Source organism: Medicago truncatula, chromosome 2 (assembly GCF_003473485.1).
Source record: "Medicago truncatula cultivar Jemalong A17 chromosome 2, MtrunA17r5.0-ANR, whole genome shotgun sequence".
Classification (NCBI taxonomy): Eukaryota; Viridiplantae; Streptophyta; class Magnoliopsida; order Fabales; family Fabaceae; genus Medicago; species Medicago truncatula.
The window spans coordinates 45787544-45858725 of record NC_053043.1 but is presented as its reverse complement, the minus strand read 5'-3'; the positions used below and the strand labels follow the sequence as shown (position 1 = coordinate 45858725).

At 32.9% G+C, this 71182-nt stretch overlaps 8 protein-coding genes across 9 annotated transcripts; 3 read left to right on the top strand and 5 right to left on the bottom strand.

Annotated features, from left to right (window-relative positions):
• The first annotated feature begins 2049 nt into the window (after positions 1-2049).
• Positions 2050-4572, top strand: LOC11422135 (protein GAMETE EXPRESSED 1). Its single transcript, XM_024776171.2, has 6 exons — positions 2050-2558; positions 2654-3241; positions 3323-3449; positions 3543-3729; positions 3811-3961; positions 4095-4572. The coding sequence occupies exons 1-6, from the start codon at positions 2089-2091 to the stop codon at positions 4351-4353; spliced, it is 1782 nt and encodes a 593-aa protein (XP_024631939.1). The 5' UTR covers positions 2050-2088; the 3' UTR covers positions 4354-4572.
• Positions 4573-9494: 4922 nt separating this feature from the next.
• LOC11416064 (dof zinc finger protein DOF2.1) lies at positions 9495-11831 on the bottom strand. Its single transcript, XM_003597102.4, has 2 exons — positions 11585-11831; positions 9495-10798 (listed from the first exon to the last, which is right to left on the bottom strand). Exons 1-2 carry the CDS (start codon positions 11609-11611, stop codon positions 9944-9946), a joined length of 882 nt encoding a protein of 293 aa, XP_003597150.1. The 5' UTR covers positions 11612-11831; the 3' UTR covers positions 9495-9943.
• Positions 11832-26060: 14229 nt separating this feature from the next.
• LOC11411441 (V-type proton ATPase subunit a1) lies at positions 26061-38895 on the top strand. 2 transcript variants are annotated; one of them, XM_003597101.4, is made up of 18 exons: positions 26061-26395; positions 28042-28086; positions 29410-29532; positions 29735-29842; positions 30170-30283; positions 30407-30577; positions 30742-30879; positions 31326-31433; positions 31586-31693; positions 31780-31928; positions 32965-33118; positions 33525-33685; positions 35076-35282; positions 35371-35554; positions 35648-35731; positions 36102-36295; positions 36384-36443; positions 38143-38895. In XM_003597101.4, exons 1-18 carry the CDS (start codon positions 26252-26254, stop codon positions 38345-38347), a joined length of 2457 nt encoding a protein of 818 aa, XP_003597149.2. In that variant the 5' UTR covers positions 26061-26251; the 3' UTR covers positions 38348-38895. The 2 variants fall into 2 exon arrangements, with proteins under 2 accessions (XP_003597149.2, XP_039686754.1); XM_039830820.1 differs by lacking the exons at positions 26061-26395; positions 28042-28086 and having other exon boundaries at positions 29612-29842.
• Positions 38896-40425: 1530 nt separating this feature from the next.
• On the top strand, positions 40426-44211 carry LOC11408884 (protein ALTERED SEED GERMINATION 2). The gene is made up of 5 exons (XM_003597100.4): positions 40426-40702; positions 41616-41867; positions 42549-42692; positions 42782-43471; positions 43610-44211. Exons 1-5 carry the CDS (start codon positions 40598-40600, stop codon positions 43853-43855), a joined length of 1437 nt encoding a protein of 478 aa, XP_003597148.1. The 5' UTR covers positions 40426-40597; the 3' UTR covers positions 43856-44211.
• A 1061-nt stretch (positions 44212-45272) lies between these two features.
• LOC11411440 (agamous-like MADS-box protein AGL62) lies at positions 45273-46400 on the bottom strand. The gene has a single exon (XM_003597099.3). It carries the CDS (start codon positions 45964-45966, stop codon positions 45280-45282), a length of 687 nt encoding a protein of 228 aa, XP_003597147.1. The 5' UTR covers positions 45967-46400; the 3' UTR covers positions 45273-45279.
• A 502-nt stretch (positions 46401-46902) lies between these two features.
• LOC11408883 (protein NRT1/ PTR FAMILY 2.6) lies at positions 46903-52072 on the bottom strand. Its single transcript, XM_003597098.4, has 4 exons — positions 51782-52072; positions 51180-51397; positions 48394-48950; positions 46903-47751 (listed from the first exon to the last, which is right to left on the bottom strand). The coding sequence occupies exons 1-4, from the start codon at positions 51876-51878 to the stop codon at positions 46971-46973; spliced, it is 1653 nt and encodes a 550-aa protein (XP_003597146.3). The 5' UTR covers positions 51879-52072; the 3' UTR covers positions 46903-46970.
• A 3747-nt stretch (positions 52073-55819) lies between these two features.
• Positions 55820-61253, bottom strand: LOC11412783 (protein NRT1/ PTR FAMILY 2.6). The gene is made up of 4 exons (XM_003597096.4): positions 60923-61253; positions 60394-60611; positions 58395-58945; positions 55820-56685 (listed from the first exon to the last, which is right to left on the bottom strand). The coding sequence occupies exons 1-4, from the start codon at positions 61017-61019 to the stop codon at positions 55902-55904; spliced, it is 1650 nt and encodes a 549-aa protein (XP_003597144.1). The 5' UTR covers positions 61020-61253; the 3' UTR covers positions 55820-55901.
• Positions 61254-65326: 4073 nt separating this feature from the next.
• On the bottom strand, positions 65327-66097 carry LOC120578418 (secreted RxLR effector protein 161-like). The gene has a single exon (XM_039831122.1). It carries the CDS (start codon positions 66095-66097, stop codon positions 65327-65329), a length of 771 nt encoding a protein of 256 aa, XP_039687056.1.
• Between the last annotated feature and the right edge of the window lie 5085 nt (positions 66098-71182).

The window sequence follows — 71182 nt, the reverse complement described above, 5'->3', positions numbered from 1 at the left end:
TATTTCTTTTTGGATTAAATAAGTAAATGACCTCCTAATTATACCAACATTTGATTTTAATCCCTATAAAGTATCCTTAGGCTTTTGTTCCTCCAAAATTTTCTATCAATGAAATTAGTTCCTACTTTGTTTAACCTTCATATTTTTAATGAAATTTTTCAAAAATGTGTAGAAAATTTTGACAATATTTTGCAAAAAAAAACTTAGATTTTTTTAACAAAACATGAATTTAATGAGTTTTTAACACAAAAAATATAAAAATTCATATTTAATTCATGTTTTGTTAAAAAAATCTATTTTTTTAGAGATTGTCATATTATTCTACCCATTTCTGAAAAATTTCATTAAAATATATGATAATTAGACATAAGTTGACTAAAAAGTAAGAACTAATTTCATATATGAAAAATTTTGGGGACCAAAAAGTTTAAGGAATATTTTAAGGGAACTAAAATCAAATATTGGTATATTTATGAGGATCATGAAAAGGTCCACTTCACCCTTTCTTTTATATATATATTTTAGGTTTATTTTGATTGGTTTAGGTAAAAAAGGATTTTTTTTTTTTTGACAATAGGTAAAAAAGGATTTGATGATGAGAGAATAACCGACCTCATATACTTGAATCCCAAGTATAGTTAAAAAAAAAAAAAAAAAAAAAAAAAACAGACTTGAATGCCAAGTCTCAACCTTTATAAATACAACCTCAAAAGACACGATAACTTGGTCTATTTACGTGTGTCTCTTTCTTCATTTTTATATACGATAATTTGGTTTAAACCATCGCGCTTCTTCTTCTTCGCACTTCACAGTAACTGTCCTCGTGGTTGGTTTCTTCGTTTGTGTCTTCTTCTACCACCGGTATATGTTGTTTGAATCAATGGTTTAAACCTGTGGGATGTTGTGAATTACTTTTAGCAGTTATTCTCTTCATTTGTACTTATTTTTCTAGTTTAATTTAATCTCTTACCAACGTAATAAACTATGAAACACTATGACAGAAACCAAGTTGACGGACGCAACCACGTGTATGTTGGTGTTATGTCGTGTCCGGACTTGAATAATAGACATAATCACATACGTCGGTGTCATGTCTGTGTCGAAAACCACACATGTTTCAATGTAAAATAAATTATTGCAAAGTTAATTAGTGATCGCGAGTGTTGTTCAACCAATTAAAATTAATTTCTTAGTTAGTGATGATACTTGTCTTGTGTCTCTTATTTTGTTGCTGCTGCTGTTCTTATTTCGGTAATTTGCAATTCATCACTTTACATATGTGATGTCATCAATGTGGATAATGTGTTCCTCCAAAAACATTTGTAATTTGCTGTATAATTTAATTTATCATGTAAATGGAATTTCGTTAGACTTTGTTTGCGAGTTTGGATGGGAGGGAAAAGAAAGGCTTTGAAGAAATCTTTTAAAAAATTTAAAAGAGTAAGTTTTTAGAGAATATAAATTAATGCATATGATTGCTATATTTTAAATTTTAAAAATAATGTAACAACATATATTAAATTTTTGAAGAATTCATGTAAACCCTCAAAAACCATCTTCAGTACAATTTTTTAGTTCCCCAAATGAGGAGGGTTTTGTGTTATTGAAGAAAAGTTAACCCCCAAAGCCCTCCCCTCCCATTTTCCTCTTCCACTTGCTCATTCCTTTTTTCCCAAGCCTTCCCCTTCCTTCCCCTCCAAACTCGCAAAGAAAGCCTTAGTTTCCATTGTTTCATTAACATCAACATGGGGTCCCGAGAATAATGACTTATGTCATATCCAACAAATATGTTTGTACCTTATGGTAAATCATTGAAAGTATTTCTACATATTACACTTTCTGGTATCATTGTCATTCGTTTAGTGAAAGTTAAGGTTGTGTACCATCTGTCAACCATAAATCTTTCCAAGTATGTGTTTATATAGTTGAATGTGAAAGCGATAGCTTTTTGAAACTTTGGTTCCTTGGCATATGAAGCACAATCGTTCTCTTCCATAACTTTTTAAATATTTAGCATAATTTATAGTTGTGTTTGATGCAGGTTTAATCTTCGCGCTTGTTAAACTGAAAGTGTGATAAAATTCTCAAATGAATCTCGGGGTTCGTCTTTTTGTGCTTATTTTGCTCTCCTTCTCATTAAGATGTGAATCATGGGGTTGGTTTTCATCATCTAAGGAGAGTCACTCAAGTGACAATGGAAATCAAGCAAGATTTAGAGGTTCAAATGCTGAATTCTCAATTGAGGCGTTTAACGACCCAAAGGGAGTGAAACTAATAGAGAATGCTAAAAATAAAATGGTTGGCTCAAACACTTGTTGGCAAAATGCTTATCAACATCTTTTTGCTGGATGTTCTGAGATCTTGGCTGCTGATGAGAAAAGGTCTAGATTAGCTTGGCATTTAAGTGATTGTTTTCAGAAGGATTCTGGCAGGGCTTCGTTTCCTCTTTGTGACTCGAAAACATCAATTTCTTCATGCCTAAGAAACTTAGATGACCTTGCTCATAAAGTTTACCTTGAATTCTACCTTGAAACCAACTCTATTTGCTATCAGTTACAGTTAAGTGTGGTTTCTTTTCAAAATCTTTTGTCAACTATTTAATTGAATTTCTTTTCAATCTCTAACTAACCAAGTGACAAATTTATTTGTACAGGACACATGCATTCAAACATGAAACTGCGAGACTAGTGACTGAATTGAAAAGTTCTGCTCAGTATGTCGAGGACAAATTAGATAGTATCGAAGAGAAATCAGAACATCTATTAAAAGACTCAAAACAAATTTCGGATTCTCTTGAATCTGTTAATAGTCACACACAACTAGTAGCTCAAACTGTAAAGAATGTGGACAGTCATATTGACGTGGTATTAAAGCATTCCGAGAGTGTTTATGAGCAAACTACAAAAATTGCAACATCGCAATCACAACTGCAAGAAGGCCAAGAGAACATGAAAAGGAATTTAGAGGATGGGGTAGCATTGCTCAAGGAGTCTTATAATTATTTGGGCAAAGAAATAGAAAAGTTAAGAGATGAAGCCATTGAGATTGAGAATAAGGTAATCAAAGTTGGAGATGCTATGTCATCAAAGATGAACATTCTACAAAGCAAGGCTGAAGATATTGAAAATGTGGCAGGGATCTCTTTAGATAAACAACATCAACTTGTAGAAGGACAATCCACGGCACTCAAGTTCCTAAATTCATTGAATGAGGTTCAATTCAAAGCACTAGAGGAAAGCAGGTAAAGTTGATTAAATGCCATAAATTTGAAGGCATAAATTTAACTTGGCAAAATGTTAACCTCATAATTTGTGAAATGTAGGAAAAATCTACAATATTTTGCTGAATATGGGCAAAAGCAGCATGAAGAGCTTCTACGGCGACAGGAACAAATGCAAGAAGTTCATGATCAATTAATGGAAAGCTCGAAAAAAATATTATCAGCTCAGGTTTGCAACTTCTTGTTGGCTGTTGTTTTTGAGTGTTTATTTGATATACATATATATCCTTAATGATTTTTTTTTAATATTCGTACTTTATAGGAAACCATTGAAACAAATCAGGCTACCATGTTTGTTCATTCCGAAAGAATCTTTGGCATGCTAAATATGATACAGCTTGAATCAAGAATTATTAAAGCTTCTGCTTTTTATCTCATATCAATTTTTGTCATCTTTCTGTTGACCTGCACATATCTTACATACAGTTCCAGGCCTCTACTTTACATGTGTAAGTATACCAACTATTGCTTTTAGTTTCTAAACCTTAAAGTGTTGTTTAAACATAACACGTTATGTTATGTATTTATAGATCTTTCTGCTGCTCTCGCTGCGGAAATATTCATTAGTCGTTTAATGAGTAATGACAACTTGGAGCTACAAACATGGATAATAAACAATGTCCGATTATTTTTCATGGTAGCTGCTTCAGTTCAATTTCTATATGCAATTTGCACATACAAGTAAGTGTAAAAACAATAATAGTTTGATATTTATATGTAGACTTTATGTAAATATATAATTTTTTATACCAGAACTTTTGATTATAAAAAATAAAATAAACTAATAGCGAATCGGTTGTTAACATTTATGCAGGGACTTTGAAAGGTTGAACCATCAAATGCTACTAACACTAAGCAACCAATTTAACAACATACAAAAAGCAAAGCAGCCGTCTTGGGACTTTGCTACTGCTGATGATGTGGATTGGTCTCAATGGATAGATACTGATTTACCTGATGATGTAAATTGCCTTGATGATCCAGACTTTTCAATTCCAGAAGAATTTGCAGAGAATTCGATCACAACCTCTACAACTACAAAAAGTTATAATCTACGCCCGCGCAATCGTTGACATTGATTCTTTTCACCACCAGAAACTCAGACCTGCTGCACTATTTGTAGTAATTAGATTTTTCAAGGAGTCATCTATGCTCATCACTTTATTTCTTTAACTTATGTCATGATTTTGAATGAAGTCATCTATGCTCATCACTTTGTTTCTTTATACTAGTGTATGAGTAACTTACAATGTGATTGTGATTCATGGTTGGTATGCAAGAGAAATAAGTATAGATATAAATTTCTATGCAATTAAAACTGTCAATTTAGAATAATTTAGAATACCTTCAATGATCCTTGTAAAATTTACAATACCTTCAATGCTTAATGTGACTTCTCATAGTTTCAGAGCATTATATTTCTTTATAGGATGTGGTCCTCAGAACTTGTGGCCTAACCGAAGAGAAAAATAAATAAATATATAGTAGTTTGAACAAAATTTAACGGCAATTGGAGTTCTTTGGAAACTATGTGCTACTATAGAACTATTATTTCAAGGTCAATATGACTATAATGATGACAGATTGAGTAACTGTTGCATCCTTTAATCCTTCATCTGAAAACTATTCATAAGAGCATGAAAGAATGCAACTTAAAAGAACATAAACCTAAGAAGCAACTTAAAAGGTTTGATGAATATGTGGCGGTGCAGAAGGGTGAAACGATGGATAAGGAGACAACAATGCAAAGAATACTGAAGAGAATGAAATTCTGAAGTTGGAAATCAATAATAGGTTCACATTCACACATGTCTGCAAAGTGATGAAGGAAGCTGCAGCAAAAGTAAAGGTGGCTAAGGTTGCAGAAAGCGATGAGTTCATGAAACTTGATTAATATAAGGATCTAGGGAGGCACAACAGTAAGGCGGCGATGGTGGTTGAACAGCTTGAAGCAGAAAAACCGGCTAATACGGAAAAAGAAGCTGAGAGATGCAGAGGCAGCTGTTGCTATGTTTTCGGCAGCGATCAATGGAAAGATCGCTCAGAGATTGATGTCTACGGACAACAACTACAAGAACAATGTGGTGAAGAGTAACAAGTACTCGCGTTTTTGTGAAGAGATTGATGATTGGAGTGATTTAGAAAGAGAGAATGTGGTGAAGATTGCTGTCTTGTGAACAAGCCTCGGAAAATCAATGGTTGATTTGTGAAGTTCTTTGAATTCACAGTCAAGAAATACCGGTTTGCTTGTTGTGAAATTTTTCTAAGTACCACCCTCTCCTTTTTGCTATATAAGAGCTGCCTTAGATTTGATATTGTTTTATGAGCAATGAACATTGCTTGATAAGTTCGCATCAAATTTCTGAATGAAATAGAACTTTCTACATATAGTCTGGGCGCCTATAATTTGTTACTTCCAATGGTCTTGAATAAAAGTAAATAAATGTATTTGATCCAAACTTGGAACTAAATACAATTGATGTTTTGCTTATATTTAAGACCCGAGGGAGTAGATGTTGGTGGAGAGTGGAACTTGAAGTTTTCCCCCTTATGACTCTCAACTTCTTTAAGTTGTTGATTGAAGCCATAAATTGCTTAAACATAACATATATAAGCCAGAAGTCACCTTAGCTGTGACTAAAGGTTCTAAATGAAACCATGGTTATGGTCTTTTGTAGATGAAAAGTGAGATCAATGATCATAGAGGGGTGCAGAACACAAGCATTCTTATAATATTAATAGAGAGAAAATTTCTTTTACTATATTTAGATATTTTTAGAATGAATGTGTTGATGGAGTTCAATCATTATTGATACTTTTTTTTTCTTCTTTCCATTAGTCTTTTTTCTCATTGATAATAAGTATGTGTTCATTTTTTTTTTAAGACAAATACGTATGTGTTCATTACTTTAAAAGAGTGCTGAAATTGCTAAAGAAAATGCTAACAAAGAAAAGGCAGGGAATGTGTGTTTAGACCTTACCCACAATGTGTTCAGAAATATGTCACCATATGTTTCAAAACATGTATGGAGTGACCAATCATTATCTTTATTTAGTTAGTTTGGTCATGTTTTCGGTACAGGGAATCTTTAGTACTTGTTCAATCTTAAAAACTAATGATGTAATAATAGAATCAAGATATATTGTCATCTGTGTAAGTTACAATTAAAAACTAACGTGATTAACTAGCAGCACATATAATCCAAATTATTAGACCAATTTTAGTAATGTTGAATTGCTTTCTTTTTCCCCTATAGGGCACAAGGTATATCACACTGACACAGTAAAAGAACATAGAATTCTATATATTAGACTAACTCACAATATGTGTATGCTTATTATAAAACTACTATGTTTTAAACTGTCTAAGAATCTTAAGGGTAATTAATTAAGTTTTAGTTTAGGTTATAGGATTGATTTAGAAGAAAATTTAAATAGAACTATTAAATTTCATTAAAAGTTATTTAAAATAGAACATTTTATTCATTTCTTTAGTGGACAATATTTTTATTCATTATAACTTTATTATATATATATATACATAGGACAAATGAATTAGTACTTAAGCGAGAACTATTAAAATGAGTTTTTAAGAGGGTATCATGTGTACACATCACTCATTTAGAATCATTTTAGATCTTCTATTTGATTTTCAATTTAAAAAAGAATAGTATCTTATAACGACAAAACACATTTTTCCTGTAACAAATACAAAACACATTTTATTCCCTAACTCCCAAAGGGATATTTCAATACATGATTCTTATGATTATGTGTAAATCAAAAAGGTGTATAAAATATGAGAAATGATATTTGTACAATCAATTTCTAACAACTTTTTTACAACTTTCTCTCTCATATTCACATTACATTCTTATTTTCTCTCTACCTTTTTCTCTCTCTATTGATTTTGACCAATCAAAATAGAGAAAAACAAAGTTGTCATGAAAGTTGTTTAGAAAAGGTGTACAAATATCACTACTCATAAAATATATTTGATAGCTTTCCTTCTATGCATGTGTAATGTATAGAAGGAAAGGTGTCTTCACAACAATTATAGCTTAAACGGGAAAATATTTCGCATATACTGTATGTTTCATTGAAATTATAATTAGTGCAAAGGTGTGCCATAAATCATAATAGTGGCATTTAAAAAAAAAAAAAAAAAGAATAGGAGCACATTTTGTTATTGAATCTAATTTTGGGGAATTGATTCTCTCCGATGAAATTCTCTCAAGTTTACTTAATTGTTACATCTAAATCATTAAACATTTATATGTGTCTGTCATATCATGTTTTTAGCGTTTGTTGGAAGTTACATTGTTTTGCATTCTTGCTAGCAAGTTTTTGTGTTTTAGTTGAGTTAAATGCATACATGACCTTGGCACCATGACAATTCATCTAAACTAAGACAATTTTATGGTCGTGTTATACTTTTACAAAATGTATCAAGTGATCTCTTGGGTATGGTTACTACAGACGTTTCGGTGAGGAAATGACACAAGGAATGCTGAAAATCATTGAAGCCAATCACATCTTCATGCGTGACGCACACTAGGAGCTTTGTGTTGCACAACTTGTAAGAAAATGAGAGTGTCTAATTAGGTCTTCATGCGCGATGTACGCATAACGTTTCTTTAAATTTTAGGGAACACGCATCTATAAATGGTTGCGACTTATTCTTTCTAAAATGACACTTTTGACGACCTGAAGCTGAGGAATACAATTGAAGGCTAGGAGCGGCCAAAAACACCCTAGAGACACAAATTCATAATCCGATGATCTTTTTTGCATGTATTACTCTTCTGTTTAGTTTTACTATGTGTAGTTAGTTTCCTATGTTAGGTCATGTAAATGACCTTCTCTGTCATCACTTAAATTATGTAATCTCCTGAATATCTTTAAATACAATTAAATTGTTTAGTTTTATCCAATTAACATTTGCTCTTAACGCCTTTTATTTGTTTATGAATGTTCAAAAATTGATCTAGATCTTGAATGACTTTCAACCCAAGCTTTTCATACTTGACCTAATATTAACTAATTTCTAGTAGAAGTCCTTACCAATTTTAACTAATTTCGGTTGCAATTTTTATTGATTTAAGTATTGATTACATTTTTTTTTTTATCAAATTTATGTTTTTGATTAAAATTAAAAGTGAGTATTATTGTGACAAGTTCTGACAGTCGTATAATATTGAAACCGATTACTGGCAAGTTTCTCACGCCAGAATCTTCCGTTGGATTTTGGTCTGCAAAAAGCACAGACAAAATTCTTCCCCGAAGTTGGCGCTCACGCTTCACTGAAATTTCTAATTCATTGGGACTATACAAATTCTCTTATCACCGATGACTGTCATATCACAGTCACCACCAGTTACTTTACTTTCTTCGTAGAACACTTTTGTTTAATTTACTTTACGTAATATTCATCACTAAATTCTGTACTATAGGAGTAAAATTTTCCATCTTATAAAAATCTGTCTGTTGATAGAAAAAAATAATAAAGAAGAAGTATGTAATGCTATGTAAGGACTTTTAGATGAGGATTAATGTTTAAAAATTGTTCAAAATTTTAACTATGATTAGTGTTGATTTTCATAAACGTTCATAATATTACTAGTATTTTTCATCAAGATTGTGAATAAAAAATTTAAAATTAATTTTTATGTACTTACTTTTTAGAACATGCATCCAATCAATCACACCAAAGTGACATATTTATAAGTTTGTTTTTAAAATATCTCCAAAATAATGTATAGTATGTGGTATGATTTGATTTAATGCATGTGTATAAAAATGTTTTACACAAGTTTTTTATAACATTGGTAATAAAAAACTCAACTACCTATATTTGATTTTGTTTGGTTATAGTCAAATAAATATTGTTTACGTAACTATATAGTACATCAACTTTAAGAACATGAAGGAATTTGGTCATCAAAATTTTGAACAATTTTTAAATATTGTTTTCCCATGGACCATATTAGACATTTTGTCACCTAACAAAGGCCTTATCTAATGGCTGGCAGAGCTGAATTTATCTTGGAAAAATCAACAGGAATATTTCAAAACTGAAAGTTCCTGAAATAGTGATTCTAACTGTTCAGACAAGAGAAAACTCAGAATCAGGTTGCATAAAACTATCCATGAAACGTCACTCTCATTTCTTCTATTGTCTCAAACAAGAAAACCATGCTTTAGGTAAAATAACTTTCATAAAATAGTGCACTCCAACTTCATTGATTTTGGTGGCAAACATACATATCTGGAATTTCATTAGTCTATTCACCAATATTACAACAAGACAGTCGTACAAAAAATGTGACATCTTAGAGGAACTAAAAAAAAAAAAGAAGGAAAAATAATACAAACAAACAAGGTAGAAAAGAGATTTAATCCAATTCCAAATGAAAATGAATCAAATCCCTATTAAACCAAAACTACTTAAGAGAATTGAAATTTAAATTAATCAAGACTCATATATTTTAGTCAAACATTAGGCGAAATTAAATTAACGACTTCTAAATTGTGTAATTTCCGCAAAGGCATTGTGATCGCAATTATGGTTGCATTAGCTACATTTGTCTGCATTTTACCACAATATCAAGAGCTGTAACGTAACCAAAATTGCAATTTAGAACCAAAATGTAGCTTTTGATTCTACATTAGGGGACTATGAAGAAGCCCTTGCCAAGGAGATGTGAAACCATTATTCCAACTTGGTCTTGCCGATTCAACTTCACCGATGTTTGATCCTCCATTCAGCTGCCATGGAAAACCACCAAAAACTTTACTCTCACTAATTTGTTCCCTTCCACTGCACATTTCTTGCTTCACATTGTTAATTTCTTGATCATAGGGAAACATCATCTCTTCACTAACCCCACAAGCATTGTTATTTGCATTGTTTCCACTATTTACTTCACCATTGTCCCCATTTCCATACACACCATACATATTCTGAACATTATTATTATAATGTAGTCCATTTCCAAGAAATAACCCACTTCTAATTGCATCCATAAATCCATGATTTATAGCTGAATGGTTGTTCATGCCTGAATTTCCTAGATTTGAAACATCATGATCATCATAACCCATTTGTCCACATGATTGTTTTTGAAGCCTAGCTAATGCCAATGCAAAATCATTGGAATTATGATCATAAGATGAATGAGGGAGGTTATTAAAGGGATTGAGATTTGGTGCGAATGTTTGGTCTTGAACCCTCTTTGAAGATGATGATGATGATGGTGATGATCTTTTGTTTTTTCTGCATCCACCTCCAACAGGAACATTCCTTAATGTTCCACCTTTGGTCCAATACCTTCTGCAAGATTTGCAGAAATATCTTGGCTGAGTAAGACTGTAGTTGTTGTAATAACAGAATTTGGTGTTGGTTGAGTTGCATCTTGGACAATTCAAAGCTTGTTCTGGTTGAGGTTTTGGCTTCCTTTCTTGCTCTTCTTTTGAGCAACCTAACATGTTTTCCATTGATGATTGGCTTGACATTTGCTGCATCACAAAAAAAAATTCCATGAGTACAAATCAAATGAAACTAAGTTCAATTATTGACCAAAATTATACACATAAAAAATTCCGATTTTAGTACTTTAATTTTAACATTTAGCAACGGAATTGGAGACAAATTTTAATTTTTTGGATCTCTGATTAGTGACTATTGAGTTGAATCCAAGTTATAATAGGTGATATATGCAATATCCATATACAAATACATTACTCATACAACGAAAGTTAGAGAGTTAATGTTGTAAATTAAGTAATACAATGAATTACTCATTAAGAAATAGAAAGAAAAACGACCGAATAAACCACTCTTGAAAACATGTACTACTAGCACTTTTTTTTAAGGTATATACTAGTGCTTAGGTCATGTGAATTTTGCAATTTATGTATTTTGTTGGCAGTAGAGTAATTAAACGGTATAAAATATGAAGATAGGAAAGTTAATTAACTTGCCCTAACTTCAAATTCCCAGCTAGAAGAGATAGACAGGACATGAATAAAATATACATTTACATATATTAAGAAAACATGAACAAAAGTGCTTTAATTTCTAATTTGTTGCATAAACTTTGTAGAAAGTATATAAAAAATCAGTATATTTTTGGTGTAAAGATGGATCATTAAAATTTTCTTAATACTTAAAACTACTCAAACACAAAATCAAGAAACCCTCAAACATATATTAGCAATATTCAACCATGAAGAATATGATGTTGAAATTTAAATGAAGCTAGCTAGGCATGCATAATGATGCATCCTAATGAGTAGTCCTACCTGAGGTTGTCCACAAGAAGGATCCATATTCGAAACGATAAGATCAGTGAAGCAGTTAGAACTTTGTTTTGTGTGTGCTTCTTGGAGTGAAAAAAGAAGAAAAGGGAAAGTAAGAGAAACAAAGAAGCAATGTAATCAAGAGAGAGTGAAAAATCCAAAATGAGGTTGGTAATGGAAGCAAAGGTGCTGTATAGGTAAGGTATATATAATAGGCAATCCCAATCCCAATCCCAAGAGAGAGAGAGAGAGAGAGAGAGAGAGAGAGAATGATGGTATTTTTGTCGTACAAAGACTAAGGTTGGCTTACACAAAGAGATAACGTTACTAATTAAATTAAATAATGGAAAATACACAAATGAATCTGTTGTGAACAACGGTTTCATACGAAGCAAACTACTACATATTGAAAGAAAAACCTATGCTTTGCTTTGCTTTGATATGTTGTCTGTATACTCCAGTGGGTCAGTCAGTGGATGTGGATGCAACTGTTAGTGGGTATGGGACCTACCTTCGCTGGACTAAGCCAGCTAGGTCCCCACACATCCACCACTCAATGCCTCACCCTAATATTTTTTTAGATAGAGCCTCACTTCAATTTTCATTCATGTTCTTTAACTTGTTTTCTAGGTATAAATTACCATGATCCTTTATTCATACATTCATTCATCTTAGAATTTGGATAAATGCCACAAACCTGGATTCTCCTCTATATATAATTCATACAGTTACACATTGCAATAGATCTAAGTCCTAGATTTTAAATCTGGTAATTCAGATTTCAAATACGAGTCAGTATAACGATCTCAATCATTAATTTGAGATTAGACGATTCAAATCAGTTACAACATCTTACTGTAGCAGTGAAAAATCCATTTCCTTTGTGTCAGATGATTTCTCGCGATAAATAGAAACGCAACGTTAAACAGTTAAGAAAAAAAAGGACATGTTTGATTTATTTTTTTTATTATTTAAAATACCAAACTTGAATTTATATCGTTCAATTGAGATCGAAAAACTTTCGTATAAGACTAAGATTGCGTGACCGCAGGGGTTCTTATAAACCGCAGGGAATTCGGGTCACCGATTTTCTCAACCCCAAACATATTAATAATTAATATACCTCGTGAAATGCATTTTTCATGCACATTTTTGTTACATGATCCATCTATTTACATTTTTTAGAGAAACATTTCATCTCTTTAAGATTGGTATATTTAAACTTATCAATTAAGATAAACATTTTTCAGAAGATGTATAGTATGAGAATGACTATCTTATATGAGTATGGTGAGAATAATCATCAACCATTTAATTAAAAGCTAATGGTTGAGATTTAAATGCTCAATTAAAACATTATTTTATTCTATCAATTCTCATAAACACATTACACCCTCCATCTTCTCCAACCTACCATCATCAGGTCGTTCCTTCTCTGTGTGTTCCACACTTGCAATTCATATTCACCACTTCGCTGAAATTAGTGTTATATTTTATCTACTTTTGTAATGGACTTTTAGATCTCAATTTCAATCGGTTCAAGCATGTCTATTCCACTGCCATGAAATTGAAACTATTGAGAAGTGTGGCATTTCATTTCCAAATCCAATTTACTAAATTGATATGTATTTGAATTTGGTAAAAAAAATATTGATTTAGCTTTTCGATCACTGTTTTTGGTTTATTGTAAATTGTAAATTGAATTTGGTGAACCACCAACGACTATTTTTTCTTTATTCTTCTTCTTCTTCATTATCTTCAACATCACCGTCATCGATTTTCATAAAAAAAACTAAAAATTCATCAACAACAACCATCATCATCTCATCACTATATCATGTCACCATGTGGCACATTCATTATATTTGTTGTGTCATTTTTTCATGTCACTCCACTAAAAAATTTGAGCAAGTGCTAGAATTAATTTCAGTATACCTAAAAAATAAATGTTACAAAAATGAAAACAATTCTTTCCTAAAAATTAAAATTAGTTAATTTTAAATAAAAACAAATTAAATATGGATATGGTATCATAACATGATTGATAAATCAAGGTTCAAATCCTTACTCAGGTAAATGTTTGTATTGAACTCATCAATCGTGACACAATTGTACCTATAATGAGATAACCTTAAGTGGCGCAAACTAATGAAAGATTTTAAAAATAAAGTTAGTTGCATTTTTTTTTTATACAAATTGCATATTTCAAAAGGATAAAAGTAAAGCAAGTTATGTTTCGCTTATTTTATAAGTTCAACAACATATTTGATCTAAATTCTCATGATAAGTTCATTCCACTTGATTTATTGTTTTTCGAAGCTTGCCAATCATAAAACATCGAAAAAAAATTATAAAAAATTATTACTTGAGACTCGAAAACATTCGATAACATTTCTCTTATAAATAAGAGAAATGATATTTGTACAACCAATTTCTAACAACTTTTGGACAACTTTCTCTCTCATACTTACGTTACATTCTTATTATCTCTCTACATTTTTCTCTCTATTGATTTTAACCAATTAAAATAAAGAAAAACAAAGTTATCATAAAAATTATTTAGAAAAGGTGTACAAATATCACTACTCTATAAATAACTCACTTAATTGAAATTTAAACATTAATTTATGATGTTGTAAGAGTTGAATTCTTTCAACTAAATCCATTCGTTGGTCATATATAATTCAATTTTCTAATACCATATTGTATTAAAAACTAAATTAAACAGCCTAATATAATATTCTTAGACAAGAAGAAAAACAAAGATTTGGTCTAAGAAGGGGGTAAGAATATTAATGTTTAATTATGGATAGGCATGATGAGGGGTGGGGTCCAAGTAATGAGAAATTAATTAATGTTGTGATAGTCGTTTGTTGAATGTCTGGGTGATGTGGATTGGTAATGATGGTTGGTGACAGGGAAGGGGACACCTATGACTATCAAAGAACAGAATCTTAAATCTTAATCTTGGTCCTCTTCATATCTTTCATCTATTTGTTGCATTCATTTACATATTCACACACACACTATACTACTTGTAATGGTAACCCTATTTACCTCTTTTTATTGCTTTGGTTTATTACATGAAACACGTTGTGCCTTATATGCATATACATGTATAATTATTCATTTATACACCTCACCAATTAACCATCCATCACTCACTCAATTCATTGTTCATTATCAATCAATTTTGCTTTACTTAGGTTGGGTTTCTTGGTCCTTCAATTTGGGTGCTGGTGGTCCCTTTATACCCCAAAACTGATCATGATCAATAATAATCTGCATACAGTACTCATCAGTGACTTGTCTTAACTTCCACTTTATTCAATCGAACTCTTAGGCTTTTTTTTTCATTCAAATTCATCCAACAGACATAATTTTTCACTGTAGTCAGTTCACACCAAAACCAATGTCTCATTTTTTGAAAAACAATAGTAGTAATATTAATAAGTAGGGAAATGTTAAGAAGTACACTAAAGACATTTGTTAAGAAGATTAAAATGGAAATTAAACAAGTACCCTTGGTGCACTTGTTAACATAACCTTAATAAATATTATACAATAATTCAAAATATTCTTTTAAAATAGCTAAGCTAAGGGGTATACATACATATGAACCTGACCTACTCTAGTTAAAAAAATGAAAACCACACATAAATTAATAGATCACATATTGCTTTATCTGCTACTACCCCAGGTGCTTCCAGTGCCTTGTGGAATTTAGATTCAGTACATCCTGATCGTAAATAATCGAAGGTTCGATCTAAGATCAAACGATCTATATTTTAATGCAGTTTTTATTTTTAAATATAAAATACGAATTTTAAAATTTGAACCAGCTAATTTGGATGGAGTGTTCAGATCCATCCTATTGCAACTTGCATCTATTAATTAAGTATGAGCAATATTGATATCAGAACAATAAAGTAATACTAAAAATTATCTTTTTGAGAGAAATAAAGTAACAATTATCTAAATAAATATGATTAACAAATTGAGACATATTTGATTGATCCACATTGATTAGATGAATTTTTTTAAAATAATTAATTGATTAGATGATAAATTCCTCAAAGTACATGACGCTTGATTTGTCGTTTAGCTGTTAGAAAAAAGCACTATCTCTCGTTTTTCTATAAACGATTTTTGTATCTGAAGACTAATTGTTTAATCAAAAACCTAGAGGAAAGTTAAGAGCCATCATTTCATTTTATAATTTTTTAAGCCTAATTTTAATCTCTTTTTTAGTCTTGATTACAAAGAATATAGATGAACATGCAATCCACCCAAACTATGTTCCCTGACCTAACAAATCTTAGCTATGATTTTGTTCAAATCCCGTAAATTGGATTAAAAATATGGACAAACATAAACTGCATGTGATCATAGATAGTCAGCAATTCAACTAAATTAGAAATCATAGGGTCTTTTATAGGTTTTGTTTGTTTTAACCCTCAGAAAAAGATAAAGTAACCTATTGATTAGATTTAAGGACACTATACCTTTCAAATTTTTCCTAAATTAGGTGTTATAACTCCACTGATATTATCGTGGCAGGAATCTTGGAATGGGAGGCGGGAAAAACTATGTTGGCAAAAGTAGTGGTTTAATTTTCATGCTTAATGCTTAATTTTACTATTTTTTTGAGTATTGTGGCAAACAATGATTGGTCCAACTATTGATATCATTTGGATTGGATCCTATGAAAAATTATCCTTTGCTTGAGTTGCACCTAGGTTGTTTTTGTGCATGTTTGAATTGTAAGTGAATTTAATAGAATCAAAATGTACAACCATTGTTGAATTTACTAAAGATTTTGATGAAAGCTACACTAACTTCAACAAAATTACTAATATCACTGTAATTTTACCAAAATCATTCAAACATGCATTGAGTCTTATTAATATAGTAAGTGTTTGAAAATGCATGGATGGATGATGTGATTTAATTACTAATTTAAACAAAATGTTGAACAATAGAACAAATTATGCTGTGACTTGTGGGGCATGTACAAGGGTATATTGTGGGTGTGGGGTAACACATGTTTGGTTGACTGGTCAAATTAATCAGAACAGTCAAAGGAAACATAGACAAACAAAAAGTAAAAACCTATCACCATATGAACATCCCAAGACACAACAACATCCACGGTAGTATTTGTTGTTTGTTTGTATTGGCATTTCTGTTAAGAAAAGAGAATGTCATTCCCACTTCTTACTTCCACATAATCTTTGTCCCTATGTTATAGTATGTCTCTAATAATTTTAGTTACTTCCAATGCAATGACACTTTTTTTGATAAAAATTCCATGACACTTTTTCTAACTAACATTACATGATGTTAAGTTAACTAACACAAACAAATTTCAACATTTGTATTATGTGAGTGTGAACGGTGAATTAGAATAGTGTATGATATGTTTGAAACAAAATTGCGGGATGAGGAAAAACTGAAAAAGACAGTGGCAACTAGGTGAAGCATGCTTATGAAGAAATATTTTATTTTTATTTTATTTTATCTAACAACCACTACATGTTTATATATTCTCTTTGAAATTGAAATAGATTAATTAATACTACTAGAATAATTAATTAAGAAGTTGGATTAAGAATAGTTTGGATTTGGAGGCATAAGATCGAGGAGATTTAGTTGGTCGGAGAGAGGTGGGCCCAAGAAGATGACGCCAGATGTTTGTTTTGAACACATGGCATTGTGATTGCGGCTAAAATAAGAATATTGCCTTTTACGAGGAAAAAAGAACCATGACTAGAATGTACTGTACTCTATTCATTTCATAATAATTTTGTACTACTATTATTAACTAATGGTTGATGGCTCAAAGTGTAGGAATTGAACATCTTATAATCCTTGGTTGAACGTTACAATTCAAAATCTTGTGTTAGAAAACGTGAAAATAATGAAGTTTAAATTTGTAGTGTTGTCTAAAACGTAAGTTGATGGGTATTTCACTATGTAAGTAAACATATGTGTAGACAAATAGTCGGAGTTTCATTTATAGTTTTTTATATAGAGAACTTTTGTTTGAGAGAGAAGCCAATGTGATTAACAAAGTAATTAATTAATTTTAGTTAAGTATGAGTTATTTAAGAGAATAATAGCAAAAATAATAGAATAAGCAGTATATATGGCAACATATATACCAAGAAACAATTCACAATTTTCTGTAAAAAAAAAAATCACATTTTTTAAACAAAATTTCGCATCCCCTAAAAATATATCTTGGAGTCTAGTCTCGCATAGATAGTTCAATTAGTAGCTAAAAAAAATATTAGATATATGTTTGGTATAATAATGGATATGTCAAACCGGATTTCTTAAAAACTACATTTTGTAACTTCCAACAAATCATAATAATGAATAGTCGTAAGTCTGTGCATCCACTATAATATCAAATATAATTACGTTAAAAACGTTTGAAACATGTTCATATAAGTTTAACTCAGTTGGTAGGAACATTGTATAATATATATAGGCGAGTTCGAATCTCAGACACCCCACTTCTCCACATTTAATATCTGTGAGCTCCAGCCACTATATACTACTTGAAAATGAAAAAAAAAATGTTGGAGTATAAAAATCAAGTATTCAATCTTAAAAATTTCTCAAAAAAGATTATCCAATTTTAAAAACTAACATTACTAGGTAACAATGATCTACAAATAAAAAGAATAAAAATAAATTGGAGCTCTATTATATATGCCTCTAGGCTCTAGCTATCCTTGGGGGCCTATTGATTCGGTGGGACCCCAACTTCTCCTCCCTTCTCAAGCAAGGTATCTTGTCATATTCATATTGTATAATATTGTCCAATTTGTATATCCCATAGGTAATCACACTAACTCAGCACTACCCTACTCAAATTCACGAATGAATGTTATAGATAATTTGAATCCAATGAGCACGTAAAAAAAATGAATTGGATGACCACTCGATTCGATCGGTGGACCCCAAACCTCTTCTCCCTTCTCAAGCAAAGAATATTGTCATGTGTTTAATATGTGTGTGGAAGTCAAAAACGACGGATCTAAGTCGTCGTCTTATTCTCTCCTTATTATCTCTTATTTTAGGAGTTGAGTCTATCTCTCTATTTTATAGAGATGAAATGAAGAAAGAATAACAAAAGAGAGAAACCATCAAGAGAGCCATAGACACATATTGTAGATGTTTTAGGGTGTGTTTGGATTGAAGGTTTGAGAGGGGAAGGAAAGGGATGATTTACTTTTCGTTTTTAAATTACGGACTATATACATGTTTTTCTAAAATAAATTAAGTATGATTGAAGTATTATATGATCGTTTATCATGTTAATATGTTAACTTTTTATAAAACATTTCATAATGTTCGTAATTTAAAAATGAAAAGTAAACCCTCCCCTCCTAAACCTTCCATCTAAACACACTCTTAGAGAAAAGATCAAGAAAGAGATATAAAATAAAGAAAGAAAGAAAATCTAAAGGGACAACATCAAGAGATAGATAGACATGAAGTGTAAAAAGAGGCACAAAGAGAGAATGACCGAAAGGAGATGATCCAATTTAAAAAAACCAAAATTTAATTGAAAGATATTATATACGTACTTGCATTTGTATATTAATCTACAATAACTTCATATAGTATTAAGATGTGTTAAAATTAATGTTAACTATATAACATAGTCTTGACGACTTATAAAAAGAGTATAGATTAAAGTGTCAAAATTTTATAAATAACGACAATAAGATAGAAACTATTAATCTAATATTTGGTCAAAAATAAAAACCTTCGATCTAACATGGATTTTGACATAACTTTTTGACCGTATTATGGTTATATTGGGGAACTCTAATCAAAAGAGGTTTAGTTACATATGGTTACCGACATCATTACAAAACAATAAAAAAAACATATTTTAAAGAGAACAAGACGAGAAGAAAATCCTTTGCCTTGAAGCTCGGACGTTTTACTCTTGCCTTGTACCGCTAGCTTTCTGAATGAATAAAAGTGTGTGAAAGAGTCTCTATTTATAGTGCATCATTACTTAGGCTTTGTTTGGCTGGCCAAAGAAAGTTTAAGGAAAGAATGTGAGAGGAAAGATTGTAAAAAGAAAGATTGAGAGTGGAAAGTGAGAGGATTGTTTTAGTGATTTGGTATGAGAGATAGTAGAATGAAAGAAAGATAAAAGTTCATAAAAAAATGAGTAATAATAGAAATGTGTGTTTTTAAAAGGACAGAAATATCCTTATACACAAATTTAATGTGATAAAAAGAATAGAAAAAAATAGACACTATAATTTAATTTATAAAATAAATCGTGTAAATAAATAAAAAAATAAAAATAAAAGCTGGGTTGCATTTCATTACTTTTGCGTTGGTGATAGCAATAATAGCTAGAAGATGAATAGTATATATAGCACAACAAAGTAGCATAGCCTTTCACGATAGGTTAAATTGAGATTTTCAAATTAAGACAAGGGTACATTTGTACTTTCAAACAGTTTTGATGCTTTCCTCAAACTTTCTTCTCAATCTGGTGAGGAAAGTTTTTTCCTGTGGGACCCAACAAAAAGTAATCCGTCCTTCCACTTTCTGAGATATTTGAATGCGATCTTGGTTTGTGAGCTTTCTTTCCTACCATAATCAATCCTCAAACTTTCTTTGGAACCAAACACACCCTTACACTATGTTTGGTTTCAGAGAAACTATAAGAAAAGAAAGAGGAAGGAGAGAAAGATTGAAGAATATTCTATTTTCCATTGTTTGGTTTGCCAACAATAAGGTAAGGAAAGAAAGTTTTATGATGGGACGCACATCTAAAAACTTTCCCACCTTGAATGCACGGAAAGGTTGGGGAGAATACCAAATTCCATGAAATGACAATACAACCCTTGCTTTTGAGGCATATTTCCTTTTGTTTTATCAAATGTGTGCACCTTTTAACGTCTTGTGTAAAATGAATAAAAAATGTTTATTTTTCTACTTTTTTTTCGTTCTTTTTTTTTCTAATAAAAAGAATTCATTCTTTCCTATATATTATATATAAGGAGGACGACAACTTCAATTTTTTTGGTTCCTCTTAATTTGTCCTTGCTTACATCATTCATATATATTATATGTAAGGGTATTTATGACATTCAATAAAAAACACATCATTCTTTCCTTTCACTTTCTTTTCACTATTACTCATACCAAACAACCAAAAAATCATCTTACTTTCCTCTCTCATTCCACTCGCTTTCATTCCTTAAACATTATTTCCTTTTACTTTCTTTCCTTTTTGCATCCAAACAAAGCCTTAGGGTTTAATAGATGAAAACTCGGCTTTTTCCTCCGATTCAACATGAAAAACAAGCAAAATCAACATTTTGCCAGGAGTCGAGCGCATGGGCACATGAGGCAGTAGCCTGGATGCAAATTTTGCAATGTTCGTCCTTTTTTTTAGCGTTCTTCCGTCTTGAAATGCCTTGGAACTTGGGATGAATTTTCCCCAACTCTTATTGTCTTCAAAATTCTTCTAAGAAATATTAGTCTTCATCTTCATATCCCTTGATCCTTCATGTGATGTCTTGTTTTGCTGATTTATATGATTTCTCACTAAAAATACTCAAAACACCTGCAGAGTTGCATGATTTAGGATAAAAGTGAATTACAACGACTTGAATAAAAACTATAGAAAATGTTCCTTAAACCACAAACAACTCATCTAAATGACCCCTTATTTGTCTTCAATTATAAAGAAAATAACTAAAAACATAGCCTAAAATATTATATGATGCTCCGCCATCACAACCCCAAACTTAAAATGTTATTTGTCCTCAAGCAACAAAATAGCAAGAAGTTATAATTTATATGAATTTAAGAATTGAAACATACATTTTCGGATATGGTGCTCAGATTCTTACTCTTCCCACTTAGAGAAGATACTTTTAATTTCAACAACTTATTACAATTTCAAGATACATGTATGTACCTCCTAAAGCCAGTGAGCTGGTCAAGGTATTTGCCACACTCAAGTCATCGTGTGATTGTACATTACTATGAGATTGATGCAATTTTGTACGACCATTCAAGGTCCATTCTACCACACTCACATAGAGGTCTTTTCAAAATTATAACGTGACTTAAGTTCAGGTGAGATATATTTAGGAAAGTAAGCGCACAAACAATTTTGGAGTTAGTTCTTAAGGATTTCTTTATCTGAAACACTCTTTTTAAACCTTTAGCTTTGTGTCACAGCTAATATGATGTGGTACTAGCATTTGTTTCAACAAGAAAAATGGGTAAATGAAGGTATTAGCAATATGATGACGTACTTTAGCTTTGATAAAATAGTTTAAATGAAGGAGTAAATTTAGAAAGAAAAAATTCAGTCCAAAATGATATATTTTCTTTATATATTACTAGCGTTTAGACGGACATTTCGTGCCCGTGTATCAAATATTTTATTGCGTTAATGCTTGTAAATTAGGGTTAATTACGTTTTTAGTCCTTATATTTTGCGTCAGTTTGAAGAATAGTCTTTATATTTCATTAAATATTTTTAAAATCCTCACATTTTATCTCCGTTATCGAAATTAGTCTATGTTGTTAATTCTCTAACGGAATGTTAATGTGACAGTTAATGGATCCCAATTATTTTAGGGTTAAATATGTTCTTAGTCTATGTATTTTGCGTGACTTTGAATAATAATCTTTATTATTTTAGGGATTTTAAAAACATTTATTAAAATGCAAAGATTATTTTTATAAAAATATTTTATTAACGGTCATATAATAAATAAATGTGTATAAAAGAAAAATCTTTTTTATAAGAAAAGGGGTGTTTGGTGAATGGTGATAATTATCACGTCAACAAAGATAATGGAGGACACCCCCGAGGCTCCAATCAAGAAATCACACGTCATGGTTCAAGTTTGGTAAAGAATAATGATGACTTGACTAAATATATAATGCATAATACTCATCATCATGAGAACAAAACGGTATTAGTTGCTACAGTATGAGTATCGTTATTCATTATTGCTAGGTTGCTATCATAATTTCGGGAAATACTTGCGTGTTATAGTTTTTTGATGTCGATATAAGTTCATTTTAGATGAGAGAGAATGATGAATGAATGATTAAAATAAATTATTTAGATGAGAGAGAATATGTTGGTAAGAAAGAAATAGACACAAAAGTATCAATGGCACCAAAGTGCTACCCCATAACTTCAAATTCTAAATTCGATTGTTTTGGTGACTTATGTCTACTACTCAACATGTGGCAATTGCAATCCCCATGGCCAAAATGAGCATGAGTGCTTCATATGCAACACATGTCATGCTTCATATTCAGAAGAAAAAAAAAATGAGAATCTTAGCAAGTACGATTATTTGTGGCATCTTGATCCAAAAGAGTCAAATACTCAATAGTGTACATTGCATTATGCAAAGTACGAATGTGAATTGTGAAGGTTTATTAAGGAATGATAAAAATAAGGTTCAATTCTTCATCACTAAGTTTTCCCTATCTACGTGGTCATACACAAATCGAACACATGCACCAATACACTTTATTGTTTATGTTTATATTTTTTTTGGACAATTTGTTTATGTTTATATTTTTGAATTAAAAATATGCAATATGATCTTAGGAAAATAGATAGTGTATAGCTGCATCGGTCCAAGTTGTTGTTCCCATCATTATTTTCTTATTGGGTTGGTTTGATGCACCAGTTCAAATATCGTGAGCCAATTATATATGCATGCGTATGTTGGTCCATTTCGTAAATATTTTATCTAGATCGAGGAATTTAACAAAGATTTTTGGAATGTTAAGTGCGTGCAAAATATACAAGCATTTTGTATTGTATTGTTTTCAAAATCTTCATTCTAATTTTTTTAGTGATCCATTTTGGTTGTTGTCGTGACATTTTCTAATATAATATGTTGTCAACTCAAGCAGCCAGCAGAATCAAACATATTCCAAAACAAATAAATAAAATAATTGTACAGATGTCGTAATCAGTTTCTTTCAAAATTGTGTTTTTTGGATTTAATTTATATGTAGTATATACTGACAATGTAAAACTAATCTCTTAGTATATTATATTGGGTGCATGTATAAAAAAAAAGTTTACACTATGGTGTATGAAAATTAATCTCATAGTTTTTTGTCTAAATACTCTGTGAGAGGGCCTAAATGCTGCTAGAAATTTATCCAATACTTAATGAGGGTTTGGGAAGTTATGAGCATCCAAAAAGAATATAGAAAAAGTGACTTAAACAGCTTCAGATTGAAGAAAAAAACGTGATTGTTCAGGTCATGTTCTTCGTTATTGATATAAGGATTAATTAAGTAAATGATTCCTATAAATATTCAGAATTTTGTTTTTAGTTCCTACAAAATAAAATTATACTTTTTAGTCATTATAAAATTTTCCATTAACAATTTTAGTCTCTATAAAATTTGCCATCAGCATTTTTAGTCCCTATAAAATTTTTCCATCAGCATTTTTAGTCCCTAAAATGCTTAAGGAAAATGTCACAGGGACTAAAAATTATGATTTTAATTTGTAGGGACTAAAAATAAAACTGTAAATATTTTATAGGGACTAAAAACTTAATTAACCCTTGATATAATTAATAGTAATTGGTTATAGGCTTAACTTTCAACGATAAAAGTTACTCTTCCCACATTTGAAATTGCTAAAAATGTACTCAACTGTAGTTCACTACAGTTCGGCGATTCAATCACTTTTTAAGTCGTCTAAAAAAGATTTAAAAAGTGATTAGACTGCTATAAAAAGTGTCCATCTGTATTTAACTACCACTGAAAAAACCGAACTTTAGTTAACTACAGTTGTGTTAATTTTTTAGCAATTTTAAATGTGGAAAGAGTAACTTTCTTCAACTTTAATATGGACTTTATTTGGGTCCTTTTGATTTTAGGCCTGTTATAAGGGTAATGGGCCTCATTGTCAAACTCTATAATGGACACAACTTCTTTTTTGTTTTGCTAATAACACAGTCTTATTTTGCTCAGGGTCTTCTCATTCTTTTTATAATCAAGCTACATGGTCTTTGAGTCAAATTAAGGTAGGGAATAGATACAACAAAATTATATGCATAAATATTGTTTTCTAGTTGCAAGTTTACAATCTTTTGACATGGTTCATTTCATGACTACCACAGTGGATCAACATTTGAAAACTACATACATGCATAGTGGAGTTCGTGGAGTACAATACTGATAACAACTCCTCCTTTTGGGAGAATAAAAGAGAGTCAAGAAACCATAAGAGAACGAGATAAGTATCACTTGCTTAAGTGGGATTAAAGCATCACTAAGTCACTAAAGAAAGATGTCACCCATAAAGGAGTGGCATAGAAGCATTCAAGATAAATGAGAAATGGACAAAACTAAAGTTATTGAATTATCAAATACACTAGATAAATACTAGTGGTACTACTCCCTCAAGACTCGATTCTAAATACAAAAAAGGTAAAACATCATATTTATTGCCATTATTGAAGAATAATTATCTCTTGGTTTCTTGTTGAACTTTTTCTTCTTCTTCTTCTTCTTTTTGGTCAACGTTTGTATTTTGCTGTCCTAAAGAATAATTATTTTCTTGATTTGATTTAATGTCCCGTGAGTCTAGCTCAGTTGGTAGGACAATGCATTATTATATGTAGGGGTCGAGGTTCGAACCTCGAACATCCACTTATTTACCTTATAAAATGAATTCTAGCCACTAGACTACCTGACAAAAAAATAAAATAAATAAAACTTAGTCTAATGAAATTAGCATCCTCACATTGTAGATTTTGGATAGGTTTGTTAAGCCTTGCATTACTTAGAGACTTAAAAGGTTTAGGCTTGGTCTTTATATTTTTTTTGGGTTAAATATGTTTTTATCCTCTAATCTAAAAAATGAGATTTATAATCTATTGAAGCATTTCATTTCATTTAAAGTCTAATGTTTTTATTTTGTCATTCTTGTGGAAAAATACCCAACCGAGTTTATATCATAAAGAAGACCAGCACGAACAAATGTTAAATTTGATGGAATCATTTCTACATAAGTTTTAATTTTGAGGGAAATATTTACACGCAAGTTTTAATTTTTAGTTTCACAAAATTCATTGAAATTTTTGATGAAATTTACAATTTTGAAGACAATTGATCCTTTATACGTAATGTCTAAACTTCACATATAATATATTTATTAATCACCTAAATTGTGTTTAAATATACATGATTTTCATCTGGTCGATACTATTCATTTTCTTTTATAATTAAATGAAATGAATTTCTAGATTGACAAGGATCAAAACATGTCCCCATGACAAAAAACACTTACATATCACCCTACTAAAAACGTTCACACATTATAAGCGGAATTACTTGCTTAGCCAACATTTGATAATATTCATTATTAGTGCATCGAGGAGTTGACCAATAATAAAATTATAAGATTATGAAATGAAATATGACCGCACCGTCACCGTAAGAATAAGAAGCATCATGTCATGTGTTGAAGAATTTTCACTCAAAAAAAGCAAACAACTATAGCGTTAATTCTAAAATACCATCCTACACCCTTTTTCCATTTCATTTTCAACTTGTTTGGCACAAGCTTTCAGATCTAACAACAGATCCATTTTCTCGACGTTTCCCGGGAAAATGGAAAAGTTCATCGACAACTTACCGCCGATGGATCTGATGCGATCCGAGAAGATGACGTTTGTTCAACTCATCATCCCTGCCGAATCCGCTCACCGTGCCGTTTCCTATTTAGGTGAACTCGGTCTTCTTCAATTCCGTGATGTAAGTTCCATTTCAGATCCCAACTTTCCTAGCTCATTCATTATGCACTTTTCGATGTTGCTGTTCTGCATTCATAATAACTCTATAATTTCTGTTTCTTATCTGTACCACCGGCACTTCTCATTAATAAATTACGTGTGATTATATTCAATTAATTCTTTTTTTATTATTGGTATTAAGTGCGGGGCTTAAGAAATGAAGAAAATGTACTTGTTATTTTGATTCAATGCTGTATGCTAATATTGTAGGACTTTAGTGGTGTGTGGATTTGTTGAGAATTTAGTGTGATTTATTTGGATGTTGGATCCTTCTTGCTGAACAGTTTTTAGCTACTGATCCAAATTTTAAGCATAGTTTTGTGAAAAATTTGTTGAATGATAAAAATTTGAAAAAAAAAATGACTTAATCGAATTTAATTACATTTGTCGGTGTCGGACAGTGGATACGCCTTCCATCAGAAGTGTAGTTTGTAGAGAGATTTTGTTGCTTAACTGCATTATGAGTTGTGGAGCACTATTGACTATTGACGGTGTGTGGATATGTTGTTGATGAGTTAGTGCGATTAATTTGGATGTTGAATCCTTTGTTATGAACAGTTTATACTAACTTATCCGAAGTTTAAGCATAGTTTTGTTAAAATTTTGTTGATTCTGGTTATGGTTTGAGATTTGTGAGGTATGGATTCGGTTGCATAATTGCATTATGAGTTCTGGAGTGCTATCGAATATTGAGTCATTAGTTTCATTATAGTTGAAGGTGAACATGGTTAACGTACAACTTTTAGATCAACTTTCTTTGTTGAAAGTTCCTTGATTGGTTTCCTTTTGAAGGTATTGTATTAATGTGTATTAAATAACAGTGATTTTCACTGCTAATTTAGGATATGATGGTTTTGCTTATGTTGACTATCTTCATCTGGCATGTGGTATCATGTTAGAGGACTATTTTGTGATTGATTAGGATTTTTATTTATTATTATTATTATATTATTATATCCTGGTCAAGAAAAATACTCCCACCGGTCCTAAATATAAGAGACAGTTGGGTCAACAAAAGTTGATGAATTTTTAGACCCATCGGTCTCATAAACTTAGGACCAGAGGGGAGTATAATTATTCTTTCATTAGCTTCTGTTTTAGAATTTTAGAATGTTATAAGAGGACAATACTCAACAGTTGCTTAAAAACTGGTTGAGATCCATCTACACTTCTACAAGTGAGAATTGCTATAAGTCGTGGGAGTGGTAGTTTGAGTCCAGGATCCAGGTTGTCCTTATCTGGACATGTTTGATTTACAGATAGGAAATATCTTAATTTTCTGATTATGGGCTGCTCTATCACACAATTGCATGTAAAGAGACTTTAACACGTTAATGCCTTTTAACTTTCACTGTTGTATCTTTGTAATAGCATATAAAAGCTGTCTAACTGAACCTATTTGTGGAAGGTAATTTAGGTGGCAGTTTTGCTGGTGCATTATGAAATATTCAAATTTTGTTCAGACTATTCTGAGTATTTTCTTTCCCCCATATGAAGGAGAAGTACTTTTTGGCCTTCTAAATTTTATAGATTGGATGTTGCTGGTATAGTAGTTTTCTATGATATTTAATCATTGCAATTCTTATGAGCACTGTTTTCTTGCTGCAGTTAAATGCTGACAAAAGTCCTTTCCAGAGAACATTTGTTAATCAGGTATTTATCCGTTGCACTAATGAGAAATCCTATTACATTCTGAATTCCCAACTGTATTGTTTGGATGAGTGGATATTTTATCTCTTTTGTCTGGATACTGTATGGAAAATGGTGGAAGTAAGTTTTTATGTGTGGGGCCCAGCAAAAAGATCTCTACTCCAGTGGAAGACTTTTGCACGGAGCGAAGGAAGAGTGCTTGTTTTCCACATATTATCCCGTATTAATCAATTACGATAATATTTTAGTCAATTACCATAATATTTGTGTTGATAATAAAAATGTTTCTAATCGATTAGTAATGTCAACTTGCTCTGTACCAACAAAGTAATGTCATCTTACCAAACTTGTGCATCGGTGAAATCATGTTTATGTTCAATCTTTCTATTGCTTCCTACTCACTATTCTACTCATCCTAATAATTGACGAGAAATTTCCCCATTCCTACCAAATAAACAACACATATTTTTCACTTAACTTCTCTTCATTTTCCCTTCTCCAATTTCTTTCCTCCCTATTTCTTTGGCTAGCCATACTATGCATAAATCTTGACACCTTTTTGAAAAGGAACCTCATTTGTATAACTTGTTAATATTTGTCTACGTTTGAGATTTGAGACCTCTATATACGGCCAGTGCTCATGACTCTGTTTCCTTGTATGCTAGCATTTACAACTTCATTTACTTGTGTAAAGAAACTTAAAAACAACTTCATTTACTTGTGTAAAGAAACTTAAAAAGGAACGGAGTAAGTTGGAATTAGACTATTGTTATCCTACTCCTCAAAATTTGATTTCAAAATGCTGAAGAAGGTTCAACTTTGGCAAGAGTTTTATTTTCTCTTAGAGTTAACTACTCTGGTCTGGCACTCTCAAATATAAGTAAAAAAATATTCATGTTTGGCAGTCCATCATATAAGCAGATATTAACTAAGTACACCATTTTTAATGATATCATCTGTATAATGCCCTTCAGTTAATTTGCATTTTATTTTCAATAACTGCCAATGGAATAAGTTCCCACGAGGGGAAGTTTGGAGGATGCAATTACTTTTATGATTATATTAATAAAATTAAAGAGATCAATTAATATTCTTAGTTAGCAACTTAGCATGAGTTTGAACTTATTTTTATATTCGAGACCAGAGGGAATATATTTTCTAGAATTTGTGTCCATTGAGTTTGTTGTCTTTTTAGTTTATTTTCAGACTGAATACAGTGTTAATAATAATGTTATCATGGTTTATCCTCACAAGTCATGATTGTGATAATGGTTTCTTTCTTTTTATTTCTTGTTACTGATATTAATTGCGTTTTGTTTTGGGCAGGTAAAGCGATGTGCGGAGATGTCAAGAAAGCTACGATTTTTCAAGGATCAAGTCAATAAAGCTGGTCTAATGTCCTCTTCTCGTACTCTATTGCAACCGGACATTGACTTGGAGGATTTAGAGGTCTCTTTCTGTTGTTATTTTCTCCGTTATACATGATTGTTGCCAAGGGTTAATATTCAAGTGACATGTTGTCTTGCAGATAACAACTACGTGATGCCATACCTTAAGTTGGCGCTCATTACTCAGAAGTTTATTAGTTTGTTCGGGCATTTTCAGTTTTGGATCTGACATTACATGTTCTGTTGGGTCTCTCTTATATCAGGTACATCTTGCTGAGCATGAACATGAGCTAATTGAAATGAACTCCAATAGTGACAAACTTCGGCAATCATATAATGAACTTCTGGAATTCAAGATTGTATTACAAAAGGTATTTTTTCCCTGGAAATCTTTATTTTCCCTTTGATTTTGGTAATTGGTACATTTTTTCCTTTCTTTCTGTTGTAAGTTCATTTAACAATTAATGGTCTTTCTGATGACAATTTGGCACTAGTTATTGATTGTTTTATATTCTTTATATTTTTCTTTTTTAACTTTAATACGTCACTCAAATATCAACATGGTATTTTTTTTTAGGGGACCAATATGGTATTTTTCTGAACATGTAAATGCAATCCTGTTATTTTATTTAATGAATACAATGTTTCCTCTATGCTTTCTGCTGCTCATGTGGTATAATATTGTGGATAAATTTCAGGCATGTGGTTTTCTTATTTCAAGTCATGGCCGTGCTGTTTCAGGCGAGATCGAACTACAGGATAATGTATACTCAAATGATGATTATATCGAGACAGCATCTTTACTTGAACAGGTTGATTGTAACATCCCATCCTTGATATATTTTTCTTTAGTGTCAAAAGTGAGAATACTGTTATTGGTATTTTAAATTTATTTTATCCATTAAGTGGAATATACTAAATTGTTTATTTTACAGGAAATGAGACCCCAACCATCAACATCTGGTTTAAGATTTATCAGTGGGATAATTTGTAAATCCAAGGCTCTTAGGTTTGAAAGGATGTTATTTCGTGCTACAAGAGGCAATATGTTTTTCAATCAGGCACCAGCTGGAGAGCAAATCATGGATCCTATTACAACCGAGATGGTTTTCTTCTTTCTTACAACTTTATGAAGATTGATAATTTGGCACTTTTTCCATCCTGTCAATCTGTATTTATCATTTTGTCCTATTGCATTCACAGCTGGTGTATATTCCCATGCTGTACCCTGTCTACACAGTGATTCAGACTCCTGTAATTTTCTTTTCAGATTGAGAAAACAGTATTCGTTGTGTTTTTCTCTGGGGAACAAGCAAGAACAAAGATTCTGAAAATTTGTGAGGCATTTGGTGCGAATTGTTATCCTGTTCCTGAAGATATAAGTAAGCACGGGCAAATAACTAGAGAGGTAAGTGAGCTCAGCTTTGGAAGATGTTACTTTTCAACCTCTTCAATTGTATTATTACAACATAGGGGCAAAGTGTGCTCTAGATAAAGTTCGGATATTTGTAGCTAAAGTTTTAGTGAAAGATTTTTTTTAACCTAAATACTAGGGATCTGTACATACCTTACCAAGGTATTCAGGTTTTGCAATCCAATAGGTTGGTTAGATGCTCTTTAGTTTAGTATGTATTGTCATGATTTTTGTGGGGTCTTTCATACAAATAGCATTCACAATAATCAAGTAGTATGCATGGGGAAATTAGTTTCTCATTGAATTGAACTCAACTAAAAAACTATACCTGATGCCTTTTCTTTTATGCCCTTGATGTTGATTTATATAGTTTATCTTTGGTGATTACAAATTTGCAAAGTTCCGTGGTTTATGGTTGAAAACTTCATATTTGGGTACAGGTTACGTCACGTCTTACTGACCTAGAGGCAACTTTGGATGCTGGGATCAGGCACCGGAACAAGGCACTATCTTCCATTGCAGACCATCTGGCAAAATGGATGGACCTGGTAAGAGTTTGCTTCTGTATGTCTTGTTGTCTGAGATAATTTTGTTCTTTATATTTTAAATGCAAATTAATCCTAATATCTGATAAACGTTTGCAATAAATGAGTATCTATATCCTGAACCAATAAATTTCATCCTTGTCGCCTTGTCCTAGGTAAGAAGAGAGAAGGCTGTGTATGATACGTTGAACATGTTAAATTTTGATGTCACAAAAAAATGTCTCGTTGGAGAGGGATGGTGTCCTATGATTGCAAAAACACAGGTATTTTTATTTCCTAAATTTGAGTAACCGAAAACATCTTCGGTATATATTTTCTAAAAAATAACTTGCATTCAATGATTTTTCAGATGCAGGAGGCATTGCAACGGGCAACTTTTGATAGCAATTCTCAAGTTGGCATAATCTTCCATCAAATGGATGCAGTGGAATCCCCACCTACATATTTCAAGACCAACACTTTCACAAATCCGTATCAGGAAATTGTTGATGCATATGGGTGAGCTTAATTCCATTGACTATATTTAGTAGCAGCAACATGAATATTTTAATGCCATGAAGTTAGTTTTTGAAGTGTTATAAAGTGCATTTGTTTCATGAAGTTGGAAATTGGGCGGCAATATGCAATGCCTCTGCTAAAAGGCTGATGAACGCCTGACTAGTGTATGTAGAATTGGATAAATTGAATTTATGTTGGCGCTTGCAAGTGGCGCACACAACTTTCTGATGATGTATATTCTACACCTTCAATGTGTATACCTTATGTTTTTGAATAGATAAATTCTCAATGAAGTGAAACTGAATTTTTTAAGTTCTTGAAGAAATATTTTTGAATGAATGATGGAGGATAATAAACTCCGCATACTGGAGGTGAAGTGGTAAATTTTAAAGGTGGTTAGTACTTCACAAGTTCATCTATGAGCCTTTGCAAACAGAAAAGGAGGGAGAGTTGTCTCTGTTAGGACCCACGGAATTGAATTAAAAGGAAGGAACTATTTATTGAAATCCTTAAAAAAAACTATTTTATTGAAAGATTAAGAAAGAATTAGAGAGAGAGAGAGAGAGAGAGAGAGAGAGAGAGAGAGATCCTCCAAGGGTTTCCCCTTCACAATAGAGTCATTACTCTATTCACAAATGATTACAATATTCAATGATGATCAACTGTACATTGCATTCTCCTGTTCATACAAATAGCCCTATAACAACCTCAAATAACTAACTAACTTCTATAAAACTATAACAACTCATAAACTATTTTAACTACTCTAATGTCTATTATTCTATATCCTAACTTTCTCGGTCCCACCGCTTTTCTATTTCTAAGCTTGTTTGTTGATCTGAATGTATGTCCAAGAGGTTGTAAAACTTCCTTAGCAGTTAAACCACATGATATTTACTAAAATATGACATGTTTGAGATTTGTCTTTTTGGATTGAGTTGAGGGATGTATTGTTGCAGATAGATATTGTCTGGCTTACTAGTTATTATGTTCCAGGTTTATATTGCACACCCTAATTATCCCTTTTTCTTGGCAGTGTTGCAAGATACCAAGAAGCAAATCCTGCAGTTTACACAACTGTTGTATTCCCCTTCCTATTTGCTATGATGTTTGGGGACTGGGGTCATGGAATTTGCCTGTTGCTGGGAGCATTAATTCTTATAGCACATGAAAACAAGCTCAGTACCCAGGTAAAAAATCATCATGTGTTATAAATAAAGTGACAATAGAAGGATCTGCCAAAAATATGTACAGGTCATTTGTCATATGTTATGCTCCATCCTGGATTAATTAAAACATCATTTGAGATTTGTCAAACTTGAACATTCTTCCTTTTATTTCTAACTTTAAGTAGGGTCACCATGGTTGATGTTCAAAGATTTGTCAACTAAGCTCTTTATTGTTAGCTACCGAGCATTCAGTATTTAGCATGATTCAGTGTTTATCTTTTTTGAGGCCTAAGTATCTTCAAAATTGGAATGTTAGTGAAATATATCTATTATAGTACGTCGAAGTGGTTCAGAGACTTACAATACCCTTTACTTTTCTTTTTCTTTTTTCTGCTAATATCTAATAGTTCTTTTTGGTTTCTTCCAGAAGCTTGGAAGCTTCATGGAGATGCTATTTGGCGGGCGCTATGTGATTCTTTTGATGTCACTATTTTCAATCTATTGCGGGTTAATCTACAATGAGTTCTTTTCTGTTCCTTTTCACATATTTGGTCCATCAGCGTTTCGATGTCGTGATACTTCATGCAGGTGTGTTCTATTTCTCTCTTGGAGCCTCTAACTATGGTGCCAATAGTTTTTCTTTTGTTTTGCTTTGTTTTGTTGTCTAGATGTATGATGCCTTTCTATTGAAGAATCCCACGATTCTCTCTCTCTTTTTATTAGTGAAGATTTTCTGTTTTTTATTTCATAAATATGTTGTTTCTATTTCCTAAAATTTCTCCTTGATTCGAGGATAAATATTTGTATTCTCTCTGTTTGAACCAGCCTTGGACCGAGGAATCTATACCATCTCAACATTATATAAAGGCAACTCCAAAATTAACTACTTTTTTGTCGGGCCTTTTTCTAGACAAAATTACCCTTAGCAACCAACTTCTTTTCCAGATTTACATTTAAATCTAAATTTACGCCTGAATTATAGGAAATTTAAAAACTAACTATCTCTTAGCTAAACATTTTTTTGCCACAAATTTGCTCACAACAATCTAATATATTTTTCAAATTTAAATTTAAAAATAACAATATAATCACAATGAATTACTACAGAAAAATGTGGGTATACTAGCCCGTCTTTCCGCTAGTAAACATAATAGCATTCACCCTATTTCTTTCAACACCTTTCGGGGCAAAGTGTACGTTTCCCTTTTGCATTTTTTTTAACTAGTTTCCCTGTACAATTATTCAAAGTTTTACACATATTGGTCCACATTTTTATTCTTTTTAAAATGGTTAGATTTGACTGCTCTTGCGGCCCCTATTTGGTGGGAACATAACCTCCGTATCTCCCCTTACAGCTTTGCATTTAAACCAACAGTAGGTTTAGGTAACAAATGAATTATTTGCTAAAATGCCATCTAGGCTATAAATCTTGTGGTTGAAGCAGGTGGATTTTGGGCATAGTGATCATAGGTTCATGTTGTAAGAATCCTTATTGACCAAAGAAGCTAGTTTCCAAAGACAGATTAGTTCAAATAATTGTGCTTCTCTTACAGTAAGCTATGAACTACCATAATGAGATGAATGTATACTTGGAAACCATCAATTGAACTTGGTGATAGTTCTGGGAGTGTTTTCTTAATTTCTTTGTATTATGGTGGATAGATAGTGAATTCCCCATATGCATATGTTACTGACTGACTTGTATTTTCCTTAGTCCCTTTCCTAGGACTAATGATTCACATTTCACTCGGATTTATTTAACTTCATATTTATGTCATCTGGAATTGTTTAGCCATAATCTCTTTCACGATTACACTATTTGTTTTGCTTTATGCATTTATATTTCTTTTTTTATTTGAATTGTTCCGATTTTGGCTGTCTGTATTGGCCAAGAATGCAATCAAGTTCCTTTTGTTTCTAAAGCAGGAAGTTTTAACTTTGGTGCTTTTGATTTTTCATAACTTTCACCTTTTATCAGCGATGCACATACTATTGGCTTAGTCAAATACCGTGATCCATACCCATTTGGTGTGGATCCTAGCTGGCGTGGAAGTCGTTCAGAATTGGCTTTTCTGAACTCTATGAAGATGAAGATGTCCATTCTGTTTGGTGTGGCACATATGAACTTGGGAATTATATTAAGTTATTTCAATGCTCGTTTCTTTGGTAGCTCACTGGATATAAGGTGTGTCTCTCTTCTGCCTGGCCTGTGCAATTATTTCCGTGTTATCCTTTCGATAGAATGTATTAACTTACTCTAATGTTGCTCCCAGGTACCAATTTGTGCCACAGATGATCTTCCTTAACAGTCTGTTTGGATATCTTTCCCTTCTCATTATTATTAAGTGGTGTACTGGCTCTCAAGCAGACCTTTATCATGTGATGATATATATGTTTTTAAGCCCTACAGACGAACTTGGTGAGAATCAGTTGTTCTGGGGCCAAAGACCACTTCAAGTAAGTCTGGTTCTTTTCTTCACTTTTGGTTAAAAAAATTCTGTTATGTTTGCTGGCTTTTCATCTGTCTAAATTACTGCTCTTGATGTGCAGATTGTGTTATTGCTTTTGGCTATAATTGCAGTTCCATGGATGCTCTTTCCAAAGCCTTTTATACTAAAGAAGCTTCATACTGAGGTGCCACTTTTACTAGCCTTTTGTATGATTTTCTTGCTAGGAAGTATAGAATTTTATTAGACCATGCCTCTATTTTACATTTACATATATGTGTACATATGCTTGTGGTTTGAGTTTCCTCTTTTTGACTGTGAGTTTCTGCAGGAGTTGATGAATGTCAATTCTCTTTTAGAACCATTACAAGATCAACTTTCTTTCGAATGAATATGCTTAAGTGTTAAACTACTTGTAGTTCCTGTTGGCAAACCCAAACAGATTTTCAGGCTGTAGTTGCTTTGTTCAATACTATTGTTGCATCTTGTAATGAAAAAGATGATACAAAGGGTCCTGCCAAGATTATTAATTTTTTTATCCTTATGACATTGCACAGCGATTTCAAGGTCGTAGTTATGGTATTTTGAATACTTCTGAAATGGATCTTGAGGTCGAGCCAGATTCTGCCAGGGAACATCATGAAGACTTCAATTTTAGTGAGATATTTGTTCACCAAATGATTCACTCCATCGAGTTTGTTTTAGGTTCAGTTTCAAATACGGCATCATATCTTCGACTTTGGGCATTAAGGTTTGCTCAGCCATGATCCTCTTCCATCTTCATGAGTCTTTAGTTAATACATTCTTGCTCGTTGGTTAATTTTTCTGAACATTTGCAGTTTGGCTCACTCGGAACTTTCTACTGTTTTCTACGAGAAAGTGTTGCTTCTTGCTTGGGGGTGAGTTTGATTTATAACCTGACTTTTATGCTTCAAACCATTGAATCGTTCTGTGCTTCCCTTTTTTTTTTTTTAAGCTAAATTAGCCCACCTAAATTGGTGCTGGGGAGAATCGAACCTGAGACCTCGAGGAGGAGCACACTCCCAGGTCCCAAGTCAATACCACCATGCCAACCCAAGTGGGTTTCGATGTGCTTCTCTTGGTAGACGAAATGAAATTGCTATTCATATTTGAACTTGGATTTAAAGGGATTGCATCCAAGATGGCGATGATGATGACGATAATAATAGTAGTAGTAGTAGGAATAATAATAATAATAATAATAATAATATGTGTTGCATGAAATCACACAATGCTAAAGAATTGTTTTCATATTCCATAAAGAAAAGGCTAGGTTGGGTTGGAGAATGATATAGGTTTCTGGATCTAGTTATTTACAAGAAGGGGACTGATAAAGCCCAGCCAACCATCCACTATTTTGGGCTTATTCTCCATTTGAAGAGGCAGTAACTTGTAATCAACAAACGGGAGGGTAAGTATGTTAGAGGGGAGAGAGAGAGAGAGAGCATCCGATTTCTGCTTTTTAGCTTGGAGTCACAGGTAATACATTCTCCCTTGTTCATGGTAGGATTTTTTTCCTATCAATTTGTGCCTTGCGTCGAGAGTCAATTAGTTAGAGGGAGCTTTTAGGTGTATGCACACTCCACAGTCGCCATCACCACCATCGTTCACACCCTCTACTGCCCCCGATGTTTGGCTCCCCCCACCACTCTGCTGTTGAACCCTCCTTCATAACCGCTTAGTGCCCTCCTTGCTAAAGTCACCCAACATACTCCACTCCTGACACCTGACCCTATTTGTCACTGTCACTGTTTCATTTGCTCATCTCCCTTCACCATTCGTCACTACCATTGCCTACATCAGGCACCCTATGCCATGGTTAGGCACGCTATGCTTTTGCCACCTAAGGTCACCCTCCAGTCCACCATTGTCATCACATCACTTTGCACCTCCATCCACCACCATCGTCGGCTCTCTACCATTACAAGGAACCTATTATTAACACCATCCCAGATCACCGAAGGATATTATGTCATCTGAATATAACTTATATAATATCTAGTCCACACAAACATAGGATGGGATCTCCTCGAAAACAAAACATAGGATGGGATAAAATCATACTGTATAGTGTATTGTGGATCACCTGGTGTGCATTAAACTTTAGATAGTATAAGATTGTAACTGGCTCATCATATCTCACTCTTACAATCCAACTATTTTGTCCTATCTTGGCCAGTGGCCACTAATCAAACCCATAATATATACTCCCTCCCGTCTCAAATATAAGCAAAAGTTGAGTCAACAAAAGGTGATGTATTTAGCAAAACTACCATATTGCCTTAGTCAGATCGACTAACAAATTTAGATGAGGTAGCCACTGATTGCTACCTTATCAAGATAATAATTCTCCAAATGTTATGAATATTTTATATTTTATTCTTACATATCTTGAGTTTTGTACTACTTTTTTTGAAATTTAGTAGTTGTGAAATTAATTAAGAAGTATAGCTCACTATTTTAACATTAGGAGTTATCAATCTGTCATATGTTCTTTATTCCGCTGTTGAATTTTTATACATTTTTTTTCTTCTAACTTTTCAATTATTGATGTCATTCTGGTTGTAATTAAAACAGGTATGACAATCTCATCATTCGGTTAGTGGGGCTAACTGTTTTTGCCTTTGCAACTGCCTTTATATTACTTATGATGGAGAGTCTCAGTGCTTTTCTTCATGCCCTACGGCTTCACTGGGTAGAATTTCAAAATAAATTCTACCACGGTGATGGCTACAAGTTCAAGCCTTTTTCATTTGCTGCTTTAACAGAGGACGACGATTGATCCATCGTATCTAACTTGCTTTTTCGGCAAATAATACGAAATTATATTTGCACGAGTGAAAGAAGCACAAGATGAGAATTTGTAGAAATCTAATTTAATGGTTACAGTTGTTAGGTTTGCCTAATGATATGCTGCTTGATATGGACCTAGCAACAACAAAAAATCTTGCATATTTTTCTGTGGCTTCAACTGTATAACAGATCACACTGCCAATGATCATGGAAGACATCTGCATCTGTAACAGAATATCTACTTTGTAGTTTTTTTTTTTCTTCAAAATTTAGAATAGGAAACAGGAAGAGATAAGGGAATTTTCTGACTAATTTTTTGTAATTAGGAGCTGAGATTCATCATAGAATGTAGCTATTGGATTTTTGGGGTTGCATACATACATGATGTAGCACAGGTTTTGCTGAGAAACAAACAATATCTCTGAAATTTTCTTGTATTGATAAAATAATAAGTTAGAGCCCCATTGTTTTTGTACGGATTTGTTATCATAGTAAAATATAGAAATCTGAAGCTGAATAATGCCATATTTTCTGGAACTTGTTACTTGTGTAATGATATTTGTTTGGGCGTGTGTACTTTTTTATGGTTCAAGTATTATTAAACTGTAAAAAAAAAAAAAAAAAAACTTATTTTGTTTATAAGTTCTTAAGGGAATGAACCATGACAATCCTGAGCGGTCGGGTGGTAAGTAGAGCTTGGTTGAAGATTGTTTCAGTCAAAATTTAAATAATTTATGCTAAATGATTTGTCCTTAATTGAAACCACCGGAATCCAACCATTTGGGTTGAATAAAACATTGAATTTGATTGATTTGTCCTTAATTGAATCCACCGGAATCCAACCATTTGGTTTGAATAAAACATTGAATTTAATTAATTTACTCGTTGAATTAATTAATTTATTTTATTCAAATGAATTAGCTTTTTTATTAATTGAAATAAAGCAAGCATTTAATTAAATTTATGTAAAATTTACAAACATATTTTTGACTCTTTGGTGCGACGAGAGTGTTGGCTCTCCGCACCACCGATCACCCTCTTCCTGTCCGACATCCCCCTTTCAAGTTCGTTCTTCAGCCGTCATCAGATCTAGTTTGGACTCATTCTTGCTCTATTTATGCTGCCACTTGCAACTGTTTGGGTGGTTCTGTTTATGTTGGTTGGTGGTTACATTGCTGAGTTTGAAGATCCTCTTTGGACTGAGTTTGGTTCCGTGGGTATCTGTGATTTTGGGTGTGACTCCTCAGCGTCAGACGGTTGGAAGCTTCTTTGGTCGGCAGCGGCGTTGTTGTTCTTCGGTTGTTGGTTGTGTTTCTCCACCGTCGCGGTTTATTATATTGTCCTATTTTTGGATTTTCTTCTGATTTATTTACCTTATTGTGTTCTTGTTTTTATATGTTGTTGCCTATGTTCTTGAACAGAGATTGGAGGGTTGAAAACTTGGCCTATCTTTGATGTGGTTCAGTTTCATAAACCCGAAAGGGTCTGGTTCCGTTAATACCGAAAGGGTCTGTTTGGTTACTAACGTATTGAACTCATTACTAAATTTGAGTTTTTACGCATCTGATTGAAACTGGTTGTGTTTGGTGGCCAGACCTTCTTTGACTCTCTGATGTTTCCAGATTTGTTGAAATTTGCAGGCCTCAAAGTGTCTTGCATGCCTACATGTTTGGTACTTCATGCTTGAAAGAGTTTTATGCTTGCTGCTTTGTTCAGAGAGCTGTTGGCACTTGGATTTTGTTACCGTGTTGGCGGTCTATCCATTCGCTGATATTAAATCTTAAAGTTCCTCGTCTATGTTCACTTCTCATATTTTTGTAACCTCGTTTCGCACCCGTACGCGGGTTCGCTGGGTTGCGCCCGTAATTAGTGAATTTTTATTAGGATTGATTAGGGTTGATCCATTTTGTTTGTTTTATCACAATGTATCCCCATTTTCGGTTTTACCTGGGTCATCGTTCTTTCCTCATACTTTCTCCTTACTTTCTCTCCTACCAAACAATCAAAAAATCATCTCATTTTCTATCACTTTCTCTCCTCACTTTACTTTGTAATCCAAACAAAGCAGAAGTGACAGTGGGGGTGGTGCAGATAGCAAACGACAGCCTCGTCTACGCAACCCCACATGTCGTTAGAACAAAACATAAACATCAAATGTAGCGTAGAATCTTTCAAGTTTTCAGTTTTCAGTTCTAACTTCTAACTTGAAGTAGACACAGACTCTGAAAATTCATCAAAAATGGAAAATAATTTCCGTAAACATTGTTTTTCAGATATTATTATGAACAGAGAGTTGGGTTTCTCTCATCCCACTTCTTTTACACATCACTTTTATGCTTCTCAGGTTTTCCCAATTCTCTCTCTAAAACTTTTTTTCTTCTTTCAAGTAACAAAGCATTCATTGAATGTCATTGATAATGTTATTAGCTATGATTTATGTGATTTCTTTTGAACTTTTGCAGAAAGATTGCGCTTTATTTAATTCACCTCGTTCAGTTTGTAATGTCTCTATTGCTTGAATTTATCTAAGTTTAGTTTTAGGCTCTGTTCGGAAAAAAAATAACTGATAAACTAGCTTATAACAAATGAACTTACAGCGAATAGGTGATAATGGACAATTAGCTGATTGAATTTATAATGTATGATAAAATTAATGGTTGAAGTAGCTGATGAATATGAAATGACATAAACAAGATATGTTTAATTAATATTTATTTATTTTTTTAATTAAGATAACAGGGGTAAAATGGAGAGAAAAAAATGATAAGCTATAAGCTACTTGAAAAGTAAGCTTTTATCAAGTAGCTTTTATCAAATAAGCTATTGAACAACAGTCATAAGCTGGTGAGAAAAATGGTTACTAAACAGTTCTATTTTGGTCATACGAGTTAATAAGCTATCTGATATATGCTCAAAATTGTCTTGTCTTGAGAAGAGAGCACCCACACAACACAAATAAGTTGGACACCACATCTTTACTCAAAGCATTTGGCATTGGGTTTATGGAGCCTCTCATTTATAACGTGTTCAACCTCTAATTTTCCTAGCAATGTGGGACTTCTGACTCACACTTGCTGCTCAATATCCAATGTTGTATGTTCTAAGATTTAAATTTTGAAAATAATTGTGTTGTTAAGTACAAGTTTGTAAGTTAAAAAGATCTGACCAAAATTGTTAGTTATTTTTGGAGTGTACTTTATATTGTGGTATGTATGAATGTCGAACTTATTAGGCTTATTTATGTTTTATACATGCAGGTCCTTGTAAAGAACTTGAGTTTATATGCAAAATTAGAGGGTCATGAAGGATGTGTAAATGCAGTGGAATTTAACTCGACGGGTGACATTCTTGTCTCAGGTTCTGATGACAGACAAGTTATGTTTTGGAATTGGGAATCCAAAACTAAACTATTTGATTATCCTTCTGGCCACGAAGACAACATTTTCCAGACGAAAATCATGCCTTTTACTGATGACAGTCGAATAGTAACTTCTGCTGGTGATGGCCAGGTGAATCAATTTGTATTGATTGGATCATTAAACATGTTTGACATTAATTAAAATTAATTTTAAAATTCACATATATGATTGATTGTGATTTCTTGACAATAAAAAAGTTTTACACCGTCAATGTATCAATATTAAACTCTTGAAAATCAGTCATTTGCTCTGTTTGATTTTATTCGTCTGATATGATGCTCTTTGACTTAACATATTTCCAGTCTTTAGAACTAGAATGTAAAATGGAAGAGTGGTTTCTTTCGTTTCGAATTAAATTTATCTGGTAGAAGAATCTGTTATCAATCTTCACCTTATAGCCAAAAATGCTACAAGTTACAAAATGCTGTCAAATTATGTGTGGATAGAAAGAAAGCTGTTGTAATTAAGCATAACAAATCAAAATTGTTTGTATGAATTATGTCTTTCTGTTGATTAATTTTATCAATACATGGTGCATCTGACCTTGAGTTGGATCAAAATATGGTTTATGATTGAACACTATGGCGTAATTTGATCCATGTAGCCGACCCCACTTAGTGGGATATGGCTTGGTTGTTGTTGCATGGTGCATCTGGCCTATCATCCAAGAAATTGACATGCTGAATGGCCCGATCTAAGGTCTAAAGAATAATTTATTTAAGGTGTCAGCTTGAGAGTACCCTCCGTTAGAAACTAACATTTCTCTTGCAGGTAAGGCTTGGTCTAGTCCAGGAAGATGGTAGAGTTAACACTACAATGTTGGGGAAGCACCAAGGTTCCGTGTACAAGCTTGCTGTGGAGCCAGGAAGTCCCCACATATTTTATAGTTGTGGCGAAGATGGATTTATTCATCATGTTAGTCCAGTATTATAGTACGTTGCATGTTGAAGCTCCTGATTTATGCTACTACCCCCCAACAGTTATAAGTTTTGTTTCTTTTGCAGTTTGATTTGCGAAGTAATTCTGCTACAAAACTTTTCTGTTGCTCCTCGACAAAAGGGAACAAAAAACAGCCTCCAGGAAAAATAGGGTTGAACTCCATTGTGATTGACTCTCGAATTCCATATTACTTTTCAGTAGGTGGATCCGACGAATATGCACGCGTTTATGACATAAGAAAATGTCACTGGGCTGCTTCAAAAGATTCAGACCAACCTGTTAACACATTTTGCCCTCATCACCTAATTGGGTCAAAAAATGTCCATATCACAGGATTGGCTTACTCAAAGTCAAGTGAACTCCTTGTCTCTTATAACGACGATCTCATTTATCTGTTTGAGAAGAATTCAAGCTTTGATTCTTTGCCTTCATCTGCTGCATGTGAAGATCCGAAGAATCTTCAAGAGACACAAGTTTACTCGGGACATAGAAATGCAAAGACGGTTAAAGGGGTGAGTTTTTTCGGCCCTAATGATGAATATGTGTTGAGTGGCTCGGATTGTGGCCATATATTCATCTGGAGTAAGAAAGAGGCTAAGCTGGTGAGATTAATGGTAGGTGATCGACATGTTGTAAACCAACTCGAGGCACATCCTCACATACCCTTTTTAGCTACTTGCGGCATAGAAAAAAACGTGAAAATATGGGCCCCTTTAGGGAGTGACACTCCTCCACTTCCTTCAAATGTGAAAGAGGTACTATATGAGTTGTCTTAATTCTTTTTGAGCTTTTGTTTTGATCCATATGTTTAGTGCTTAATATGCTATTTATAATTGTAAAACCTGGCTTACATTATTGACTGCAACTTTCTGATTGTTAATTCACGTGAGCAGATAATCGAGGCAAACAGACAGGGAAGGGAAGATCGATTACAGGTCACACTTGCTCCTGATGTTATCATGCATGTTCTTCGGCTGCAGAGGCGGCAAACATTGGCGTACACTGAAAGAAGACATAATAGTGCGGATATTGTGAGTGACGACGAAGATGCAGAGGATTATTTTTTAGGATTGTTAGACGGTGATGTCTCTTCTGAAGAGGATTCTTTGGGAAATTCCAGGGATTGCAACATTAGCTAAAGCTTAAAGAAACAGATTTCGTTGTGTTTGGCTGACTAATTCCTTAGAAAATGCCTATAGTCTACCACATGCATTCATCTTTAAAGCATGTTCTAACAAACGTCATTAGGTAATAAACTGGTATGCAATTTAAATCTAGATTGTTACAGATGAAGTTTGAAGTTCTGGTCAATTGTAGGCAAATTCTGATATACTATGTATACATGTATACAAAATAAATAAAGGGTAGCACTTGGGTGCCATAGTTTTTTGGTGCCATTGGTGCCATAGGTAACTTTGTGTCTATCTCTCTCTTAACAACTCATTCTCAATGTTGAGTAGTGATTAGTTATGGAATGATAATTACCTTTTAAAAAGTGTATTATCCCAGTCCTTCATTGTTGAATATTTGAGAAGGTCAATAGGAATGCACGTTTTTTTATTAGACAATTGTCGAGTCAGTGAAATATTATTAAACTTTACTTGTAAAAAGCTATTGTCACCTGAAATTATTCCACAAATATGACCAATACTAGTGCTGCATACATAAAAAGAAGAAAAAAATTGATATTACTTGATCTCATTATTATTCTTGAGCCCAAGCTTATAAGAAGCCAAAACCTATTAAGATAAAAATCCTCAGAAAGCCACCATTAAACACTTAGGCATCATAAATGAAAAATAAATACTCATTTGCTATAATATAATATATATGAGTCGTGAGAAAATGAACAAAATCACACAACCAAGTAAGTTTTTACTACTTTTTCTTAGCCCATCATGTCTTCGTTCAAAAAATTCGTTATGTGTGTGTATTTAGGGGTGAGTGTAAGCTAGCTCAACATGAACATATCATCTAGCCTATAAAATTTAACTTATTTATTTAGTATATGTTTAAACTTTTAAAATATTCTATTCATTTAAATAGTCGGACATAACCAATAAATTCTTCCTCTAAGCCTAATTATAGACAAAAGTAGGAAAAAAAAATATGGATGTATTTTGTTCAAATTTTAGATCAAATACGTCAATTTTTTTGACCTATTTTTGCTTATAAGTAAGGCAAGAGATAGCATATTATTACAGTGTTCTATATCAGCACTGTTAATGTGGTAGATGAATTTGATTGTAGGCCTGAAATCAGCATATAAATTCAATGGATAGAGTGCCATCAGTAAAGCATTCATTGTGTTTGATTTTAAATTACTGACTACTAATTATTTTGCCGCCTATATGCTGATATTTCTAGATCAAAGGAAAAACCAAACATTTTAGTTGTTATTCTTGATTAAAGGAGATCAAAATTATCATTATGCATAGTAAGTATCAAATCAACAAAATAAAAATAGTAGACAGGGACCAACAAAGTAAATTAGCCACAAACTTAAAAGATTAATACTTATTTATTCTTTAGAACCTGGCATTATATTCTACTGAACATATTATTACACCATATTATTGAAGCCATGGTGAGGCATCATCAATCCATCAAACAAATGAGGCTGCAATTGCAACATAGGGTTTTGAAAAATTTGTGGTGGAAACATTTGAGCTTGTTGAGGAATTGGCTGATGATGGAGATAAATGTTCGAGGATGAAGCGTTGCCAACAAAAAATGGAAGAGTTTGAATAGTAGCATGCTGAATTACAAGTTTCTTAAGCTCCTCCAAAGCCTTCTTGAATAATTCAAGTTGATCCCTATTCATACCATCAGCCGGACAAGCCCACCAAAACTTAGCCTGGGTTTCCTTGTGCAAATTGCTCAGCTCATCACCAATCTTCTTCTCAGCCTCCAGTGTGCTGTTGATTTGAGTCAGCTGAGCATTGAGTTCACGCACGTTGGCGTTGCGGTGAGCCTCAATGAATTGCACGGTGTCGTTGTTTTGGGGTGGGACGAGAGAAAGATAGCGGTCTATGACCGTATCAAGATTAGGATGACCAAAGGAAAATACCTTTCCACTAGTTGAGAATACAACGAGAGCAGCATCTGCACCACAAAGGGTGCAAAGCTCACTGGCTTTCTTGAAGAGCCCGCTACGACGCTTTGAGAAAGTCACTTGCAGGTGGCTCTCGTTGCTCATCTTTTTCATTTCGATCTTTTGGCGACCTCGGCCTTTCTTTGCGCTCGACATGGCTGAAGCACAAACAAAGATAACAAAGAAAAGCAAAGGATGTTTGTGTGTGTTTGTGATTTAAGAGTAAGAAATGACACATTGAAGTTGGGTGTGAACGGGTCATTTTATAGCCAATTTTTGTGTCTGCATATTTTCCCTCTCTTTTTGTGATTTGGCTTAGAAAACCAACCGGTGCTATCTTTTTCAAACGTTGTAATTGATAATTTACTGGATTGAGAGATTCTCATGAAATCTGATTTTGCATGCTTATATGGCAGGAAATTCAATGTAAAAAAAATGGCGCTCTTTTGCCAATTTGTATATCTTACCTTATTCGGCACACACCGGTTGATAAGCTGTAGCGGGATATTTTCAGGAATTTGCAATAACTAATTTTTATGCTGTTTTGAAGAAATTCTCATTTAGCCTTTTTCCATTGCTTGCAGGAGTTATAAGGTAAAATATGTTAAACAGTACAATTATTTTTTGGGCTTTTTTCACCAAATCAATCATGCTGTTGCTAATCACTAACCATAAGCTTGGGACTTTTCCATTTTTTCAAAATTTATTCAATATTCTGTAATTCTGAATTTTAGATATTATATGTTATTTTTGGAATGGTGATGCACTTTATTTGCAGGTCATGCAGATTGGATGTTGAAACTCACCAGCATGAGTGCACCTTTCTCATGTTGCAGGTATAACATGCAATAGCACTTGCTTTCTCAATGATTCAAAGGTTAGCTAGCTAATTTTTGCTAAATATTTACAGTTGTTGTGGTGATTGAAAATTTGTATATTTACCTTCCTAAACTTTGTAGTACGAACACTTTCGGATCGTCCAAAACTTGTTGGTGTCTGCCACAAATATGACTTGATACTAATGCTGTTGTAGATGCAATATATGTCATGAATAATATTTTTTCATAGAAAATGTAGGAGAGAAGAAGATCATATTATCATTATCACTTATTATTATTCCAACCAAACACAGATAACATTCATCATAACATCATAACCTCTTAAACATTTTCATACTTGTAAGAAATAGAGCACAGTAAGTAATACACAAAGTTGATAGCTCCAAACATGACCAACATCCAATACACATTATCAACCTTGCCATGATTTATTTCATCAGGTAACCAATCAGTACTCCTACGAACTTGGTCAATTAAAGCAGTGCTCAAATAAAAAGCAATCCCTATAAGCATTGAAATCATTGCTGTTGATGTGTTCTTAAGTGATTGTGGAAATTGTTGGTAGTAGAATGTAACTTGTCCAGGAAAATGAAAAGCTTCTCCAATACCAACCAACACTAATTGTGGAAACAACCATAACACAGACATTTCCACATGCACATGTACCAATTTGAGCCTCTTTGATTCAACAAGAGCAGAGACAACCATGCCAAGAACAGTCAACACATGTCCTACTCCTATTCGTTGAAGTGGCATAGGCGTTTTTCCAGTAATCTTATGCCAACATGGCAATAGCACTCTGTCAAGAAAGGTGAGGAAAATGGATGTTGATATTATGACTATAACAGAAACAGAACCAGCTGGAATTTTGAAATGGGGTCCTAATGAGCGATCCATGGCTAAAGCTTGAAGTACCGTCACACTACTTTGGATTGCTATTGGAGTTGCTAAGAATATACTTGAACTCCATAGTGGTAGGATTCCAAATATCTTTTTGAAATCTTCCACTTGTTGAACTGTGCATAGTTTCCATGATGATTTCTTAATTGAGCCATCTGATTTTAGGTCTGCATCAGTTATCAGAGTTGCGCGATTGAAGAACCTGCATTTGCATATAGATTAACATAATGTTTTTGCAGACCGAGAAAGATTCGTCTATGCAGACTACTAACTTTACTTTGACTTATCATTTACTCAGTTACCTGACATCTTCGACTAACAACTTAGATTATTTTAACGCATAAACAACCTATTTAGAATATTTTAACGAATAAATAACCAAAATTTGGCAGTTCGATGCACTAAAGCTCCCGCATACAGAGTCTGAGAAGGGGTCCTACCATTTCGGCTAAAATAAGTAAATAAAAAAAAAACTAATGCAACTTTACATGATTTGGGTCCACTAGCCTTTGTTAACAATGGACAATCGTGGCCATTACTAATAGTTGCTCACTCCACTATTCTATCTCAACTGCTACAACTATAGTCAAAATTATGAGCACTATTAAATATTTGCCCACTACCACCACTATATAACACGTGATACTGATGATACTCTCTTGTGCTAATTTTAGCCTCAATTTAAAAAGCAATCATCACTGTAATGCTTTTTACACCACCAGTACCAAGACTATAACAAATCTTTTACTCCTTAGTTTGATATGTTACGCATTTGGTATTTTATTGAACTTATCCTTCATTGTTATTCTCTCTATTGTTAACAAATCCAAATTATGCTTAGTACCTTAATCTTTTTCCTGGTGTTGGCGGAGTTGGCACTTCAATCATAGAATCACCACAACCAGAAGAACTGACATAGTAATCCTCAACTCTAGATGAGAGCTTACACTTCCACTTCCGAACAGATGCAACAAAAATACGTCCCAAATCCAAAACCGCACTTCCTTGAGGCTTTTCGGCTCGATAAAATCGATAACCCGACAAAAAAACAACCACACCAACAAAAGTAGCCACAGCACAGATACCAAATCCTAAAGACCAACCCAAATTATCTTCAATGTAAATAACTCCAGTTAATGCAGCTCCAGAAGCAACATAGAAAGTGAAAAAGAACCAGTTGAAAAATGTTCCTTGATCTTCAAGTTTGTCAAACTGATTTGCACCTAGTGATGCTGCTGTGAAACGTGAACCACCAAAACCAATTGATATTAGGACTATGCTTATGTATAAAACTGTATATTGGATTCCTGTTGGTGGTATGCATGTGATGGATGAATCATTGCTGCATGGATGAGGCTTTAATGAATTGATTGTTGCTGTTAAGGTTAAAAGAATTGTGCCCTGCAAATTCAAATGTGAAAATTTAAATGAGTATTCGGTACAAAAAAATGTATGTTTGATTTACACTTGAGGCGCCCAAATTAATTATAAATGTGTAGAATAAATTTTGACATGTTTGTATGTTCTCGAGTAGAATTGATTTTCAATTAAACTTAGAATTTAGTCTTGAAATTGTTTTCAACTCACGTTTACATAATGTATCAAACAATATACCACTTTACATTTAACTTTATAGAATCAATCATTTCAAATCAAGTCAATTAAAGAATCGATATGAATGTCATGTAAGTACAATTCGGGTGATAAAAAGTTGCAAAAACATTTGATACATTAAGAAGTTGAATCAAACTCGTAATTCTGCACTTCAACCGTTAGATTGTATGAATTTCACTGCTAGACTTTTTAAAACAGAAAAAAAAAAAATGATATGAATTTAATTTTGATACTATTTTGTGTTTGTATATTATAATAAAATCATACATTCAAAATAGTTTTTAGGATCATTTTATAAAACATTATTTTGATTTAAGTAGTTTTTAAACAAATTTCTATTGTCATTTCTAAAAAAAATTAAAAATTAAAAAACTATAATAAAATATATATTTTTTTTAAAATGTTACAAAGTGTTTATGATGGATTGACATTTTGAAATCACATGTTGATTTTATTTTCTTATTACATTTATGTTTGTTTTATTTTTTTTTATTTGGGTCAATGTCACTGCATATTTGTTTTAGTATCTCCTAATTTCAATCCGATCTTGATGGAAATTACTCTCTCCATTTCAAAATGAATTTCCTTTCAGATTTTCACACATATATTAAGAGATCCAACGATTAAAAAAAAAAGAGAATTATCCTTTGTTGTATTTTCTAGTATCATAAATGTAAAATAGAAGTAATATTTTAAATATTAAAAGAAAATAATTATTTTACCAAACTATCTTTTGTTGTCTTTTTTAGTATCATAAATGTAAAGTAGAAGCAATATGTTGGGAGTAACGTATTTAGAGAGTTTAATTGAAAAGAAATAACTAATATTGCAATAGAAATTGAAATTGTCATTTATTTCGAAATATTTTTTTTACTAAAATGACACTAATTGTTAAACAAAGAGAATATTAAAATAAAAATGCATGATTGAAAGGTTCTTAGTTAAATGTATGATTTTTAAGATGGATATTTCCCTATTGAGTTTATTAACATTTGTCTATAAGACACTAGTTAGTGTTTATTTGTGTGTGTTATATATATATATATATATATATATATATATATATATATATATATATATATTGTTTAACACTCCGATTTTTAGATTAGAGAGGTCTAGTAATTCGAAGTTTGATCATAAGGTAATTAAAATTTGAATAATAATTATTCCATTCTAAATTAAGGTTGAATTCTTCGAATGATTTGTCATTTGATGGAGTTATATTAATCAGCGTTTTACTTTTCATAATGTGTCATTATCGACCCAAAGAAAGGAGATACAGAATCATGGTTAATAATTGATGTTTGTGGAATTATTACTACAATTATTTGATCATGATTTGAACTTTATACAAAATCATGGTTAATAGTTGATGTTTGTGATTTAGTCCTACATTATTTGATCATGATTGAACTTAGTTAAAAAAATAGTAGGTGTTACACTTTTGTTCTTTTCCTTCTTCCAAAGTTTTTTTTTTTTTTTTTTGAGGGATCCTTTTTTCCAAAGTTGACGAGTGCTAAAAGCATAAACATATTTTTAATACATTTTCTCATTTATTGAAACTTAAATGAGTTGAGTGCTAAAAGCATAAACATATTTTTAATACATTTTCTCGTTTATTGAAACTTAAATGAGTTTCATGTTATAACCAAAAAAAAAAAAATGAGTTTCATGAAATTAAATGTAAGTCTTATAAAATTTCAAATCAATATAAAAGTGTGTGTGATCAGGAAGAATATACTGTTAAATTTTTATTTTATTTTATACTGGATATACTGTTAGTATTTGTTTTCAAAGTACTTGATAAATTTGATTAAAATTTCTCATTTATTCAGCAAAGGCTTCCATAAAATAAAAAAAAACCCAAAGGAAACACTTCATCTGAAAATCTAACAAATCTAACAAATAAATAGATTAAGCAGAAAACAAAAGAAAATGCTTGCATAATTTTTTTTGGTGAATGGAAAATGCTTGCATATATATATGGATATAGAGATATAGTTTGATGTAGTTTACCAGCAAAGCAACACAAGAAGTTGTAAAGGCAACAGAGAAAGAGCCAAAGAAAGAATCAGCAAGGATTGCAGCAATGATTGGTAATAGATTGGAGCTTCCAACAACAACGTTTACAATTTGAGCTGCATTGATGCTCTTTATATTGAATTCTTTTATAAGATATACAATCAAATTCCCCCCAATTCCTGCACTTGCTAGTGACAACCCCGCTACCATACCTATAATTTAATCAACAACATAAAAAAAATATGATCATCCTTTTAACATTTATACCTAGTTGATGGACTCAAATTGTTTGCAAGAACATTTGATACGTTGTGACGTGTATTTAGTAGTGTATATGAGTTTCGACGATACATACCCTCTTTAAAACAAACAAAATAGACTAATATTTCATGAGAATATGAGTATGAATCATAACTGAAATAATCATTATTAATCATAGTCTATTTACCTTTTAATCAAATTTCAGATTATTATGATCTCTTTCTTGTAAAAATCATGATATCGAGGTTAAAACGGAAGAAGAAAAAAAACTTTTGATGTGTAAAGTGAGTGCATAATGTTGATGAGAGTTCAAAGATGAAAGGAAGAAGAGATACCAATGAAGAAAGGGAAACTTATCCAACCACCACGCTTGCTCCCAATACTCAAACTCTCATCTGCTTCTTTTGAGGATGCTTCTACCTTACCATCCATTGTTGCACTTCACCTCACTTCTTGTCTTGTGCTGTTTTACAATCCAGTTGGTGTTCTTTTTATAATAAAAATGTTTTTTCTACTTTCTAGTTAACTTGAGCCTTTGTCCAAAAAAACGTGGAGAATCAATGAACTTTTGTTGTTGGAAAGAATATATAATTTGGCGATACAAAAATGCAGACGTGACCAAAGTGCGGTTGATTGGATGAGATTGTTTCGGAACAATTGGTCTTTTAATTTGAAATTCAATCTTAGAAATGCAAGTTAAAAGAGGAGTGCTACGACACACTCTTAACACATTTTTCAACGGACTTGATTTTATTGACTAAAATTTATGTGTTCCACTTCCATCATATTATATGGTTCCCATCTAAATTTAGTGAGACTCATAAATTTTAATTGATAAGAGAAAATATGTGTTAAAGATTGTATTTTTTTTAATAAATATGTTAAAGAATGTATTATTAGCCTTATTTTCATATATTATTAGCCGTATGTACTTTCACCCCTACAATTCTTAAAAAATTCCAATTTTATCCTTTTTACCATTTAATTTTTTACACATTAATTTTCACTCACTTTCAACATTTTTGAGTTCACCCCCGCATGACAAAACCACCACCTCAAACCTATCGATTTGTATTTTCTTTTTCCAGTAATCAGTATACAACGTTTCCGAGTTCAGCCAAATTTTAGAAATACTTGTGTTTACATTTCCGGCAGCTTTACCAGAAACCTCTTCAAATCCTTTCTTGGGTTTTTCGGTTACCGTTCGATTGATGGACAAATATTCATTTTCGTTCCTAAATGTATAACGAGTAGCCATAATAGTCTCTCAATGTAGCAAAATTACAAAGCAATCCTTGATCGTGGGCTCAAACCTGTAGTGTTATTCTCATCATTATGCTATTTGCTGAAAAAAGAGAATGGTAGTTATTATGAATAGATAAATGATATTTGTACAATCATATTTTATGACAATCTATTGTATTCTTACTCTCTTTCTTCCTCTTTCTCTCACTATTGTTTTTGATCAATAATAAGATAGAAGAATAAGGGGGTGTATTCGATTAGGATTTCAAGAGATTTTAAAAAACTTTTTAACTATAAAACAATCTTGTGGTATTCAATCAAGACATTTTTAGAATATAAAAGAATCTTGAGGTATTCAATAATCAAGATTTTTTATTCAAGACTACGAAATTCATTGGTATTCAATCAAGATTTTTCATAACTTATAAAATGTCTGGTATTCAAAAATATAAAGATTTAGATGGATTCTTTGAAATGATGGATTTTATGAGACTTTTTAGTTAAAAATATGAGTACCACACCTATTTAACCATCTCACAAAAACTTGTGAAACTTTGTGAGACTCTCACAACTAGTTATTTGTATCGTGTTTTGCCTCTTCAACGAGACTATTTTCTGGCTTTCTTTTTCGTGGCCTTCTGGCTGTCTTTCTTCTTTTTTCCAGTTTTTTTCTTCTTCATTTTATTTTTGACTTTTTGTCATGAAACATTGCTTCTTAATAACAGTTTCACAAGTTAAAAAATTCAATCCACTAATTTCACTTATCATTGATGGTGCTGTTATGTGACGTAGTACTCTCTTGTGCTCCAAGAGTACTCACCAGGAAGCTCTTTCGCTAAATATATTTCATCATGTAACTAAATAAAAGTGTATACACAATACTAGAAAGATAAAAAACACCCCTACTGAAAATTCTCAACACACAAACATTTAGGAAAACTCAAATGACTTCTCCAATTTCAAACATAAAATGAGGGCTGAAATAATTATTTTTTTTTGAAAGATTTATAAGGGTTGACATAATTTTAAATATGTAGAATTAAATTTTGTGGAAATAACATTTTGAGTTTTTCTACTTGCACCCTAGTTAATCATAGTTGCACCCCAAAATGACAAGATTACCCTTTCATAAAATTTGATTTTCAAAAAGCATATTCCTTCTTTTTTGGTTACACCCCAAAACCCTTCTTCCAAAACCATAATTCTCCAATCGATCGATTGTGTTCTGCGAAGATTTTCAAAACCATACTTTCTCACGTCCATTCATGATTTCAAAGAAAATTAGAAGCAAATCAGGTTAGCAAGTGTTGTTCTTCAATCGATTGTGTTTTTCTTGTTATGGGTTCTCAGTTCTGATTTTGTATTTTCCTTGTTCTGCGATTCGCAGTTCTGCGATTTTGTAAAATCAGTTTAAGTAGGTTCATGTAAACTCAGTTTAAGTAGGTTCATGTAAACTCAGTTTAAGTAGGTTCATGTAAACTCAATTTAAGTAGGTTCATGTAAACTCAGTTTAAGTAGGTTCATGTAAGTTAACCTTGCCAATGTAAATTAAAATCGTAATCGTACAGTGCATCATTGCAGTTGAAGGAAAAAAATTGAAACTAGCAAATAGAAGAAGAAATTCACTTACTTATATCCAATTGAGTATGGATGAAAAATATTTTGATTCACTCTTTAATTTTCATGGAGATTGATATTGAACATCAAATTGTTTGATTGATCGCTTTGTGGGGTGAAAGAGGGTAAAACTCACCGACAATGAATAAAATTAGGGTTTTAAGAAAATTTATATAAAATGACAATTTTGGTATTATAAAAAAAATTTAAGAAAATTTGGATGTAACCAGAAAAATATGAGGTGTAAATAGAAAAACTCTAAAAAGAAATACTCCATCCGTCCCAAAATGTAAATAAAAAAGATAAACTTTTATCCTATTTAATCTTGTTTTTTTAAATCATCTTTTTCAAACAAAAAAAAAAACGTTTGTTTATTCTCACGAAATTAAATGCAAATTACATTTAATTTTCTCTTTCTTCCATTTTCTCTATGATCAATAGCTAATGAAAATTGTTTTGGGACCCAACCTCAACCAAAAGTTTGGTAAACCCAACTATCTCTAAAGATGGAATCCTAATAAGAGGACAATTAGAACACCAATCCATAGCATGAAATGAAAGATTATGATCATCTTCAGATACTAGACCAAGGCCACTTTGAAGATCATAGGCTAACCATAAATTCTGCAGGATAAAGTTCATTCATGCTCAGCTTGCCTCATAAGAACAATTTTGTCATGGCCATGCTTCGTATGTGACAAGCCTGAAATCCTAGTACCTTTTGTCAAGGCTCCAAAAATTAATATGAAATTCTACATCATTTGAAAATTGAACAGCAGCAAACATGCTTTCAAACTAAGATAATCAGAACACTGCAGCTGGTCTGAAAATGATATGAAGATCAACCTGTGATAGATGATTGATGTTGAACTTTTTTTTTTTGTTGAATAAAAGGGGTTACACCTCTGAATGTTGAATTTTCTATGTTAACTTCACTAATTTTCTAAATTAGAATCATAAATTAACTTCACTAATTTATTTCCTCATCTTATAAATTTTATGATGCAAAGAAACAACAATAAAGTTCTATCTCAGAATGAACTAATTATTTAGACTTTAACTGAAAATGCACTAATTGATCAACTTTGTAAAATAGTTACAAGTAAAAGAAATTTGAGATCTTTTCATACATATAATAACCAAATCTTAAACTCTAGACGTTTGGCGCACTCAAGACATTGAATGGTCGATGAGTTATTGGTTACACCTCCATCTTCCGATGTAATCTGCTAAACCTGGAAACATCACCCCAAAACATAGAATTTATATGAAATCATTTTGATGTTTTTAGCCATGCAGGTGTGCTAAGCATGGCAAAATTCTCTCTTTAATTAAATAGACAATCTTTTCCCTAATCGTACATCCAACTATTATAGAAAATCTCAACAAAAGGAAATGAAACATAGTACTCGGCTTTGGACGAGAAAGCCCCCTTACTAGTGTGCATATGCAATGTCATAAATAATATTTTCCATGGTAAAATGCAGGAGAGAAGAAAATATTATCATCACTTCAACAAATCAAAAAATGAACATATTATCATTATTACTTATTATTCCAACCATAGAACCACATTTATCATAACATCACATCCTAAACATTTTCATACTTGTAAGAAATAGAGCACAATAGGTAATACACAAAGTTGATACCTCCAAACACTACTAACATCCAATACACATTATCAACCTTGCCATGATTTATTTCATCAGGTAACCAATCAGTACTCCTACGAACTTGGTCAATTAAAGCAGTGCTCAAATAAAAAGCAATTCCTATAAGCATTGAAATCATTGCTGTTGATGTGTTCTTAAGTGATTGTGGAAATTGTTGGTAGTAGAATGTAACTTGTCCAGGAAAATGAAAAGCTTCTCCAATACCAACCAACACTAACTGTGGAAACAACCATAACACAGACATGGAAACATTATGCACATGTACTAATTTGAGTCTCTTTGATTCAACAAGAGCAGAGACAACCATGCCAAGAACAGTCAACACATGTCCTGCTCCTATTCGTTGGAGCGGCATAGGCATTTTCCTGGTAACCTTATGCCAACCTGGTAATAGCACTCTGTCAAGAAATGTGAGGAAAATGGGTGCTGATATCAAGACTATAACAGAAACAGAACTAGCTGGGATTTTAAAATGGGGTCCTAATGAACGATCCATGACTAAAGCTTGAAGTACAACCAAGCAACTTTGGATTGCTATTGGAGTTGCTAAGAATATACTTGAAGACCACAATGGTAGGATTCCAATTATTTTTTTGAAATCATCCACTTGTTGAACTGTGCATAGTCTCCATGATGATTTTTTAACTGAGCCATCTGATTTTAGGTCTGCATCAGTTATTAGAGATGCCCGATTGAAGAACCTGCATTTGCATATAGATCAGCACATTGTTAATATATATATATATATATATATAGCATATAGCTTCAAGTATATTCTCCTTTCATTGCTTAAGTATCTGGAACTTCTAGTTTCTATTAGAAAAAGCATAACTAACAAATGAAACAATCAAGCCAATAAAAGTTGGCTGGTCTAGATGGTTGGATCTTTGGCTCCTACCGACCCTAACTTGGATTTAAATTCGATTTTTTTTCTGTTACCTTGTATGTCTAATGTCAAGGTTGGTAGTTCTAGCATTGTGCCTCTCCTGATCTAAATTTGTTTAGATAAAAATGGTACGGCCATGTTTGGATAAACAATTTAATTAAACGATGTATAGCGTATCATAAATGCTTATCATATAAATGTGTATGTGTAAGCTATTTGTATAACAATAAATAAATTTAATTAAGCGCTTTATGGTTGTCTCACGTACTGTCTCACAAATTCTTATGTTGTTAGTAGATAAATTTAAACAAGTCACTCTAAATAGACTCTAAATGAATTAAAGAAGAAGAAGAAAAAAGGTCATGCACTTTTACATGACTTGGGTCCATTAGTTTATCATCTTAACTACTACAACTATGGTGTATGGACAATTGTGGTCATGACTAAAAGTTGCCCACTCCACTAATATATGTTTGCTGCTACAACTATAGACAAAACTATGACCACGACCACCACCACATGATACTCATGCTATTAGCACATGCTCGTGGAGCACGATGTAAGATGGTGCTGAAATCTCAAGTCATATTCAGTGTTTTCGCCTCAATTTAAGAAGCAACAATTACTGTAAGTAATGATTTTCTTTCAGTAAAATAAATCACTGATTTCTCCACCACCAAAACTATCACAAGATGCATCCCCTGTTAGAAAACAGTTAGGCAATGTTGTTTGTTAGGGTTTGTTGAGTCATGAGTGGAGTTCAGAGGATCATACACACTAGGTCAGAGCAACCACAAGTGAGTTGGACACCACATCTTAACCCAAAATCTTAAGGCATTGAGTTTATGCTCTCACTTATAAATAACGTGAGATTTTTAACTCACACTTGCTACGCATTAGGGTTTGACATCAAAAAGTAGCACTCCACTATCTGCGACTAAAATCTACGACCTTGATTCTTCATCATTTCTATTGAAACAGAAAGAAAATCATCACAACAATGGACTCCAACACCAAAAGCAATTTCTCCACTCATTAATCTTCTATGAACTTTATCAACCATGCATTTAGAGAGAATTAACCATGATTTTCAAGTGTTCATGTATGTGGTGTCATTGTAAACTTCTTGTAAAGTTGATCAATCACAAATCAACATCAGTTGTAAGCTTGACATAACCAAACCAAAGTACACCTTTCTTTTTACCAAAGTACACCTAGTGCTTTGTTCTAGGCTTTTTTATTAGTATAATTTTGTTTTTTTTTAATCCTCAATCTTTATATATTTATATTTATATTTATTAAAAACTCATTAAACTTAGTATTGTAAAGTAACAAATATAACCAACTATATACTAATCATAACTAACTTGTAACTATCTTAAAAAAAGAAAATTGAAATATTGTAACTATCTTAAATAACATGCAATTAACTCTAACAAATCTCAAAATATCTATAACTTAGTATTGAATCTATTGATATAACATTTATGTATTTTAATTAAGTGAAACAAATCCAAAAAGTACCTTAATCTTTTTCCTGGTGTAACTGGAGGTAGCACTTGAACCATAACATCATCACCATTGGTAGTATAGTAATCCTCAACTCTAGATGAGAGCTTACACTTCCACTTACGAACAGATGCAACAAAAACACGTCCCAAATCCAAAACCGCACTTCCTTGAAGCTTTTCGGCTCGATAAAATCGATAACCCGACAAAAAAATAACCACACCAACAAAAGCAGCCACAACACAGATACCAAATCCTGTAGCCCAACCCAAATTATCTTCAATGTAAATAATTCCAGTTAATGCAGCTCCTGAAGCAACATAGAAAGCGAAAAAGAACCAGTTGAAAAATATTCCCTGATGTTCTGGTTTGTTAAATTGATTGGCTCCTAGTGATGCTGCTGTGTAACGTGAACCACCAAAACCAATTGATATTAACACTATGCTTATGTATAAAACTGTATATTGGATTCCTGTTGGTGGTTTGCATGTGATTGATGAATCATTGCTACATGGATGAGGCTTTAGTGAATTAATAGTTGCCGTCAAGAATAATAGAATTGTGCCCTGCAAGTGCAAAGGTGAAAGTTTAAAAGAGAGATGCTATTTACCACAAATAAGTGTATGTTTGGTTATGAAAATGCAAATCATATGGGAAAATCGGACATTTGCTACGCTGGAACACAAGTTTGAACATACAAATTCTCCGTTTTTTGTGTGTGCAAGTTTCGCTGTTATACTCTTTAAAACAAAAAAGAAAGTGAATTTTTCGAGATGATGAAATTAATTAGAATTATAAATTTTGATATGTTTGAAAAAATTTTACTTGAATTGATTATAACAAAATCAAAATTTAGAGCTTTAATTTTTATGTCTTTGGTTCAAAAAAAAATTGACTCAACGTCAATGTTTATTTGTTTTATCGTATGTCCTATCTTTTCAATCAGAACTTGATGGAAATAATTAAAATGAAAATGATTGAAATATTATTATTTTTATAATGTGTCATTATGACCGAAAAAAGGATACAAAAAGACATGGTTAATCATTGATGTTTAATATTGATCTAGGATTAAATTATTCAATCATGATTGAACTTATATAAAAATTAAAAGATATTCCATATGTTCAACTATTTTTTTTAAATAAAAAATAATTAAAAATTCAAGTAGGTGTAATTAAAGTTTTCTTCTTTTGTATAAGTAGAATTTCTTTATGTTGATACACGAAGTGATAAATAATCATTGAAATTCGCATGCATAAATTGTTTGGTCAGAATTCGAACCTCGATCATGACATTTGACCTAACAATTTCGACATGTTTATCAGTTGAGTTAAGACTTCTTCACTGAATAAATATAATTTTAATCGTTATTAAAAAAAATTGAAGACTCGGTTAATGAAATTTGTGTCAACTTTTTGTCATTAAATAAGAGATTACATTAAAGATGAATTGTATATTTTAAGTTTACAAATTTTTGTTTTAATTTAATTTTTTTCTGCTAACGATTGAAATCTTATGTGACTTCTACGTATTAAAAATCTAGATATATAATTGATTGGAATCAACTACCATGATTCTAAAACTAGTTTACTTTGAGATCAAAATATATATTCCCACCGTCTCTAAATTATAATCGTTTAAGGTTTGTGCACGATTATTAAGAAAATGATTAATTGTGTTGATTTCAATGATAAAATTAATATCATTTACTAAAATACTCTTATTAATTGCAGTTAGTGGAGTAGTAAAGTTGAATGAAATTCAATAAATAAGGGTATAATAATGGAAAATAATAATAAATGTTCTCTAAAGTGACATTTCTTAACTATTGAGCCAAAACTTCCAATTAAACCAAGAGGAAAACATTTAACCTCACAGTACTAAAAAAGAAACAAAGGAAATGGAGCATATTATATTTATTTTAACAGTGAGAGAAGCAGGACAAAATGCTTGCATATGCAACCTAACATAATATAAATATAGAGATTTAGATTAGATAGATATAGTTTACCAGCAAAGCAACACAAGAAGAAGCAAAGGCAACTAAGAATGAGCCAAAGAAAGAGTCAGCAAGGATTGCTGCAACAAGTGGAAATAGACTTGTGCTTCCAACAACAACGTTTACAATCTGAGCTGCATTGATGCTCTTGATATTGAATTCACTTATAAGATATACAATCAAGTTTCCAACAATTCCAGTGCTTGCAAGTGACAACCCCGTTATCATACCTATAATTAATCAACAAAATAAAATAAAAAATATAACCATTTAAATAATATTGACATGCTTTTTATATCAAGTGATTCAGCTCAAGAATGAGCTCATTGAGCGACAAATAGTTCAGGAGATCGATCTGAATTCATATTCTGACGGAAACAATCATCGACTAAATTTTACTTGCTTTTTAGCCAAACTCTCCATTATTATATGGTTAAGACACACACAAAAAAATAAAAAATAAAATACTCTTTAGATGTGTAAGAGTGAGTGAATTAATAATGTTTGATGAGTAAGAACATGAAAGGAAAAAGAGAGAGACCAATGAAGAAAGGGAAACTTATCCAACCACCACGTTTGCTCCCAATACTCAAGCTCTCATCTGCTTCTTTTGAGGATGCTTCTACCTTACCATCCATTGTTGCACTTCACTTTGTGTGCTCTTTTACAAACCGGGTGTGTTCCTTTTATAGGAAATGTTGATTTCCACTTTATAGTTAACTATGTTTTTTCCTTAATTATAAGCCTTTGTCGAAAACGTGGAGAATTGGTAACTTTTTGTTGAAATGAATAAAGAATTTATCTATGCAAAACTACAGAAGTGACTAAAGTGATGTTGATTGGATGAGATTGTTCGGGAACATATGGTCTTTTCAATTTGAAACTCAATTTTGGAAATGGAATAATGTCATTTTTAATAGGAGTGTTAAGAAGACACTCTCTAATTAAAGTGGAATGAAGTAGCACTGGCAATGAACCGAACCAATTTGATTATAGTTCGTAATTCGATTCAACGATTGATTCGTCGAACTTTGTTCATGAGCCAAACTTGAGCTGAAAATTAAGTTCGTCAACTAATTGAGTTGAACTTGAGCTATATGTAGTTCGACTCGTTTGGTTCATGAGATGACTCGATTATATATATATATATATATATATATATATATATATATATATATATATATATATATAACACTTAAAAAATATTTTTAAATTTATATATAGTTAATTTTACACAATTAGATAATTGATTATATATATAATACTTTAAAAACTAAGACAAACACTTAGCAATAATAGGATAAAAATGAGCTACTTTAAAATAGTCCTGCATCAGAACATGCATGAAAAATGGAGGATATGATTATCTATAATAAGATAAACATATGACATAAGAAGGCAAAAATGGATTTGGTGAATGCATACTAGTGTTAATTACTATGTGTAATAATAGCTAAATTCTTTCATTTTGACTTATGTAGTTCAAGTGACTTTACTCATTTCCATACCTAGAGTTATGTACTTTGATCAAACGAATTGAACCTAATGAGCCGAACCAAACTGATCGTGAACTTTAAAGGAGCCGAACTTGAGCTGAAAAAATAGTTTGTGTCAAACTCGAGCCGAGGTTCGAATCAAACCAATTCTTAACGAGTCGGGTGCAGATAGGTTTGATTTGACTCGACTTATTTCCAGCCCTAGCGTGAAGACACTCTCATTTTTAATATAAATATATGGAGAATGACAGTAATGTCTAGTTCACATGGTAATACAATTGCAATGACACATTTATTAAAATGTCGTGTGATTCGAACCCGTAATTCTCCACCTTTCGATGCATGATTCCCTCTGGTCTATTTGAAAATACCTTCAATAACTCTTGGTATACCCTACCCAACCCAATCATGTCTTCGAGTTTCAAACCAGTTGTGCAAATTGCAATTAATAGCAATTAAATCTCCTTTCTATTTCTTTCTCTTGGTTGTTTTTAAAAATTTGTAAAAGTAAAGTATATTAGTACTTCCCACCTACTGGCCTGCGTAGGAGCGGTTGTGTACTTGTGTTGCAAACATAGATGAGGGAAAGGATTTGGTGAGAGTAAAAGGAACTAAATCTAATGGTAAAAAAGTAGAATAATCAATCATGGACAAGTTTAAGTATGGTCTATGCTAAATGGCACCCTTTTAGTTAGGACCATTAAAACCATAGGTATTGTTGGAAAAATGCCAACAAATATGTGCAGTGGCCGTGGGTATAAGTTTTGCCTAAAAAAAGGTATTGGTCCCCCACACACACATTTCACTTTCACATTTATCTCAATGGTTACATATTGGTATCATTGTGCAATAATTAATCAAAGATATGTTATTATCTACACAGGTGAAGAATGTAACACTGTTGTTATCATAGCATGGAATATAAAATTAGGTCTTGTATCATCAACTTTGACTTTATTGAGAGCTCCTAGGACACTAGAACACAATACAACCTAAAAAAGCTTCATCATATTCACAAGTTATGTAAATCTTAACACTTTTTCATTGTGAAGTTGATCGTAAATTTGTTAATTTTGTTCATTTGAGCAGCATATGTTTCTTATTCTTATGAGATTGCAGCTAGGTAGCTAGATTCTTCTTGCACTTATGAACTTAGTTATTTTGAATGGGAAATCCTTATGCTAATCCATAAGCAACGGAGTGATGTCAATGTAAGAAACAACATGTGGATGTGTCGGTGCAAGTATATAGAAGATCAAAAAGAGGCCAACTAGCAACTAACAATGTTGGTGGGTTAGGTTGAATTGAGTGCTCAATTTCAGTACTTTTATGTGGGGTGTGTAATACAGTTATAGTAAGTGGAAGATACACTTCCGTGATGAACAAAAACATGATTTTTGTCTGTGCTATCCAGAATTCGAACCTACTTTTTTTTCGTGGTGGTCGGAGTTTGAACCCCAGATCTTGCATATTTTATTCATTGTTCAAATCAACTAAGCTAAGTTCACGATGACGAATTCATTCGAACCTACTTTACCAATTGAGTTAAAATCACGGGGACAATAAAAACATGATTGATAAAAGGTTACACATGTCGTTTAAATAATTAAAATTAACCTAATATAAATTGATTTTGTTATCTTCTAGTGAAACTCACTCACTAACTGATGGGAAGGGAAAAATTTACACCTGCAAATTAAATGTCTTTGCAATCTTTCACTAAGTAATCAACTTTGTTGGATGTATTCATAACCTTATGATTTGTCATAATTTAAACACGTTTATCTAATCTAACTGTAGTAATTCTAAAGTTTTATAAAAATCGTTATAGTACCATCATTGTCAATTACATTTAATTTTTTTTTGAAGGCTTCTCAACTACCTATAATGTTAGATATTGATTGACCATATATGGCCTATGGAAGTAATATCAATCATCATCCTGTTGACCGTGTACGTACATGAGTGTCGTTTTATAGAAAGCTCCATTTTTTCATTAATTTAATATTTATCGTTTTAAAACTTTAAAATAAAAGCAATTACATGATGGGTGATTACTGATTAGGGAATCTGGATAAGAAACCAGCTTCGATGCATGTTTGTCAACCATGGCCTGGCCATATTAAAAGCTTTAAGGCTCTTGAATCGCGTGACACCAAAAATCTTAGGAGTGGATAGCCTTTCCCACGAGAGCCAAAGCTACCCTCGCAAGTTTGTTGAGTTATGACCTCACCAGAAGGAATTCAACACTTCATCAATCTCGTTGATGACTGATCCTGGAAGAAGAAAAAACACTCATCCCATAAGACGGTTGGCTTATGAGTTGATCTTACTCCAAATCTAATCCTTAAAAAACTTGAAAGTATATGTAGCATGTTTACTACTGCCTATCAATGACGGCACATCAAGATATTTGTTAGTACTTAGTACCTTATACGTGTCTGTTGTGAATTCGTTGAGAAAAACCACACCAATAAAAACTTGATGCGTGGAGCAAATTAATACCAAGTAATCAAATCAAGCGGGTAGCAAATAATCCAAACAAAAAACAGCAAGAGTTAAAGGAGAGAGAGAGAGAGAGAGAAAGAACACAAGATATTTGTTTACCCAGTTCGGTCTAATGATGACCTAGTCTGGGGGAGAGAGCAGCTCTCCGTTCCACTATAATGAATGAGTTTCTTTACAAAGAGATAATGAGTTTCAAGAATCAGTCTTCAAACCTAATTCTACCCAAGTCCCAGCCTCTTCCCGTGACCAAGAGACTCAATCCTAATAGTGTTTTGTTCAAGGTGAATCAAAACAATCCCAACCCTAGAGTTGTTGCCAAGAGAGATTCTCTATAAACCCTAGTTTGTTTGTTGGTCTAAACCTTGTTTTTCTACACACTTTTATCATCTGATACAAGGCTGTATTTATAGTGGAAAGTAAACCCTTATAAAACTGAAACAAATCTAACTGAAAATACGTTTTATTTTTATCTTCAGCGCGACCATCGTGGCGCGGTGAGGCTTCATCGTGGCACGAAAAATCCAGTGTCTTCCCAGGAATCTTGCTTCAACCATCGTGGCGCGATGCTTCTCCATCGTGGCACGATGCTCCAGATTTCTGATTTTAAGTTAACTCTCACAATTCTCCACCTTGACTTCAAATCAGTGATGATGCCAGTTTAACCATCAATCACCTTGCTGCTCTCTCCAATCCTTCATCTATGCTTCAATGAAGTTTATCAAGTCCAAGCAATGCTTGAATCTTGATCTTGGTAATGATTTGGTGAACATGTCTGCTGGATTGTCTTCCGATGCCACTTTCTCTACCATGAGCTCCTTAGTCTCAATCATGTCTCTGACGAAGTGCAAACGAATGTCAATGTGCTTTGTCCTTTCATGATACACCTGATGATTTGCCAAATGAATGGCACTTTGGCTATCACAATGTATCTTCACACATCCTTAACTAATCCCCATTTCTCCAATCATACCTTTCAACCATATGGCTTCCTTGACCCCTTCAACAAGGGCTATGTACTTTGCTTGAGTTGTTGAAAGAGCTACAACTGATTGTTGATTTGCCTTCCAAGTTACCGCTGTACCTAACAATGTAAACACAAAACCTGACAAAGATTTTCTAGTGTCTACGTTACCTGCATAGTCCGCATCTACATATCCCTCCAAAGCATCCCTACCTGGTTGTGACCTTGTATACCTTAGACCACCTCTCAAAGATCCATTCAAATATCTCAGAACCCACTTCAAAGCTTGCCAGTGCACTTGACCCGGATTTGCCATAAACCGACTTATCACACTGATTGCGTAGGATAAGTCCGGTCTACTACAAACCATACCATACATGATGCTTCCAACCCCACTTGCATAGGGAGTACCCTCCATCTTGCTTTTCTCTTCATCGGATTGAGGACACTGCTTTATAGATAGCTTAGTGTGGTGACCAAGAGGAGTGCTAACGACTTTAGAATCTTTCATTCTGAACCGCTCCACCACTTTCCTCAAGTACCCCTGCTGAGATAAGAACAACTCACCTTTGTTCTGGTCCCTTATGATATCCATACTAAGTATCTTCTTTGCATTACCAAGATCCTTCATCTCAAATTCATCATTCAATTTTTCCTTGAGCTTCTGAATCTCTTGCATGTCAGAACTTGCCATAAGAATATCATCTACATAAAGGAGAAGATAGAGAATGACTTTCTCATTCCTTCTCATCATGTAAACACAACTATCATAGTTGCTTCTCACAAAACCAGCCTTTACTAGGAACTCATCAAACCGACGATACCACTGCTTTGGACTTTGCTTCAACCCATACAAAGATTTCTTCAACAAACACACTTTTGTATTGTCTTCTACAAAACGTTATGGTTGTTGCATATAGATAGTTTCTTCCAACTCTCCATGTAGAAATGCGGTCTTCACATCCATTTGTTCTAACTCAAGATTATACATGTTAACAATCGCCATAAGTACCCTTATAGAACAATGTTTTACTACCGGTGAAAAGATTTCATTGTAATCAATCCCTTCCACCTGAGTAAAACCCTTCGCTACAAGTCTTGCCTTATACCTTGGTGCTTCGACCCCTGGTATACCTTCTTTCTTCTTGAACACCCACTTGCTTCCCACTACCCTTTGATTCTCAGGTAATGAAACAAGTCTCCAAGTCTGGTTCTTCTCCAATGAAAGCATTTCCTCATTCATTGCCTTCAGCCAGTCCTTGTTTTCATTGCTTTCTAATGCCTCCCTGAAGTTCTTTGGTTCCGAGTCTTGCAATTCTTCAGCCACATTCAAAGCATAATAAATAAGGTCAGCATAACCGTATCTCTTAGGTGGATTAATGTGTCTCCTCTCCCTATCTCTTGCTAGCTGATAGTCAGGATTCACTATCTCTTGGCCTTCACCCTCATCAGGTACTGGAGTCTGATCCTCCTCTTCCCTTTCATCAGTGATAGGCTCCACCTCAAACTGAAGTTTCTCTGTCCCCGTTTCTGAGCTTGTATCCAGGTCTTTGCACTTCATCCCCATGCGGGTCTCATCAAAAGTAACATCCCTGCTTATAATAAATTTTGATTCTCCAGGTTCCATCTTCCACAGTCTATAACCTTTCACACCTTCAGGATAACCCATGAAAATACACTTCACAGCTCTAGCATCAAGTTTGTCTTGCCTGACATGGGCAAACGCTAAAGCTCCGAAGACTTTCAAGTTAGAGTAGTCTTCCGGTCTTCCACTCCAAACCTCCATAGGTGTCTTGAGATCTATCCCTGTTGATGGACATCTGTTAATCAAATATGTTGCAGTACTAACAGCCTCTCCCCAGAAACTCTTGGACAATCCAGCTCCTAACAGCATACACCTCACGCGCTCCAACAGAGTCCTGTTCATTCTTTCAGCAAGACCATTCTGTTGAGGTGTGTATGCCACGGTTCTATGCCTCTTTATACCTTTCTTCCTGCAAAACTCATTAAACTGTTCTGAAACAAACTTCAAGCCATTGTCAGTTCTCAACACTTCAGTTTGGTACCAATCTGATTTTCTACAAGTGTATCCCATTCCTTGAATTTTTCAAAAGCATCACTTTTCTTCTTCAGAATGTAAACCCATACTCTTCTAGAATAATCATCAATGATAGACATGAAATATGAACCTCCCCCATGAGTCTTCGTCGATGCTGGACCCCAAAGATCCGAATGAACATACTCAAAAGGCCTACTAGATTTATGCACCCCCACTCCAAACTTCACCTTGTGTTGTTTGCCTAATGTGCAGTTATCACAGAAATCTAGCTTGTTCAATTTTTCATTCCCTAGCAAACCTTGTTTAGCTAGCTCCACCAAACCCCTCTCACTGACATGACCTAACCTCAAATGTCAAAGTTTAGTTATGTTCCGAGTGTCAACACTAGCAACCGATGCATTTGCTATTACGGTAGAACCTTCTAAAATATATAGACCTTGTATTTCAGACCCCTTAGCCATAACCAATGCACCATGAGAAATTCTCATCACACCACGTTCAATTCTAGTGCAATAGCCTAGACCATCAAACATGCTTATGGATATTAAATTTCTCTTAAGTTCAGGAATATACCTCACATTCTTCAAAAGGAAATCACGATCATCAAACATTTTGAGTCGGATAGTGTAACGCCCTCTTTGAATTATTTGATTTATTTAATTATTTAATTGAGTCTAAAATTTATTAAGAAGAGTTTAAAATATATTTATTTGATTATGTGATTTATTAAGTGGCTTATGTTGTTATTTAATAGATTAAGATTTGAAAATAGAAATAAGATTGAGTTGAGAGTTTGTTATGAGATTTTAGAGAGTTTTGGGGGAGAAAGAGAAATAAGATAAAATAGAAAAAAGGGTTATAAATAGGAGAAACCTAATTTAGAAAAAACATAACGTACGATCAATTTTGGAGAAAAGGGAGAAAAAGCCGAGAGGAGGGAGAAGACCTAGGAGTGCTGCGATTTTCATCTATAAGGTAAGGGTGGGACTAACATTCAATAATCTTAAGTCATTGATTCTGAAAATTGAATTTAACATGTTGTAGGTTTTAGTTTTTGAGAATTTGGGAATTAGGGTTAAAAGTGATTATTTGATGATTTTCTAAAATAATGTTTTGGGTCAAGTTTTATATGGTTTTGAGTCTCTTTTGATGTATATAAATGTTTAGACAAACTTTTGGGATCAAATTTGGGCATAGGGAAGTTAAAATTGGAATTTTGGGGTGAAAAGTGTGTTTTTTCCCGAGTTGCTCTCTGACAGCATGTCATGTTTCATGTTCTTGCGTCTTTTTCACACATTTCTGTTTTGAATTAGCCTTTGGTGTAAACATGAAAGTTGTAGCTAATTGTGTTAGCTTTCCAGTGGCATCGGTTTGACTTGAAAATGAATTTTGGTTTATGAGTTAAGGTCAAATTACTGCACGTAGGTCACAGTGAATTTTTATGAATTTCAGCACAACTTTGTCCGAATTTGAAATGAAAACTGGTATTGATTGGTACAGAATTGGTCTTAGGTGTAAACACGAAAGTTGTAGGTATAAATGTTAGCTTTCTAATGCCGTTGGTTTGACTTCAAAAGGATTTATAGAATTTGAGTTATGGTCAAATTACTGAACGTAGGTCACAGTGAATAATTGAATATGATTGATGAATTAGTATATGTATGTATATGTTTGTGAATACGATATTGTCCATGATTGATGAAGTGTTATATGTATATATGATGTTTTAAGATGTTGATTATTATTTGATGTTGTTATATTGTGATATAATTGTATATGCATTACTTGAATTATATGTGAATAATTGAGACGTTGTTGACTTGCATTTGATATTATTATGTCATGCTGTTTTTGTATACTGTTGTGTTGCTGTTGTTATTTAACTAAGCTGCATGAGTCGGTCTAAGTTGATTAAGATGATGAAGTTCCAAATTATTGGATTATATAAGAGGTTGTCGATTTAAGATGTTAAGAGGTCGAGTCCATGCATTAGCATTTCATTGTTGGGGGCTTGATGCCCTGGAGCCTTTGCTCAATTAAGTTGAGGGCTTGATGCCCTTGGAGCCTTTTTACGCTCAAATAAAGTTGAGGGCTTGATGCCCTGGAGCCTATTTACGCTCAAAGATTGATACCACATGCATGATTAGAAGATTAAGTTGCATAGTCAAGAGGTTAAGTTGTCAAGTTGTCAAGTTATCAGGTTGTCGAGTTGTTAAGTTGTTAAATCATGAAATTGTTTAAAGCTGTGATTCTTTATATGAACTATTAAAGAAGTGAATTATGATATATTATTATCTATGATGAATATTATGATGATTACATGATGTTGTCTATGAGTTGTTAAATATGATTGATGATGCTTATGTTGTTAAATGTAATTGATGAATTATATGCTTAATATTATTGTTTGTGAAATCTCACCCCTTCTGTTTGCCCACCATGGGCAACTAACAGGTAACCAAGAATAGTTGATGTCGTGTGAGCTTTCCTTCTCGTGTGTCTTAGGTGCTCTGATACGTAACGGGATGGGAACTTTGTTATTGCTTTTCTATTCCTTACGTATTGTTTTTGAAGATTTATGACTATGTTTTTAGATTAGATTTTTATACGACATTTATGAAGAGGCCTTCGTGCCAAAGACTGTTTTAGTTATTGAAATAAATTCCGCTGCGAAGTATTAAAGATCTTGTATTTGAATTTTAAAGGATAAATAGTTATTTATTCAGTTTATGATTTTAAGAAAAGAATGTGACATTCCGTTTATGTTGAAAAACTCTGATTATTTATGCGAAATTTTTATGTTGGGAAAACGGGGTGTTACAGATAGTGCTCATACCTTGAATTTTACAAGCCTTATTATTACCAAGGCGAACTACTCCACCTTCTTTCAGCTCTAACGTTTCAAAGTACTCCTTTCTTGGACAAATGTGATAAGAGCACCCAGAGTCCAAGACCCAGCTCTTTTCAGGTTCCCAACTTGTCACAGTTAGTGCTCCAGCACTCTCATAACCTTCATCTTTGCTTGCAATCTGAACGGATGATTCTCCACCTCCATTGTCCTTTCTCTCCGGACAATCCTTCTTGAAGTGACCTGGATTATGACAAATAAAACATTTGTACTGTGTTTTATTGCCATCACCCTTCGACCTAGACTTTGACCTGGAATTCTTGCCTTTCCCTTTTCCTTTGTTGTGACTTCTCCCCCTTGAGATATTCAAGCCTTCTCCACTATCATCAACCTTCAACTCTTTGAACTTGGTTAACTCTTTGGTTCTCAAAGCTGCTTGAACTTCCTCCAAAGTGATAGTGCCCTCTTTGCCATAAAGCATAGTATCCTTGAAATTCTCAAAGGACCTAGGTAAAGCACACAATAGGTGTAAGGCTTTATCCTCGTCTTCCAGATTAACATCTATGTTCGTCAAATCATCAATAATCTTATTGAACTCCGTCAGTTGCTCCATTATAGGTTTTGACTCCACCATACGATAAAAGTAGAGTTGTTGTTTCAGGCACTGTCTATGTGCCAAAGACTTGGTCATGTATAATGAATCAAGCTTATTCCACATAGACACAGCAGTAGCCTCCCTTGATACTTCTCTCAACACCTTATCCCTAAGACACAGAATGATAGCGCTGACTGCCTTATCATTCATCTCCGTCTTCTCAGCAGGTATCAGATGTGCAGACATCTGCGCTTCTCCCTTTAGTGCTTCAACGCACTTTTGTTGAATTAAGATTGCCCTCATCTTCACCTTCCACAACCCGAAGTCGTTACTA

What these genes read in the sequence shown, in the direction of transcription:
- LOC120578418 (XM_039831122.1), bottom strand. Translation starts at nt 66,097, where the DNA reads ATGAGAAGGAATGAGAAAGTCATTCTCTATCTTCTCCTTTATGTAGAT.
- LOC11408883 (XM_003597098.4), bottom strand. Translation starts at nt 51,878, where the DNA reads ATGGATGGTAAGGTAGAAGCATCCTCAAAAGAAGCAGATGAGAGTTTG. An exon ending in CTTCTTGTGTTGCTTTGCTG is followed by an intron (nt 48,951 to 51,179) that starts GTAAACTACATC and finishes TTGAATTTGCAG; the next exon opens with GGCACAATTCTTTTAACCTT. An exon ending in ACACCAGGAAAAAGATTAAG is followed by an intron (nt 47,752 to 48,393) that starts GTACTAAGCATA and finishes ATGCAAATGCAG; the next exon opens with GTTCTTCAATCGCGCAACTC.
- LOC11412783 (XM_003597096.4), bottom strand. Translation starts at nt 61,019, where the DNA reads ATGGATGGTAAGGTAGAAGCATCCTCAAAAGAAGCAGATGAGAGCTTG. An exon ending in AAGTTTCCCTTTCTTCATTG is followed by an intron (nt 60,612 to 60,922) that starts GTCTCTCTCTTT and finishes GATTAATTATAG; the next exon opens with GTATGATAACGGGGTTGTCA. An exon ending in CTTCTTGTGTTGCTTTGCTG is followed by an intron (nt 58,946 to 60,393) that starts GTAAACTATATC and finishes TTGCACTTGCAG; the next exon opens with GGCACAATTCTATTATTCTT.
- LOC11422135 (XM_024776171.2), top strand. Translation starts at nt 2,089, where the DNA reads ATGAATCTCGGGGTTCGTCTTTTTGTGCTTATTTTGCTCTCCTTCTCA. An exon ending in TCTATTTGCTATCAGTTACA is followed by an intron (nt 2,559 to 2,653) that starts GTTAAGTGTGGT and finishes TTATTTGTACAG; the next exon opens with GACACATGCATTCAAACATG. An exon ending in AAAGCACTAGAGGAAAGCAG is followed by an intron (nt 3,242 to 3,322) that starts GTAAAGTTGATT and finishes TGTGAAATGTAG; the next exon opens with GAAAAATCTACAATATTTTG.
- LOC11411440 (XM_003597099.3), bottom strand. Translation starts at nt 45,966, where the DNA reads ATGTCGAGCGCAAAGAAAGGCCGAGGTCGCCAAAAGATCGAAATGAAA.
- LOC11416064 (XM_003597102.4), bottom strand. Translation starts at nt 11,611, where the DNA reads ATGGATCCTTCTTGTGGACAACCTCAG. An exon ending in CTTCTTGTGGACAACCTCAG is followed by an intron (nt 10,799 to 11,584) that starts GTAGGACTACTC and finishes TTTGTGATGCAG; the next exon opens with CAAATGTCAAGCCAATCATC.
- LOC11411441 (XM_003597101.4), top strand. Translation starts at nt 26,252, where the DNA reads ATGGAAAAGTTCATCGACAACTTACCGCCGATGGATCTGATGCGATCC. An exon ending in TTGACTTGGAGGATTTAGAG is followed by an intron (nt 29,533 to 29,734) that starts GTCTCTTTCTGT and finishes CTCTTATATCAG; the next exon opens with GTACATCTTGCTGAGCATGA. An exon ending in TCAAGATTGTATTACAAAAG is followed by an intron (nt 29,843 to 30,169) that starts GTATTTTTTCCC and finishes GATAAATTTCAG; the next exon opens with GCATGTGGTTTTCTTATTTC.
- LOC11408884 (XM_003597100.4), top strand. Translation starts at nt 40,598, where the DNA reads ATGGAAAATAATTTCCGTAAACATTGTTTTTCAGATATTATTATGAAC. An exon ending in CTTCTGCTGGTGATGGCCAG is followed by an intron (nt 41,868 to 42,548) that starts GTGAATCAATTT and finishes TTTCTCTTGCAG; the next exon opens with GTAAGGCTTGGTCTAGTCCA. An exon ending in TTCCTTCAAATGTGAAAGAG is followed by an intron (nt 43,472 to 43,609) that starts GTACTATATGAG and finishes TCACGTGAGCAG; the next exon opens with ATAATCGAGGCAAACAGACA.